This window comes from Sorex araneus, chromosome 6, assembly GCF_027595985.1.
Source record: "Sorex araneus isolate mSorAra2 chromosome 6, mSorAra2.pri, whole genome shotgun sequence".
Taxonomy (NCBI): domain Eukaryota; kingdom Metazoa; phylum Chordata; class Mammalia; order Eulipotyphla; family Soricidae; genus Sorex; species Sorex araneus.
The window spans coordinates 26,852,014-26,921,837 of NC_073307.1; the positions used below are offsets into that span (position 1 = coordinate 26,852,014).

Here is a 69,824-nt window from a genome sequence, read left to right on the forward strand (position 1 = left end):
CAAGTCTCATGTTTTCTCCTCCCTGAACCCGAGTAAAAAAAACAAAAGGCAAAACAAAGCAATAAACCCACAAAAACACAAAAACAAAAATGTGCTCCAATCTCCAATTTGTTCTTGGTTCCAGATACTTTTAGGCTGCTTGTCAAACAAGATGAGCTCGTCTGCTGGATGAGATCCCAATTTTCTAAGTTCATTAGCAGCTGCTGAACAGATAGGGTCACCCTGGTTATTTAACAATTTGGACCTGACTCTTGTCAAAGCCACTTTAAAAAAAACAAAACCCCCAAGCTGTCGTGTGAGGGAGGAAAAAAGCCATCTAATCCAAGCTGTGTGCTTGTTCCAATCCGCAGATACTCAGACCCCCGAATAAAATTGTGGCTGGCAGGACAGTACAACCAAAGAAATGAAGAGTGAGTAACTTTTTGCTTCTATTTTTGTGGGGCTGGTGTGGGGGATGATACACAACAGTGCTCAGGGTTACTCCAAGTTCTGTGCTCAGGGATCACTCCTGGTGGGGCTTGAGGGATGCTTTGGGGTACTGGGAATTGAACCCAGGTTGGCTGTGTGTATGGTACGTGACTTTACTATACTACCTTTCCAGCACTGGGGAAGGTGGGGAAGTAGGGGGCAAGCTCATGTCAAAAGCTACAGGCAGTCTGAGCTTGCCTGCAGTTCACTCTGACAACCTCTTTTATACTTTTATCTTTTCTAGCCACATAGCTCACAAAAATATGCCTCTGAATCAGAAAACTCAGGATCATTAAGAAAGGAGAGGGGCTGGAGCAATAGCACAGCGGGTAGGGCATTTGCCTTGCACGCGGCCAACCCGGGTTTGAATCCCAGCATCCCATATGGTCCCCCGAGCACCGCCAGGAGTAATTCCTGAGTGCATGAACCAGGAGTGACCCCTGTGCATAGCTGGGTGTGACCCCTCCCAAGCCCCCCCCCAAAAAAAAAGAAAGGAGAAAATCCACAGAAGCCCTCCATCTTCTGGGCAGAAATAGTACATGTTATTCATGGCCCGGGAGCGGGGAAAGCGCCTTCACCGGTTCTCAGAAGGCTTGGGACTGGTATTAAAAAAAAAAGAGAGGGGCTGGAGCAATAGCACAGTGGGTAGGGCGTTTGCCTTGCACGAGGCCGACCCAGGTTCGATTCCCAGCATCCCATATGGTCCTCTGAGCACCGCCAGGAGTGATTCCTGAGTGCAGAGCCAGGAGTAACCCCTGTGCATTGCCAGGTGTGACCTAAAAAGCAAAAAAAAAAAAAAAACAAAAAGAGAGAGAGAGAAACTCAAATTTTTTTTTTCTTTTTGGGTCACCTGGCAGTGCACAAGGGTTACTCCTGGCTCTGCACTCAGGAATTTCAGGCAGAAAGCAGGGCAGTCTGTTTTTATCATCCCAAGCGATGCTCAGGGGCTTACTCCTGGCTCTGCGCTCAGAGATCACTCCTGGTGTGGCTTGAGGGTGCTGGGGAGGGAACCTTCCAGCTGCATTAAAGACCAGCGCCCCACTCACTGTACTATCTGTTCTGCCCCAAAGCGGCGAATCTCCTATCCCAGGGAGAGAGGAAATGGTTTGAGAGTTTCTGAGCAGACAGACAGAGCAGCACCTTGGAGAGTGGGTGGGGGGCTTCTTTTCTCTCCCTATTGCTTCCAGAAGCTCTCTGTGCGTCCTCCTCCTTCCAGATTCTCTCCTTTTTCCTCTGTGATGCCCTATAGCTGAACGCTCAATCTCCTTCCTGGCCCGTCCCAGCCTCACAGCCTCTGCTTCCTGGTAAGCACCGTTGTGTTTTATCATCACTTCTCTCCTGCTCTGGAGGTGAGTTGCTGAGGGCAGGAACTATTTCAACTAATGCCTGATATTTTTTGTGTACCCAAATTTATCATTTTTGTTTTAGTTTTATTTTTGGTTTGTCTTTGGATCACACCACAAAAGGTGTTCAGGCCTTTTCCTGGCTCTGTGCTCAGGGCTTACTCCTGCCTCTGTGCTCAGGGTTCACTCCTGGCTCTGTGCTCAGGGCACACTCCTGGCTCTGTGCTCAGGGTTCACTCCTGGCTCTGCACTCAGGGATCACTCAAGTGGTGTTGAGGAGATCTGGGAGGCCCTTGGGGTGTCACTGGCTAATGCAGTCAGGAGTCCAAAGCCAGGTATCCAGCCCTGTTGTAACCTTGGCATGGCCTCCCTTAACCCCCTCTCCATGTGGCCTTCCTGGCTCTGTGCTCAGGCACACCCCCTGGCAGTATTCGGGGTAGGGGGTGGCCATGTACATTGTCAGGGATGGACCCAGGGTCTCATTCCCCTGACCCTGAAAGAGCCTCCAGTCGTTGGGAATGACAAGTAAGGAGAGGCTGCTAAAAATCTCAGGGCAGGGCTGGGAGGAATGGAGACGTTACTGGTGCCCACTCAAGTAAATCTGATGAACAATGGGATGAGAGTGATACAGTGATACAGTGATGCCTTCCAGAGAGGCAGAGCATGTTCCTGAAGGCACAGCCAGGTGGGTATCCTGGGCTGGTGGGGGTTGAGTTCAAAACATGAATACGGGGGCTGGAGAGATAACTCAGGGGCCAGGCACTTGTTCCGCATGCCACTCACCCTGGGTCCATCCCTGAGAAAGGAAGACAGGGTCAAGAAAACTGTTAGACCAGAACTGGGCATCTTAGTTCAAATTTTCATGGGAGGAGCCGATTGGCCCAGTGAGGTCCAATCAGTTGCTGCAGTGGGGTGGGGGCGGGACTGAGGGGGTGAGTTGAGCCTGGTGTGACTGAGACCTTCCCTCTGCTCCAGGCACGTCCCAGTCCGTTTTCTTCACAGCGTGGTGCTTACCTGTGACCTGTGCCTTACATGTGGGTTTTATTTATGCTCATTTTATAGTTTTGTATTTTGGGTCATACCTGGTGGTGCTCGGGGATCACTCGTGCTGGGGGGTCAGGTACCACGGATCCACCACGAGGTGGGGATGTGCAAGGCAAGTGCCCTGCTCACTGTACTACGTCTCGGCCCACCTGTGGGAAGCTGAAAGGTGGAACCTGTTGTCCACGGTCACAAAGCCTTTGAGCTGACTCAAAAGGTACTTGAATGATTGACCTGTGAGCAGCACCCAGGGGAGCCCCAGAAGGGCTGGGGAGCTGGAGGAACAGTCAGTTTTCCCCTGGATACGAACGTGAATGGGGGTTTGGCAAGGAGGCCCTGGGATGGGGGTCAGCACCTTGGCTGCGTGGTCTTGCCTCCTGCCTAGGGCATGAACCCTGGGCAGCTGTGAGGCTCTGGTCCCTCCCTGTGGCCCTAAGATCTCAGCACACTTGGGTGACTCAGTGGTTTTCTCTCCTGCACCCTCTGGGAGTTGCCTTTATGGCAGGGGTGTGGACAGCCAGGTCAGGAAGCTGGGATCCCCAGCTAATCTGAATTCTAGCAAAGGCCCTCCACTGTCCTGCACCCCAATGAGTATTAGGGGGCTCTTCACATTTTCACCCAGTGGGTCCCCCACAGTCAACCTTTTCTACCACCGTGGCCCTTTTTAGATCTGTTTCCTTCTTTTTGATCTTGTGTCCCCATAGACCTATTGGTTGGCCCCCTGGTCTCATGCTGTGTCACCAATTTATGATATTTACTGTAATCCCTTTGGAATATCCTGGGGTCCCAGAGTATCCTACGTTGCCCAGGTGAAAAAAAAAAACACTGCCCAGTAGGACCCAGGACTCTGTCCACCTTCCCTGCAGGCTTTCAGCTCTCTTCAACTCCCGGCAGTCACCGGAATCTTTGACACCCCCTTCCAGCACTTGTTCTGACTGCTAAGTAACATGCCGCAGCTGTTTGTGAGCGAGCGAGGCCCAGACACTTTAACGGTCTGGCCTGAGATGGCCAAAGGCAAAGGGTGCGCAGGACCTTCAGCCACCCACGAACCCATCCCTTTGGGTGGAGAGACCACCGGTTATGCGACTGAGGCAGGCTCCGGCGACAGCGCGCACTCCCCGGGCTTCCACAGGGTATGCTGATCATAAGCATAACCGCGGTGCGGTGGGGTCTGCCCCGGGACCCAGCAGACGACGTTCGTGCAAATGTCACTTTACTTTTACTTTTCTCAAAGGTTCTGAAAACGGCTGCCTAGCACCTGGGTACCGGGAAACACCGCCGAGGACCTGCAGCACAAGCAGGGCTCTCGGCCTTTTCTCTGGGCCGGCTGCTCTTCCCTGGGGGCCACAGTCGAGGGTCCCGGGCGCAGGAAACTTTGTATCGGGAGTCGGAAGCGGAGGAGCAACAATGTATCCGCGCTGCCTCCACAGTCCGGGTTTCCAGCCAGAGCACTTAGCCCACCACGGCTCCGCTCTGGGGGACCCGGGTCCCTGCTTACAGCAACTCCCAGGGGGTGCTGCCGAGTGATGTCTTTGCACCCGGAGACCGAGCCGTAGGCTCCGGAACCCCACGCGCCTTTTAACCAAGGGTTCCGCAGAGCAGTGAATCGCTGCGGACGGCCCACACGCGTGTTCCTGCGCACGCACATCAGCCGTCCACGTCTGGAGAACGCCGCCCTGCGCTCGGGCGCACGCGGGGACCCCACGTGCCCGCACTCGCCCCTGGCACACGCGTCCGCGGAGGGCTCTGCGGGACGCAGGAAGGTAAGTGCGCGGCGAGCGGGCCGGGGCGCCGCATGCGCCAGGGCTGGGGCGCGGGCCGGGCCGCGGGCCGGGCAGGGCCTGGGGGCGGAGCTCGGCGGCCGGGCGCGCCGGGTCGGGGCGGGTCCGCGCCGCCGCCGTCCGCGCCGCCCCGCCCCTGGCTCCGCCACTCGCTCCGTTCCTCCCGCTGCAGCCCCCGCCGTAGCCGCCGCGGAGCCCGCGCCACCACCTCCGAGGTAGGCGCAGCGGGCAGGGGCCCGGGCGTGGCGGCGTGCGCCCCAGATCGCCGGCCGGGTCCCCGGGGGAGTTGAGGGGGAGGAGGAGGTGTGGGGGTGGAGCGGCCCAGGGCCTGGGGCCCTGCCCGGCCCCGGCGGGGAGAGCGGGAGCAGCAGGCCTCGCTCGTCCGCCGCGGGCAGAGCAGGCCGCGCGGGCCGGCGCCGAGCGGCCCGGGCCGGGAGCGGGAGGCCGGACATCCGGAGGTGCCCGCGGCTGGGGCCCGGGACCCGTGGAGACGCGCGGAGTGAAGGGCAGCGGCCGCCGCATGGAGGCCAGGCCGGCCACAGGTCTAGGTGACCTTCCCCGGCGGCGCCCTCTGGCCCTGGATCCATCGTGCGTGCGGCAGGCAGGGACCCGGCCGCCACCCCTGTCCGCCTCGCCGAGCCCCTTGACCCGCGCGGGCCGCGCTGTAGCCCCGGGGAGGGACGCTTGTCCCCGCCGGGGCCCTGCACCCCGAGCTTTGCTAGCCCGGGCCGGCCGCGCCGGTACTCGCCCTGCACTGTGCGCGCGTGCCAGCGCCTTCCGGGCGGAACGGGAGCCCCGGAGACGACTTAGGCCGCAGGGCCTCACGCCCCGGCCTGGGCAGCGGAGGTTAAGGGGTACAAAAAGGAGGCCTAGCGGGGAGTGGTGTGGCCTTCAGGGCCCCAGGAGGGATCCCTGGTTCATTCGCTCATTCATTCACCAAATGCAGGAGCTCTGTCTTGGGAGTTGGGGCTCCCGAGGCCTTAGGGACTTGGCCAAGGTCACCCAGCTGCCATGATCCCAAGCCTCGGTTTTTTCATCTGTAGGATGGGAGTAGTTGTCCCTCTTTGTCGTTGAAGCACGAGTGAGCATCTGTGTGTCCGGCTTTGGGCAACTTTCCGGATTTTTCAGGAGACCGTGGGGGAGCCCGTGGGAAAGGCGTTTTAAGTTATTAGAAGGACAAGGTCAGGCTGGAGCAGCAAGTTTGAACCTCGGCACTGGCCTGGACGGTCTGTTCTGCGTGAGGCTCTGACTTTAGGCTCTCTCCCTTCTAGATGGGTCAGGATACCTTCATTTCCCCCTGTATGCTGTTGGCCCGGCCTGGGCGGACTGCCCAGCCCCGTGTCCATTCTCTCCACCCCAGCCCTGGACTGAATTCCTACAGGGTCAGGCCTAAGCCCTTGCGGGGTTGTCTTGGCTGCCACCTGGCCCCCAGCAGGCATTTGAGAAGGGTCTGCGGGGGTGAGTACACTCTTGCTTTTTATGGACGAGTCGCGCACCCTGTTGCCAGAGGGATAGTTTTACCGTTCCGGCGTGTGGCTTGTCCTCAGTGCTCATGAAGTATTTGTGGGATTAGTGAGTAGGCAGAGTGGGGTGGCTGCGGGCTCTGGCCATTGTCCTTCTATCCTGGATATCTGTTTTGAGGGGCCCACACAGCACACCCACTTCCGGAAAACAGGCGTGCCTCGCAGACCCACAGATATTGAGAGAGTGGCAAAATTGTTGCCGAGTTTGAAGCAATTGCTTTAAGCACATTGCGTTTTGCCTCCTTCCAGCCCTACTGTGACTTTGTGAGCCCCGTGGGGAACTTGTAGAACTGGTGTTTCTGGAATTGAGGGCCCATTTGCGAGGATTGTCCTCCCTTCCAAGGGCCTCTTCCCTGGGCACTGGTGGGTGGGTCCTTGGTCTCTTCTGGATGAGTCCTGAATGAGAGAGTGCTCCAAGGTGGGTGGGCTGGGAGGGCTGCGGAGGGCACCCGCTTCCTTTCCTTCCTGCTTCTCTGCAGGGACTGTTTGTAGATACTGACATGGGGCAGCTCAGGGGGAGCCTTTCACGGAGGAATTGGGCCTCTGATCCCATTGGACACCTCTACTGCTAGCGGTCACCCTCTTCCGGGGTTCTGAACTCCACCCTGGCCTTGATGGAACTTTCCAAGTGTGCCATGTTGGGTGGGAGGGATTCACAGGCCTTTGTGGGGTGGTCACCCCACTCTCAGGATGCTTGGAGAGTCAGGGACTAGTGTGTGTTCCCCCCCCCCCCCCACCATGGGTGCCCGGGGTCACTACTGGCCTCTTCACAACTTCACAGGACCCGAGTGCATTGCTCATTTTACTGCTTACCTTGGGGTGGGAATGCAGGGGGCGCTGTAAGCCTGTCCCTGGAGAACAGATTTTACTGCTGCTGCCCAGCTCTGACAGGGCCCAGAGTGTCTCATTTGTAGTTCAGCTCACTGTCTTGTGCATCAGTTTTTCTCCTACAAGTGTGATTTGAGCCACTGGAGATGTGGCTCCGTTGTAAAGCACATGCAAGCACAGGCCTCATGTATGTGACATCTTGAGCTTCATCTCTGAAACATCCAGGAAAAGAAAAATCAGGGCTCGAGAAATGGGTTGATGGGCTGACTGCGTGCTCTGCATGTGTGAGGCCCGGGTTCCCTACCCTGTACCCCCTGGCCCCCCTGAGCAACATAGGGTATGGTTCCAAAACAACAGCTTTTAATTTAATGCTGTTAGTGTGGGAGCCACACCTGACAGTGTGCAGAGGACCGGGGTCACTCTGGACTGGGGTCTGCCAGAGTACTGGGGTACCCTTGTACCTGCGAGCGTACGCCCCACCACTGAGTCCCTGTGTGCACGTGCGTGTGGTTGTGTGTGCAGTCATTTGCTATTGAGGGCCTGCTCCTGTCGGGCTTCATCTGTGTGTTGAGACCCTGAGCCCACCGTCCCAGCCCTGAGTGAGAGGTCTGCCGCTTCTGGAAAGTTCCCCAGGCCAGGAGGTTTGAGCACACAGTGGAGCTGAGCCGAGACATGGGACAGGGCCTGGCCACCCTGCTCTCCTCTCCCACTTGCATTTGCTGCTCCAAGGACTGACCACTGCAAGGAGTTCCTGGGTGCGGCTTCCTGTGGGAAGTAGAGCGACGAGTTGTTCTTTCCCGCCAGGGCGAGGGCATTTGTGCATGGCTGGCTGCAGGCTGGCTCTTGGGCATGGCGGTCTGGGGAGTCACACACGTCTGTTGGGTGGACGGTGGTGCCGGGATATCTTTGGGAAGGGTTGGCTTTCTGGGGACATGGTGGGACACATTCTTTCAGGCCCTGGCTGGGCGTGCTCTGCCTGCGAGTACCTCATTGTGGTCGGGGAGGACTCTGGACCCTGAGATCCAGGGTGACCTTTTGGCCCCCTGCACAGCAGCCAGCATTATAGAAGGAGTTAGATTCCATGCAGCTGTCCTGTAGATCTTGCAGTGCTTGTGGCCCCCTCGTGGGGACCCTATCCCTGTGCTAAAGGCTCTGTGCTACAGTCTCATTCCATGCTCAGCCCAGAGCTGCAGGGAGTCGAGGTGCTGACAGGTGGGGACTTGCCCAAGGTCACACCCAGAAAGCAGCGGAGTAGGATCCACTTGGCCGGCGAGTCCACCTGCCTGTGTAGTTTTTACCCGTGGGGTGTATCTGGCGGCCGGCCAGGCTCTGGGGAACTTGAGGTGCCTGAGGTGGGGCAGGAGCCTTGGGGTGCACCTGGGACCCAGGTCTGGACCGGCTGCCTTCTTTTTTTGTTTTTGGACCACATCTGGCAATGCTCAGGGGTAACTCCTGACTCTGCACTCAGAAATTACTCCTGATGGTGCTCAGGGAACCATACGGGGTGCTGAGGGTTGAGTCTAGGTTGGCCGCATGCAAAGCAAATGCCACACTTACTGTCCTGTTGCTCCGGCTCCTGACCTGCTGTGCTCCAGCCTGGGCCTTCTCTACTTCATAGATGGTGCCCCCACAGCAGCGACACTCTTTTTTTTTAATTTTTTTTTTCTTTTTGGGTCACATCTGGTGATGCTCAGGGGTTACTCTTGGCTGTGCACTCAGAAATTACCCCTGGCAGTGCTCAGGGGACCATATGGAATGCTGGGAACCGAACCCAGGTCAGCCGCGTGCAAGGCAAACACCCTACCCGCTGTGCTATCGCTCCAGCCCCAGCAGCGACACTCTTGAGCCTCAAAGAAGGTGTGCTGGCGGTGACCCAGCTCACAGGGAGCTTAAAATAGAAGTAACACGTGGAAAGCTCTGCGTGTGTGTTTGCTGACCTAGGAGGAGTACAGTGTGTGTGTGTGTGTGTGTGTGTGTGTGTGCGCGCATGTATGCATGTTTATGCTGAACCAGGAGGAGTACAGTGTGTGTGTATGTGTGTTTATGTTGACCAAGGAGGAGTACGATGTGTATGTGTATATGTGTGTATGCCGACCCAGGAGGGTATAGACTATGTGTGTGTGTGTTTGCTGCCCCCCCCCACCTTACGGATTGCAGAGCATGTATATGTGGGGTGTGTGTGTGTGTGTGTGTATGTGTTTGTGTTGTTTTCTGCCCTGGGGATAGAGGTACAGAGTGTGTGTGTGTGTGTGTGTGTGTTGACCCAGGAGTAGGGATTCGGAGAGTGAAAGAGTGAGTGTGTGTGTGTGTGTGTGCGCGCGTGTGCATGCACGTATGCAATTCTGCAGGCTGTCTGGCTGCCTCCTGCTGAGGAGTGCGGGGTGCAGAGCTCCCAGAGTTCCGGCCCCGCACCCTGGCTGGCAGAGGCAGACTGGTGCTGGCAGGGGCTGCTGTTTGGCGCAGTGGAGCTGCCTTCGCTCTGATTCCTGGCTGGCCTGATGTTCTCCTCTAGGCCGCCCCAGCTCTGCCCTGACAGGCCTTCTAGAAGGCAGTAGGGAAACTGTCCCACAAGTCTCCCTCGCTAAGGGGGGCACCGTGGGAACTGTAAGAGGGGGGGAGGGGTTTCTTGGTGGGTCTGCAAGTTCCCCTAGGGCCATCAAAGCTGGTGCAGAGGAGTCATGAGTGTACGGAGGGTGGGTCCACACTCCCCTGGGCCTGTGTGTGATGGGGAGCAGCTGGAACTGGGGGAGATCTGGAGTGTGGGAGGGGCCTCTTGGCGGGAGCGGGGCCGTGGGTGGGTCGAGAATGCTGCCCAATTCAGAGGAGCCTCAGTACCCCAACCTGAGTCTCACCCCCACCTTCCTCGTGCCCATGCCACTTGGCTGACCCCAACCCTGAGTGCCTGGACAACAGCCTGAGTTGATCTGCAGGAGGAATGTGGGTGCAGGGGGCCTGGTGGAAGACAGACTCCCTCCTCCATGGACGTGTGCTCCCGTGCCCACCATCCTGTGTGACTTGCCGAATCCTTGCAGCAACGTGGGCAGGAAGGCGCTGTCGTTACCCATGTCTCAGAGGAGCAGAATGAAACCGCGAGTGCGTGTGCGGGAGAGGGCCACCAGCCCCCGCTCCCGCCTGCCTTCCCCAGGGTCTGTGCTCTCCCCTCTTCAGTGGATGACTCTGCACGGCAACCTGCATGTCCCCTCCTTGGAGGGGAAAGGCTTTTGAACAGGTGCCTCCAGGTGACCTTTTGCACACTTAGCACAGCAGGGCCGGCTGCCTCCTCCTTTTGGTTGGGCACAGGGTGTGGATGGGGGTCATCCGGTGTGAATGTGCTTCCCACAGGCCCTGTCACCTGTGTGGTTTGAGTCTTCGACTCAGCGCAGGAGGCCTCTGTCTTAACCTTCTGTTATAGGGAGACACGTTGCAGACATGCAGATGGGGTTTCAGAATTTCTTCCCTTTTTGAAGTGGGGGCATTTGGGTCACACCCAGCAGTGCTCAGGGCTTGCTCCTTGCTCTGTACTCAGGGATCACTCCTGGCAATGAAGGGGGCACCATATTTGGTGCCAGAGATTGTACTAGGCTCGGCCATGGGCAAGGCAAATATCTTGCTCCCTGTACTAGCTCTCCAGGTCAAATTTTTCATTCTTGAATAAGCACCTTAAACACTGGTGAAGGGCAGTAAAAATGGGATTCCCTGTTTTAACCTCCTTTGCGTTCCCAAAACCCGAGGCTGCCATGATCAATATGTTGGCTTTTCTGCCCCACTTGCCTCTCCAGCCTTGCAGGGCCTCGGATGTGTGATGTGTCTCTGCGAAGGTTACCCTTGCATTCCACAGCCTCGCACATCTCCTTGACTTGCTTTTTTCATCTTACCGCATCATTGTTGTGTTCTGCCTTCATGTATAGAAAAACCACCAAATTCCCTTTTGACTCTCAGGTGCACTCCTTAGTTTGCAAATGCCTTCATTTGGTTGTTATTTTCTGTGAGGGTTCACGCCAGGGCCCCTCCAGGTGATATTTGGTGTGGCAAGCACGCAGTGCCAGGGATTAAGCCTGGGGGCTAGTTTGTCCAAGGCAGTTTCTCTACTTCTGTTGCATCCCAAGACATTTTGTCTTTTTCTAATTTAATTTTTCGTTTTGTTTTGGAGTCACACCCAGCGATGCTCAGGGGTTACTCCTGGCTCTGCACTCAGGGATTCCTCCTGGCGGTGCTCAGGGGACCACCTGGGGTGCCAGGTATGGAACTCAGGTCAGTTGCATGCAAGTCAGAGACCCTCCCTGCTATACTGAGCCCTTGCCTTAAAAAAAAAAAATGCTCAGGGCCTATTGTTCCTTGCTCTGTGTTTAGGAATGACCCTGGGCTGTGCTCAGGGTGCCTATGTGGTACCAGGGATTTGAACCGCAGTCAAGGCAAGTGCATCCCCTCCTGTAATATGTCTCTGGCAGCTACTTAAATAAAAACTAAAATTTGCGGGGCTGGAGCAATAGCACAGCGGGTAGGGCATTCGCCTTGCACGCGGCCATCCCGGGTTCAATTCCCAGCATCCCATATGGTCCCCTGAGCACTGCCAGGAGTAATCCCTGAGTGCATGAGCCAGGAGTAACCCCTGTGCATCGCCGGGTGTGACCCCCCCACCAAAAAAAAAAAAACCCACAACCTAAAATTTGCTATTGGTGGATATTAAGAATGTCTCTGGAACCTATGTTAGCAGCCCTGCTATGCTCGGCACCCTGTGAACCCATGTTTGAGTACCTTGGCACTGCTGTGGAGGTGGGTTCTGAGCCTAGGAATGACTTCGAGGATTAGTGTATGTCCACTGAGCTTTGCCTGGGTGCTTCCTTCAGAAGGGAGCACTGGACATAGTTTGATGTGAGAGGGTGTGATTGCCCGCCTGCAAGTAAAGTGTATCATTTCATTGTTTACCCCTCCCCCCACTTTTTTTTGTTTGTTTGTTTTGGGCCACACCCAGGGGTGCTCAGGGCTTACTCCAGGCACTTCAGTCACTCCTGGCGGGGTTTGAGGGACCATATGTGATGCTGGGGATTGAATCCAGGTTGGCTTCCTGCAGGGCAAATGCCCTACCTGCTGTTTGTCCTGCCCTTGCCTTACCGCTTCTTGAGTGAGACATCCTTGTCACTGTCCAGTGGTTTTTCTGGGCCCTTGGAAAAAGTTCACGCTCAGCTTTGATTGAGTCAGCGCACTTCCAAGGTGCCAAGTTTCAGGACTGTGCCCATGAGCTCAGTTATCTTTAGGCTAAAATGGGTTTGAGGGTGCCAGTGGCCCCACCCCGGGGAAGCCGCCTCTCCTGCAGAGGGAGCTCCCGGTGCTGGCTGCACTGTCTTTTCCGGAACCTTGCCACTGTGCGTCAGGGCCCACGTTTCTGTTCTGGTTTCCCCGCTTATGAAACCACCGATGCTCCTTGGATGGGGCAAACATTCCCGTGGGACACCCGCCCTGCTTGACCATGGTATTGGCACCCTCTGCTTTTCCAGGGCTTTGGATACGTGTGTGCCTGACGGGCCCCAGGAGGCTTAGAATTCAAGGCAGTGGTTTGGGGGTGGCTGTGTGTGTTTGAGGGGTGGGAATGGGGGCGCAGTGAGCAGAGCAGCTGTCACTGGGATGCAGCTGATGAGTCAAGGCAGCTCTGTCCCACCCCACCGGCCTCGCTGCATGCGGTTATGTAAGTGTCACCAGCCCCGGGCCTGGGCCACTCGCTCCCCTCCCAGCCTCCAGCCTGCGCTGGGTTTTCATTGCTCAGCTGGACTGGAGCTTGCACAATCTGCTCAAGGACAGCCAGGGGAAGGGAAGGTAGGCTGGGGCGGTGGAGGGGAACCAGGCCTCCCCTCTGCTGCTTCGAGTGATGGATCAGTCCTTCTCAGTTAGGGGTGCCTTTGGGCAGGTCTGCCCCTGCACCCACACTTCCCTCTCCCCGGTGGGGGTGTTTGTTCCCCTCTTCCTGCCGAGTGCCCAGTGAGGCTCCTCAGGACCCGGGGGTAGCTGTCCCCAGACAGGTGAGCACTTGGGAGCAGACCCAGGTGGAGGGAGCAGCCAGGGCCAGGTTTCGGCCTCCGAGGGAATCGCAGGCGGTGTGGAGAGAAAGTCGGGTACCTGATTCTCCAGAGTCCAGTCCTGGATTGAGAAAATACCAGAGCAAACGGTTGTTTTGACCGACAGGTTGTTCGGGAAGCAGGTTGGGAACCAGGTCGTAAGAACTGCAGGATGGGCATTTCATGGATGCTGGGGTTCTGTTTGGGTGGTGCAGGGGTGGGGGTGGGGGCAGTGCCGGGAATTGAACCCAGGGCTTTCCTACCCTCCTCTGCCAAGGCTGAGCCACATCCCTGGATTCTGTGTGTGAAGTTGCAGGAACCTTAGTGTCTGGGAGAAGCTGCCCGAGGTCCGGACCTTTCATCTGTCCTGTCAGATGCAGGCCGCAGGAGAGCGGCGGCAAGAGGGAGATGCACAAAAGCAGAGTCAATCGAGGGGGTGGTCTGGGGCAGAGAGGGCGTGCTGCTTCAGGCCTGGCAGTGGCCGGGCCCTCAGAGCCCCGCCTGCTGCCCGAGCGCCACGGCCTCGTGCTCTGATCTGCTTGGTGCTGTGGATTTGGGGCGCGGTTTGCTGCGGGAGGAGGGTTCGCTAGAGTGGTCTCAGGTTTGGGGATGATCGCGGAGAGGGCATTGGGGAGATATTTGATGCTCGAGCTGCGAGTTCTGGGAGGTGGGTCTTGGCGATGGGGAGGGTTCCTGGGAAGGTCCTGTCCCTTCCTTTCCCCAGGGGGATGGGTGTGTGGCCAGCTGGGGAGGGGTTGGGGATCTGTGATCCCACCTTACGTTTGGCAGGGTGGAGTGCCATGGCTCAGCCTTTGATCCCAGGGCGGCCCCCTCACCCCTCCTTGGCTGGAGCCCCCAGTGAACGGTTTCCTGCTCTGTCTCTGGGTGGGCATACCAGAACGGGAGTCCCCAGACTTGAGGGAGCCAGCAGGGACATCTTGGAGCAGCATTTCCCCATGACCGTGGCCACCTTCCAACCCATTTCCTTCCGGTGGCCCAATGTCCAATTGGTTGGGCCACAGGTCTTGTGCCATGACCCCATTTACATGGTTTTCACCCGTGGCCTGTTGGCATATTTTGGGCCCCCACAGGGGTTCAGTTGAGAAAAATGACTAGAGGACACTTTCCCCGGGGCCTCTGGGACCTGACTCTCACGGGGACTAAGCTGCCCACAGCTCCCATCTGATCCTGTGCAGGAAATGACAACTGCAACAAAAATAGGGCAGCGTAAACAGCTCCCCAGGCAGCGCGCACACTCGGATGCAGTAGTCCAGAAGGGATTAGTAAAACCTCTGAGAAAGGCAAACTGGGGCCTGGTGTTAAAGCGGCGCCGGCTGGAGCGGCTTCTCTCTGGCTTCTCTCTTGGGGAGTGGAAAGCCGGGCTCCTTCCACGTCTGAGTCAAAAAGGCCTCAGGATCTCAGCGAGAACCACTGAGGAATGAATAAGGTCACACATGTCACTACTCATTTGGGCACCTACCAGGCAGGGATGGGTTTTGTGCGTACAGGTGTGGGTCGATGTGACTGTCCTCATGGGTGCTGGGCTTCTGGCTACTGGAGGGTCATGCTCGTAGCGATGGACAATGTAGAGAGGGTGCCTTCTGGTCCTGGTTGCCTCCTGGGCATGCCTCATGTGCCCTACACCGAGAGGCTCTTAATTCTGTGTATCCAAGAATTTGGGCAAGGGCAATTTGGTTTCTTTATAACTACTTTGAATATTCAGGTTTTTTTTTTTTTTTGCAGCGAGAGGGGGTGTGGGGGATGGGTTTTGGGTTTGGGTCAGATACAGCTATGCTCAGGAGCCGGTCCTGGTTTTACTCAGGAGTGACCCCTGGTGGTGCTGGGAGGACCCTGTGTAGTGCTGGGGCTGTGAACCAGACTGGGTAAGCGCTTTTACCCCTGTGCCGTCTATCTAGCCCCCTGAAATGTTGAATACAAGCTGTTGACAGGCCTCATGGCCCGTAGCAAACAGAAATAAAGGCATGAGCATGCCACTCTGGTCCTGCACACCTCCACCTACATGTGCGATTCCTCCTTTCACTCGAGAATTCTCTCTGCTCGCTTGTAAATCTTCCTCGATAAAACTATTACTTCACTAACAAGAAGATAATAATCACATTGGCATTCAAAAAGAGTTGGGAAACTTGGGGACTAGGGAAGGATGGCCGGTTTTCAGTCTTGTGAAATGGTAGTTGCCAATTAGGCTTAAGGTGTCTCTTGGAGAAACACGATCCCGTGAAAGCGCATTCCCCTGAAACGCCAAGGTTTTGTCCAAGTGGGGAGTCCCTTCTTCTGGCATTTAGAGGTGCCCCATGAATATGGAGAATAGTGTGTCTGAGAAGCTCTCTGGTTTTTGTTTAGTGCATCTGACGGCCTAGCGTTGGGCATTTTGAAAGGAGATACTGTGTGCTGGTGAGAGCCCTGTAATCCAGTCAAGTAGCCGGCTCATGGGAATGTGTCTTTGACAGTTAACTCGTTCAACAAATATTTACTGACTCCTTTTTGATTTTGTGCGTGTGCTGGTGTTGGTTGGCCAAGAGGTCAAGGCCAAGCTGCTGTCAACAAAGACTTAGGGGGTGTCAGGAAAAGGAAACCTCCTCACCTGGCAGGGGAAGAACCAGGAGCTCAGTGCTAGTGATTTTATGGGTTGTTAATTACATCTAATCACTTTTATTGAAAGAAAAGCAGTTTCCCTAATTACCAAGGTATTTATTCTAGGGCTTCTTTTATTGTAGCAGAAGATGGCTGTGCCTCCCACGTATGTCGATCTTGGCAAACCTGCCCGAGATGTCTTCACCAAGGGCTATGGTGAGTGGTGCCCCAGGGCCCTGCTCCCAGCTCGGGGGCTGGGCATGGGGGCTGGGGGGCTGGGTAGGGGGTTAGTGTGGGGAGGGAGGGGAGGGAGGGTTACCCTCCACAGTGATGGCGGCTTGGCTCAGCCAGCCCTCAGCACGTTCAGTGCAGAGGCTGAGCCCTTGGTGCTGGGCCCGGGTCCCTGGCTGCTGCTGTGCAGGCGAGCGCGCCCGCGTGCTGTCTCTGCCCCCTCCTTGCTGGCTCTGCCGCGCTCCGGCAGCTCTGCGCATGCGGTGGCACCCATGTTCTAAATTTAGCCGGTCCTTGGGCGTGTGCCGGGCTGTCGGGCTCCTTCACAGACCCCTGGGAATGCAGGTGGGGCTCAGGTGGGGCCTGGGCCCGTTCCATTCGGCAGTGTTCCCAGGCAACCGCACTGCACACCCAGGCAGGCTGGGCCGGGAGAGGCAGCCCACCTCTCTGTTTTGTTTGGGGACTGTATCTGGGAGTGCTGGGGCTCCTTTTAGTGTGGAGTCAGAGATAGGTGGTGCCGGGGACTGAATCCGAGGGTCCAGGATGCAAAGCAGGAGCGTTAGTCCTTCAAGCGTCCCCCCTGGCGTGGGAAACAGCTGTCCTGAGGCAGTCGCTGTTCTCATTACTTGGTCTATTGACAGTTGTCTTCTTTCTTTTAGGGTTTGGTTTAATAAAGCTCGATTTGAAAACAAAATCTGAGAATGGATTGGTAAGTTGTTGAGCCCCGAGGAGCAACGCTGGTCCCAGGAAGAACTGCCACGTGCGGGGCGGCTGAGTCTCACAGAGGCTCCTGTTTGGCTTGTGGCAGTTTTGGGGTGTCCCCTTCATTGTATATCCTCTGTGGGATGGGTGAGGGGTGACCATAGCCCGCAGCCCCCAGTTTGGCAGCTGTGACTAGCACGGGGCAGACATCCTTGTGTTTCTGATTTCACACTTGACCTGTGTTCAATAATGCCACAGAGTTGTTGGCAAACGAAACAAAGCAAGACAAAGCAAAGTAGTGATGCCCTTTAAATTGTGCTGCAGTGATTGTTGGGAGAAGCTCGGGGGTGGAATTCCTGTTGAGTCGTCTTTGCTGGAGGCTTTTGCTCTGCGCTGTGCTGTGAGTGGGCCGGAAGTGGGGCGGCCTCTGGGGACTGTCAGGAGTTTGGGGTAGGAGGGAAGAAGGCTCCTCCCAGGAGCAGTTTCTCCTGGGATGCCTGTAATGAGCCATCTGCTTCACCCCTGCACTCGCATATCTGATTGGGTTCTAGGGGACTCTGCCGCCCCTCCCCCCCACACACATCTAGGCACAGACTCTTGCATCGAGGAGTGGACTGTCAATTTGGGGGTGGCTTGGTGCCCTGTGAAGAGCGTCCTGCAGGCCCCACGACTTCCTATCTCCTTTCTAGGAATTTACAAGCTCAGGTTCCGCCAACACAGAGACCACCAAGGTGACAGGCAGCCTGGAAACCAAGTACCGGTGGACCGAGTATGGGCTCACGTTCACTGAGAAATGGAACACGGACAACACGCTAGGCACCGAGATCACCGTAGAAGACCAGGTACCGGGGGGCATGCATGGGAGAGGACCCCTGCTTGAGCCCACAGCTGCAGCCCAGCCCCTGGCACTAACTCTACTGGCAATTTTTCTTTTTTGCTCAGCTCGCACGTGGCCTGAAGCTGACCTTTGATTCATCCTTCTCTCCAAACACTGGGTAAGTGTCTCGGCTCTTTGCTCCACCAGGATGCGGCCATTCGCTGCTTTCTTGGAGGGGGGGCAGGGTCCGGGCTCAGTGGGGGATGCCATTTCCTCTGAGTGTGACTGCTGGGGAGGTGGCAGTTGGGTGAAGTGTGGAAGCACTGCTGGGCCAGGCGGCTGCCAGCCCCATCTTTCAGTCCTGGAGTGACCTTCCTGCAGCTTCCTGTCCACTCACAGCAGACCCGAGGTTCCTGAGGCCGCACTTCATTGCCCCGGGACTCCAGCCAGGGACACAAAAAGGCTTGAGGGTGCATCCAGTGTGTCTGCTCCTTTCATGGTGGCTGGGAAGAGTTACCTGCCGCTGGGGCTGGGGAGCTGGCTCACAGGGCTGAGTGTGCTTACTTACATGCAGGAGCCCCGGGTTTGCTGTCCGGCACTGCATAGTCCCCTGAGGGGGCTTCTGACCGAATGGACTCAGGCTTTTTTGTGAGTTGCATTTATGGACGGTCCAAAGGCCATTGCCACATGTCTTCAGACCCGCAGGCATCCTGCAGGGATAAGAGAACTTATCCTGGGGGCTGGAGAGATAGTACAGCTGGTAGAGTGCTTGGCAGACTTGGGTTTGATCTGCAGCATTGCATGTGATCCCCTTGAGCACTGCCAGGAGAGCAAGCTCTGAGCATCACTGGATGTGGCACCCCAAACCGAGAGAGAGAGAAGAGAAGAGAGAAGAGGAGAGGAGAGGGGAGGGGAGGGATGGATGAGATGAGATGAGATGAGATTGCCATCTAGGGATCCTCTTTAGGGCAGAGGGCTTGGACATATGCCCATATCCTTGAATGTGCTGCCCTGATAAGGCATACTTGGGAATTCATAAAGGACTTCCTGCTTTCAGAGTTCTCTAGGCTATGCAGGAATATACATAAAAGAAAGTAGTGTGTGTGTGTGTGTGTGTGTGTGTGTGTGTGTGTGTGTGTGTGTACAGGGGGGTGGGGGGATAGGGGGAGCAGGGGCATACCCAGTAGGGTGTTCAGGGCTTACTCCTGCCTTTGTGCTGAGGAAACACTCTTGGCAGTGCTCGGGGGACCACATATGGTGCCAGGGATCAAATCCATGTTGACCATGTGGAAACCAAACATCCCTCCTGCTGTACTTCCAGTCTGACTCCATTTTTTAAAATTTACTTTTGGTTATGTTTTACTTTGGGTTTTTTTTTTTGGGGGGGTGACAGCTGACTGCTCAGGGATCACTCCTGTCAGTACTCAGGGAACCATTTGGGCGAGGTGATCAAACCTGTGTTTGCCATGTGCAGGGCAAACGCCCTACCCACTGTGCTGTGTCTCTGGCCTCTTGATTTACTTTTAATTAATTAGTTTTTCTTTTTTGTTGTTGTTGTTTTGCCACACCCAGCTGTGCTTAGGGCTTACTTCTGGCTCTGCTCTCAGGAATCACTTCTGGTGGTGCATAGGGAACCACATAGGATGCCAGGGTTTGAACCCGGGTCAGCTGCATACAAGACAGCTATGGCTATACCATGGCTCCAGCCCATAATTTGGAAATTAATGTATAAATTAATGTATTACCATATATAAGCACTGTTGCTCAAATTGCATGTGTGGATCCCTTATACCCTTGACCTGGCTTCCCCTAATGTGCAGGCGTTACATAACTATAACCTGATCATAGGCAGCGGATTAATGCTGATGTCATGCTGGTACTAACCAGTCTGTGGTCCTCCTGGTGCCTTATTTCTGGTCCATGCCTCGGTCCAGGAAACTGCCAGGTTGCCTTTGTCTCCTGTGGTCTGGGACGGTGTCGTCTAGCTCTGTCTTTCACGACCTTTGCACTTTTTGGATTACCAATTAATTTGTCAAGCCCTTCAGCGTGGATGTGTTTCTTCCTCGTATTAAACTCAGGCTGCATAGTTTTGCCATAGAGGTGCTATATTATGTTCTTCATGCACAATGTCCAGAGGTATGTGTGCCTTGCTGTGCCGCCTTTCTGGTGACTGTCACTTGCGTCACTGGGTTAAGTAGTGTCTGTCAGGTTCTTCTCTTTTCTTTTTGTCAGTTGTGAGTATCTTGGGGGTGTTCCTTTGGCACTACCAAGTACTTTATTTCCTGTACTTTGAATCATGAATATTAGCATTCCTTGGTGGTCTGGCAATAGTGTAATACTTGGCAAATAGTAGCTTTCTTTTTCCGTCATTCTTATACGTACATTAGTATGTATAATGAAGAGAAAAACTCCGCCTTTCCCTCTATTCGTATTAATGTGAATTCATGGGCATTTGTTTCATGGGTTGTAGTTCACAATTTGAGTTTATTTGGATACCCATTGTCCCAAATCTAGGCTTTGGGGGTGCTTCAAGTCAACATCCTGCGTACTTTGTCATGCCCCTCTTTGAGTCCTTCTTTTGAAGCTGTTCTTGGCTCATCTTCCAGTTGCTCTTGCCCACTTGTAAGGTTCTCCAAGGAGCCCTGAAACCTTTTATTGAAGAACGATAAAAGTGTTTATTTTTTTATTTTTTTATTTTTTGATAAAAGTGTTGAGAAACCAAGCTTGTGACCCCAGAATGCACCTATTTTGAGAGGCCTTTGGAGAAAGTTTTGAGGATGTGATGGAGATTGGAAAGGAAAGCAGCTTTCCAAAGTGACTGAGGGCATTAGCCAGGGAACGATCCTTGATGGCTGGGAGGAGCCGAGCATGGACCACATCTGGATGATGTTCCAGGGCTTGTCTCGGGACTGGCAGCTGCACTGAGGATTGACCTCAGAGAAAGCCAGATTGTGAAACACAAATGGGGGCCTTTCCTCGCTAAGTTTGCACCATTATTTTAATAGCAACGGAAAGCCCCACTGATCGTTGAAAAAGGGAAAGTGCAGAAGGTGGGGAATGTTGCATTGGATCAGAAACCTGAGCGAGGCTTGGTCCTTTCTCCAGGACTGCTGGGCCGCTGGCCAGGGTCCTGCACGGGGGCTGTAGGTAGGTTTGCCGCATGCCATGTGCTGTTGCGCACCGCTGCTCGTGGGCCTTGTCACATCTTGGTCAACAGTAGCTTTTCATCTGGTAGTTTGGAGAGTCCCGATTCCCCTCCCCTGCCACTGTTTGGGGTTGGGGGGTGGCACGCCTGGCGGTTACTCCTGGCTCTACCCTCAGGGATCAATCTTGGCAGGGCTTGGGGGACCCTATGGGCTGCTGGGGATCTGCTGTGTGCAAGGCAACAGCCCTCCCCGCTGTGTACTGCTGCCCTTGGCCCAGTATTTGTTTGTTTGTTTGTTTTTGGGTCTGACCCCCTCGATGTTCAGGGGTTACTCCTGGCTCTGCACTCAGGAATTACTCCTTAGCAGTGCCCAGGGGACATATGGGATGCCGAGGATCAAACCGGGCTCAGCCCTGTGCAAGGCAAGCGCCCTCCCCACTGTACTATTACTCTGTCCCTTCCCAGGCTCAGGCTCAGTCTTAGCAATGCTCACATTGTCACCCAGACCCTCTTCTGCTGAGTAGCCCCAGTAGACCATGAAGGCAGTGAAGTATGCCTCACCACGTTCAGTTCACATCACGCCCTGTAATCAGCTCTTTTGAAGGTTCACAACCGGTGGTCCCCAGGGGCGACTCTGCCTGTGTTCTCAGGCGTCACTCCTGGCAGTGCATGGGGGTCCAAATGCGGTGCCCGGGACCAAACTGGGGTCAGCTGCATGCAAGGCTGCACCTTACCCCTTATGCCACCTCTCAGGTCCTGTAAGCAGGTCTTTGAGCAGCTCTGGGTCCCACTGGCAGGGAATGGTGTTGGGAGCCCCGCTTCTCGGCCCTGGGGAGGCAACTGGAATTGAAGTGTGAGTGAGGTGGGCTGGACATGGCAGAATGCAGCTTACTTGTGGAAAATGTCCACTGGGTAGGGGGACGACATCAGGAACAAAGTCTTGAGCTTTCTTTGATAGCTGTAATCTTGTTCCACACGGTGGATTTCCAGTGAAAGACATGATGGAGGCATGTTTGCAGCTGATTTCACTCTCTGGCCTTTCCAATTTCCATCAAATCCTCAGAATTTGCCTCAATGGCCTTTTGAGGCAGTCAGGGTCCAATTACACACAGGCCAGAGGAGCACCTCCAGTCAGCCTTGCAAATCATTCTGGCTTCTTCATATTTGACTGGCTCTTGTCCAACTCACAGCCTCCTGGGCCCCCAGGAACTCAGGAACCCAGGCTCCACATCGGTTCTCTGAGATACGGCTGGGGATCCCATGGATGCTGCACTGTCAGGTCTCTGGTCTGTCCCAGCTACACAGGATTGTTTGAATGGTTCATTCACTGACTGCGCAAACTCCATGAAGGAAAAGCCGTCTCGCTGTTGTGTTCCTGCGGATGGGGTCTGGGATGTGTTCATAGGCTAAGTGAGAAGCTGCTCCCCTCCTGCAGAGCTGCTGCTGAGGCTGCCGCCGTCCTGTGGGAGCCAGCCCGGCTGCAGCCAGGGTGATGCAGCAGGTCCCACACTGCTGACTTTCCTCATCCTCATTGCGTGGTGGCCCTTTCTCTCCCTAACCCGCGTGCGGAGGCTCCTCCGTGCAGCTCGGGGAGCGGCAAGTGAGAGCAGAGTGCACCGTGCTTGCTTCCTAAGCCTTTCCCACGGTGATGTCCTTATTTCATCACTGTGCCGTTGCTGCCAACTGGATTCCCCGAGGAAGGGAGGTTACATTTTGCCCTCGATGGATGGCCCAGCAGTTGCTGATGAGAGCTCTGGGCCTGTCTTTTGGCCTCTGACCTTAAATAAGAAAGCCTATTTACAATGGGGCTTAAAAAATTTTATTTATTTATTTATTTATTTATTTATTTATTTATTTATTTATTGGCCACATTCAGTAGTGCTTAGGGCTGACTCATGGCTCTGTGCTCAGGGATCACTCCTGGTGGTTCTGGGGTTCCATATAGGGTACCGGGGATTGAACCTGGGCCAGCCCTTGTAAGACAAGCACCTTGATATACTAGCTCTCTGGCCCCTCCCCCCCATTTTGTAAAAGATTGCTTCCCCCTCCCTCCCCACTTCTTGGGTTTTGGGCCACACCCAGGAGTGCCCAGACTGACTGCCTCTTCGCTCCGTGCCAGGCAAGCGCCCTCTTCACTGCACTCTTGCTCCAGCTCTCACTCGCGTTTCTTGGCTATGCACCAACACAATTCGCTTCTGATTTTAATTGTAATCTCTTTTCCCTCAGGAAGAAAAATGCTAAAATCAAGACAGGCTACAAGCGGGAGCACATCAACCTGGGCTGCGACGTGGATTTCGACATCGCTGGGCCTTCCATCCGGGGCGCCCTGGTGCTGGCCTACGAGGGCTGGCTGGCCGGCTACCAGATGAACTTTGAGACTGCCAAGTCACGCGTGACCCAGAGCAACTTTGCGGTCGGCTACAAGACTGACGAGTTCCAGCTTCACACGAACGTGTAAGTGTGTGTGAATATGGGTGTGTCTGGGGCAGGGGGCGGGGATGGGGGGGTATCATGATTTTTTTTTCTCCCTAGGCTCAGTTTTTAATCCTTGTGAGTGAGTGTGTTGGGAATCAGAGGGCCCAGTGGCTGCTAGTCTTGTCCTGTGTCCTGAAGAGATGTAGGTGCTTTCTCTCTAGGAACAGTCAATATTGTCACTGGCACACCCACCGTGACCGGGGAGCTTCCACAGGGTGTGCTGTTGGGCAGTGGCAGTTTCTGGGACATTGGAGCCCTTTGGTTTTATTGGTTTTGGCCATTCCTGGCAGTGCTCAGGAGTAACTCCTAGTTCTGCACTCAGGAAATCACTTCTGGCATGCTCAGGGACCATATGGGATGCTGGGGATCGAATTTGAATTCTGGTCAGTTGCATGCAAGGCAAGTGTCCTCCCCACTATAATTATCCCTTTGGCTTCCTTTTTTTTTTTTTTTTGCTTTTTGGGTCACACCTGGTGATTCAAAGGGGTTACTCCTGACTCTGCACTCAGCAATTACCCCTGGCGGTGCTCAGGGGACCATATGGGATGCTGGGAATTGAACCCGGGTTGGCCACATTCAAGGCAAACGCCCTACCCGCTGTGCTATTGCTCCAGCCCTCTCATTTCTGATTTTAATTAAGAAATGAGGGGGCCAGAGAGATAGTATAGTAGTTAATGCGCTTCCCTTGCACATGATTGACCTGGGTTCATTCCCTGAGCACCCACCCCCCATATGGCCCCCTGAGCACAGATCCAGGAGTAATTCCTGAGCACTGCCAAGATTAACCCCAAAATAAAGACAAATGAAATGAAACAAGGTGTGGAGAGAGGAGTCCAGGGAGACAGCTCAAAGGGCTGAGGAGATGCTTTGCATGCAGGAGTCTCCGGTTCGGTCTCTGGCACCGCATGGTCCCTGACCATCTGTCTCTAGAAGCCACCCCCCCCCCCCCAGCAACACGTTGAAAGTTGTGCCCCTGAGCACCATGGGGTGTGACCCTAAAACAAAGCGAACAAAAGAAATGGGAAGGTTGCTTTGTCTCTGCAGAGTAGTTAGAGTCACACACAGATTGTTCTCTCTGCAGGATGGAACTTTAAACCACTTTTTAAACATTGGGCAGCAGAGTGAGGGAAGGAGATAATTACAGGCTACATTAGCAGGCGCCTTTGTCATTCCACTGGAAAATGAAAGTTGAGCAGTGATTTTGGTTTTGGGTGACTAAAATTTCCTCCGTGACAATCCCTTTAGACTTGTCCCAAAACCTGGAAACATTTTACCAAGTCTCTTTCCTTCCACTAGAGGTCACTAAAGAGGCGACTTCTTAAATGGTTTCAGTGTTTAGACTGGTAATATTTCATAATACTTATTTCAAGGGACATTTATAATTATTAAAAAGTGCTGAGTATTCTAAAACTAAAAGGTCACAGGAGGGAGGGAGGAAAACTGGAGACATTGGTAGGGAATTTGCACTGGTGAAGGGGAGGGTGTCAGAACATTGTATGATTGAAACCCAATCCTGAACAACTTTGTAACTGTGTATCTCACAGTGATTCAATAAAAGAAAAAAAAAACCCTCACAGGAAAATTATAGAGGTGGAAGGTCCAGTGGTCCCCTGGTGGGGGTGCGGGGGGTTGGCCTAGGCCCATTCTATACCCTCGGTGTGACGGGTGCGTAGGTGATGGGCACTCTGCTTGTATTGAATTATACAAGATGAGACCAAAAGAAATGATGTGAATTGACCAAAAGTAAAATACGAGAAAGTCATTGCAAAGATACCACAAACATAGCTGTCTTTGGATTTGCAATTGTGATCAAGGGATTAGAGCCATTGTACAGCTGGTAAGATGCTTGCCTGAGTTCGCACCCCTGACACCCATATGGTTCCCCAAGCCGTGCTTAAGAAAGACCCCTGAGCACAGAGCCCGGAGTCAGACCAAGGCATCTCCAGGTGTGGTCCAAAACCAAACAAATGAAACTTTTAAACTGGGTTCGAAAGCTCACAGGCTCTGCATTTCTGCTGGCAGTGCCCCACGTGCTGAAGCAGGGCTTGCTACTACTTTATGTCAAATGTACAAGTGAGGGGAAAGAGGCCGGAATCAGTCTGGTGTGTCTAGGAGAAAGACAGGCGTTTGCATGACTGCATTTCATTCCTTGCATCCCCCCTCCCCCAACACCTTGGTGCTGGGAGTAGACGCAAGGCCTAAACAGAGCATACACTCAGCCACTGAATACAGCCCAGCCCCTCATTTGTCCTCTTTACTTTATTTTTATTTTTTTGGGCCATACCTAGCAATGCTCGGGGCAGCTCCTGACTCTGCACTCAGGAATTACCTAGTGGTGCTCAAGGGACCAAATGGGGCTCTTGAGATCGATCCTGGGTCGGCCACGTGCAAAGACAAACAACCTTGCCTGTTGTACTGTCTATCTCTTCGGCCCTCATCTCTCCTTTTAAAAAAATGTTATTTGGGGCTGGAGTGATAGCATAGTGGGTAGGGCATTTGCTTTGCACACTGCCGACCCGGGTTCGATTCCCAGCATCCCATATGGTCCCCCGAGCACCGCCAGGAGTGATTCCTGAGTGCAGAGCCAGGAATAACCCCTGTGCATCGCTGGGTGTGACCCCCCCCAAAAAAAGAAAAACAAATACGTTACTCCCACCCCCTGCCCCCACTTCCTTTTATTATTGTTGCCGTCCCCAGGGGCTTGCACATACCTGGCTGTGGTCTCACTGCAGGGGATGGGGTGTTCCTGCACACTGGGCCATGGTGCCCATGGATCTTGCACTGCTTCCGTTGGGTGCTTGCTTTGGCTTATACCTCTTACTGAGGTGCTGGCCACAAATCGCTTATAGGAGCCAGGGATCCCAGATAGCATAGCTGCCAGCCTCCAGGATCCCACTCTGTGCTTGTGGGACCCCTGGGGTTTGAACTCATAACCGTACCCTTGCGAGACAGGTACTTTGGCCTTTATGCTACTCTTCCTGCCACCTCCCCCCTTCTTTTTATGCAAGGTGAAAATTTTGCAATACAGCAAGTAACTCCTTGCAAAAACCTACCAGACCATAGGGACTGTGAGCAGATGGAGGGTTGGAAATCAAAGGGGTGTTTGTTTTGTTTTGTTTTTAAATTTTGGGCTACACTCAGAAGTGCTCAGGGCTTCCTCCTTGGCTCTGCACTCAGGAATTACTCTCCTGGCATTGCTCAGGGACTCTTTGGGATGCCAGGGATTGAACCACGGTCAACCACATGTAAAGCAAGCACCCTTCCTGCTGTACTGTCGTTCCAGCAATAGGGGGAGCTATTTTGCAGTGGCCTCTCCTCCAAGAGGCTGGGTCAGTCCTGACCTCACTAGTGCTGTGAAGGGCACCTGCCTTCTGAGGGTCACGAGTGGCTCTGCCTTCCTGTTTCTGGCTGATTTTCTCTTTCATTTTCACGATAAAAGCATGTGTAAAGGAAGTAGCATGAGCAGCAGCAGAAAGAAATCACTTGACATCCAGAAAGTTCACTGTCCTGTTGGCTAATTCCGGTTCAAAGACTATTTTGGGAGTGAATTTTAGGTTCCATACAACCTGGGCAGCTAACTGGCCGCCTCAGTTCCCTGTGAAGGTCTAATAACTGTGTTCTGGGTCTGGAGAGATAGTACAGCGGGTTGGGCGTTTGCCTTGCATGTGGACAACCCAGGTTTGATCCCCAACATCCTGTGTGGTTGCCCCCTTCACCCGGAAGTAATCCCTGAGGGCAGAGACAGGAGTAACCCTGAGCATCACTGGGTGTGACTCAACCCCCTTCCCCCCATAAAAAACATTTATAGCCCTGTTCTTCCTGAGCCTTCCCAGCCTGGAGTCTGTTCCTTTCTTCACAGTCTCCCCATAATTCGATTTCTGCTTTCAATCAGTTCAGTCCATTTACAAGGTCCTTGATCTCATGAGACAGGCAAGCCCCTACCCCTACTCACCTCTCACCTTCCTCTTCTGTGGTTTTTTTTTTTTTTTTTTTTTTTTTTTGCTTTTTGGGTCACACCCAGCGATGCTCAGGGGTTACTCCTGGCTTTGCACTCAGGAATTACTCCTGGCAGTGCTTGGGGGACCATATGGGATGCCAGGGATTGAACCCGGGTCGGCCGTGTGCAAGGCAAACGCCCTACCCGCTGTGCTATCGCTCCGGCCCCTCACCTTCCTCTTCTGTGGTTTTTTTCTTTTTGCAGAAATGACGGGACAGAGTTTGGTGGCTCCATTTACCAGAAGGTGAACAAGAAGTTGGAGACGGCCGTTAACCTCGCTTGGACCGCAGGCAACAGCAACACTCGCTTCGGCATAGCAGCCAAGTATCAGATCGACCCCGATGCCTGCTTCTCGGTGGGTGTCTGCTGATTCCATTCCTGGAATGAACTGAAGGTGTTGGGCAGCCGAGGCACTTGCCCAGGAATCTGCAGAGGGTGAAGTGCTGGGCCTGGACCAGGTCAAGGCTACACTGTTCCTTCGCCTCCTTCCACCAGTCCCCATTCCATGGCTGCAGATGGAAGGGGGCTTAGCTTGAACCCTAATGTTTTTTTTTTCTTTTTTTTCTTTTTGGGTAACACCTGGCAATGCACAGGGGTTACTCCTGGCTCTGCACTCAGGAATTACTCCGGGTGGTGCTCAGGGGACCATATGGGATGCTGGGAATCGAACCCGGGTTGGCCGCGTGCAAGGCAAATGCCCTACCCGCTGTGCTATCGCTCCAGCCCTGAACCCTAATGTTTTCTCTTGTTTTAAAATTGTAATTAAGGTAACACGGTTACAATAGTGTTGATGTTTATAGGGCTTTTTTGTGTGTGTTTTGGGGGCAATCATGGGGTTTTGAGTTCTCGTAAGGCAAGCACCTAACTAGCTCTCTGGCTCCAGTAATAACTTGGTTTTGACTGAAACATTTTGGTGGGAAAACATTTGAAAAAGCTGGCTCTGAATTTCCCTTCTAAGGCCTGGCAGCTAAAGTGGACATATTTCGTATTGAATTGAGTGAGTCCCCTCACCTCCCCTTTTTAAAAAATTTGTCTTTTCAGCCACACTCAGGGTGGTACTTACTCCTGGCTCTGTGCTCCGGGATCCCTCCTGGCGGAGCAACGTATGCGGAGCCAGGGACTGAGCCCAGGTCATTCATGTGCAAGACAAGCACCTTCACCGCAGTCCATCTCTGCAGCCCTGAGTGGATCCCTTAAAGGAGGCTGTCATGAAGAAAGAGAATTTGATTCTTTCTTATTTTAGGCCACACCCAGCTCTGCGTTTGGAGGTCACTCCTGGCAGGTCCCAGGGACCATTTGGTGGGGTGCTGGGGATTGAACCTAGGTCAGTCATGTGCAAGGCAAGCGCCTTACCAGCTGTACTATCTTTCCAGCCCCAAGAATTTGGTTTTGAAGTTTAAAGTTGATTGATTATTTCACTGTTTGGAAAATGGAGGTGTGAAGAACTTAACATGTTCCCTCTGTCTTGTTCTTTTCTTCTCTAGGCTAAAGTGAACAATTCCAGCCTGATAGGATTAGGATACACTCAGACCCTAAAGCCAGGTATGTGTTCTTTGTGTAATGCTCTTGTCTTAAACACACTGAGAATCTGGCTTGCTGCTTTATGTTTATTGTTCTCAGGTGCCTGCAAGACACATTGTAGATGGGCATCTGTAAAGGTTTCTAGTGAAATGTTAATCAGGGAGTGCAGAGGCATTCTAAAGCATGCGATGAGACTCAGAGAAGCAGGGAAAGGGCAAGATTGCTGCAGAGACACTTTTGTTAAATTCCATATATCCCTTTTTCTCTTGTGAATTGTCAGAAGTTAGAAACAACAAAAGCAAAAGGAGTGAGTCCACACTGTAGAAGTTTATTTGCGCCCACCAAGAAGACAGGCCATGAATGGGAAACATTTACACCAAACATGGAATGCGACTTTGGGTGTATGGCGAATATTAAAAAAATTTTTATTCTTCTTGTGGAACCAGGGATCAGACCTTAGGCCTCACACACGCAAGGCAAATGCTTTATATCTGAGCCACATTCCTGAGCCCCAGGGGAGTGTTGCTTTAAAGCAGCTTAGATAACAGGGAGACCCTGTTGTGCTCTCTGCACAGAGATCGGTTAGAGCCTAGGAATTTCCTTATAGGATAGGCAGTTGGTCAGAGGTGACCTCATATCAATTTTGGGAAATGGATTAAGTTGTGCTCATGATTTCCAAAGTCATAAGCAAGAAAAGACCCAGGTCAAGTTAGTCTTGCAAAATAAGCTAAATTAAGATTTGCTTGTATAACAAAACTGGTTTTGTCTGCTCAGAGGATTCTCAAGGCTGGTTTCCATTTGTCTATTGTTATTACCAGCACATAAGATCTGCTGCTTATTTCTGGCAGGTTCTCAAAACTGGCTTGCAAATCATCTTACTATAAAAGAACTTTGAGATTGGAACACTGGCTTGCAGGTTTGCCCTGCAGAGTTAGTGCGGCCAGACCAGGGTGTGTTAGAGCAATAGGAGATAATATTTCCCCGGAGTTATTTTTGTCAAGTTGGACCTTTGAAACCTCAAAATCTAAGATTACATGGTGTTACAGCAAGCTCCTCTAGCTAGGGTCAGTAACAGAGAGAGAGAGACAGAGAGTGTTTATGTGTGGATGATCTGTGCAGTGTGTGTGTGTGTGTGGGGGGGGGGGTCCCGGAGAGAGACTTGCAGTAGCACCCATGGAGAGAGGGCAGGGCAGGGGGTATCGCACACAGTGCACCTGCACTGACTGTAGAGTAATGACGGTACTTGCTCACCCCAGCTCAAATGGTAGCAAGTATTGCTTCTCGGCCTTTTGGCTAAGATCAAGTGTAGTATCAAACAGTAACAAGTCACAGGGATTGAAGGGCCCTGTGGCTTGGCCCCTGCTGTGTATTTTGCTGTGTGCCTCAGCGGCAGTCCTCATCAAGCTAACCTTTCTTCTCTTTTCTTTCTCCCACACCCCTCCCTCTGTTCTTCCCGGTCTGCATCCTCTCCTCCCAACCCCCTCCCCATAGGTATCAAACTGACACTGTCAGCTCTGCTGGACGGCAAGAATGTCAACGCAGGTGGCCACAAGCTTGGTCTAGGACTGGAATTTCAAGCATAAATGAATACTGTACAATCATTTAATTTTAAACTATTTTGCAGCATAGCTACCTTCAGAATTTAGTGTACCTTTTAAATGTTGTCTGTCTGGGATGCAAGTATTGCTAAATATCATGCTAGACCTCCAGGTTCAAGATGATTCAGCTTTAAGGTGTTACCCTTTCAGAGGTACAGAAAAATCCAATTCCAAAAAAAAAAGGTCCTTTCAGCTGTAGACTTGGGGGCAGGGAGGAGGAACTTGACAGCCCCTCTAGAGATGTCAGGTTCCTTTTTTTTTTTTTAATCTAGAAATGGCTGCAAGTGGGAGCTGATCATACATAGACACTGTAAATGCTTGTTGACTAAATGAATGAAATTGTGATTTCCTGAGAATTAAACCTTGGTTCCCTGGCCTAATCATGGAGTGGCTCAATCTGAAGTTCGATGATGTGTACAGATTCATCTGAAAGGGACATTTTTAGGCAGATCTTCGTGACCCGCGTCCACCCCAGCCCATCACCTCCTTTACACCAAAAGTAGTTGCAGGGTGTGGTAACTGTTTCTTCTGTGCCATTTTGGGGTGGAGAAGGTGGATGTGATGAAGCCAATAATTCAGGACTTATTTTCTTCTCACGTTGTGGTTTTTTTCACCCTCGCGCCAGACTATGAAACAGCTTCAGAGAGCTCCAGCTGTCGGCTGGGAAGAGCTCTGTGACCAATCACACGGGGCGACCCCCGGGATCTCAATTGGACTCTTGGGTTGTATCTTCGACACTCAGTTTTTTTTTGGGTTTTTTTTTTTTTTTTTTAGCATTTTAATGGGTACATTTTAGAGTCTTCCATTTTGTGTGGAATTAGATCCTCCCTTCAAATGCTGTAATTAACATCACTTAAAAATAAAACTTGAATAAAATATTGAAACCTCTTCCTTCTGTTGTCTTGGTAAGAGTTTAAGTAAAGCGTAAGTATAAGTGGTGGGATAACAGCATTGGTTTAGACTTGTCTTTCAGCTCTTATGGGGTGTGTGTATAGGATTTTCAGTTTTCTGTTGCTGCATTACACATTACCCAAGGCAGAGCTGAGTGGTAGAGCACATGCCTTGCATGTTCAAAGCCCTGGGTTGCATCCCTGATAACACAGAACCCCTCCCAGAAATGATTCCCCCCCCCATTCTGCTGGCCTCAGTATTTGTCAAACTGTCTTACCAAATTTATAAGTATCTGCTGCCATTTCAAAGAGAATTTTGGGGCCTAGGAGGGCCTGAGTGGTATATTCAAGAATTAGATACTTGATCTCTAGGATCTTGAGCACTACAGAGTTTGGCCAACAACAACAACAACAACAAAATTGGGATGGGGGAAGGGAGCCACTGAGGTTTGTTGAATTGAAAAGAATTGGGCACATAACGGGGATTGGGTCCATTCAGTCAGATGTCAGGTATTATGCTAGTCTTTTGAAATTCACTAAGGACCCTTAGTGTGAGGGCATATTTTCCTTGCTGTTTGCATAGGAAATTTTATGTAGCATGTCAGAATATTGTGCAAAATGCCTTGAGTTCGTGATATATCACCAGTAAGAGTTGAAATAATCTAGTAGGGGGAACACATAGGCAAACAGCATAAAGAGACGATTGAAGTTGTGCTCGTTATAGAAAAAGGCCTGTTGAAGTTTGAATTTCCCAACAAGCAGAAGCTAGAATTGAGGCTTATTTCGTAAGCTGGTGGTTTCTGTGCTCAGGAAGAGACTTGGAACCCTGGAACCCTGGGAGTTTGGCAATAAGGGCACCATTCAGTATTTCTGGACTTGTGGTGGGCTTAGTGAAACAAACAGATGAATGATTTCTTAGTTTCCACACAGAGTATGTGTGTTTCCTAGCCAGATCAATGTTAAGGGGAAACAGATTCCTGAGAACATAGGTCCTTCTCTCTTCAGAGGGGCAGCTCAGCTGTGTCTCTGGGAAAGAGCAGCCATCTTTGGAGGAACTCTGAGGGGTGGGGGGGGTGGGGCAGGGGAGGGGTGCAGAGGGGTGGGGAGCAGAGCCCTGGAGCTGTGAGGCATAAATATCTTGCTTCATGCCACACTGTTTTTTTTGCAATTAAACGAAATCTTCGTGATTCGCAGCTGATTGACATTTTTTATTAAGAAAACATTCGCCTAACACAGACCAAAGCATTGTGCCTGGGCCTGGACTTTTGGGAAGTTCCTGGAAATTTCTCCATTTGCATTTTCAGATGCGGGTGGTTATGTTACAAAACTTGAAAACAGAAAGCTATTGTAAGAAATGCACAAACTGTTTGCTTCACTATTGTGTTAATCCCCCTTTCGTGCTTTTCATTCAAAATTTCTTCTGTGATTATAGTGTATATTTTACTCTAGTTTCACTCAGAAAAATAAAAGCAAGATTAGTTCTTTATTGTATAGTGATGTATGGAGAGGCCTTAACCTGTTGAAATCACATTTGATCATAGGGAAAGAAAAGCAAACAACTTAAAAGACAATTTCATCACTTGGGACTGGAGTCCAGCTTTGGTGGGTACAGGAGCAATGCCTGGGCTTTGGTTACTGGGCTTCATCTAGAACATAACTGGATTTTTAAATTTGTTTTGTTTTGTTTCTGGGCCATACTCTGCTGAGCCTAGGGATTCGGGGGATGACAGGGATCACTGCGTTTAGGAATCACTCTTGGTGATACCTCGGAGATCCCAGATACCAGGCATCTACCTATCGCTGTGCAATTACTCAGGCCTCGGCTGCTGGATCTTTTTTAAAAATAAAGTTTTAAAAGCAGCTTTTCTCAGTCTTCCCCACTCGTTTCCTTCCTGAAATCCGTGTCCCACTGTCGTACCGGTCGCCCATGCATTCCGTTTTCACCTGTGGCCCCACTAAAATATCCTGGACTGAGAAAGGCTATTTAAAAGCACTTTCAGCTGCATCAGGGGCTTAGCTAGCCCCCCAGGAGGCCCACAAAGGCTCCACACTCCGCCCCGCAGCCAAGTTTGCAAAGGAAGCCTCTGGCGATCGGCACCCGGCCCCGACCCTTCCTCCTCCAGAGTCGCGCTCCGGACGCGCGCCGTGACGTCATCACGCCGGGCCCGCCTTGCCCTACGCAGGCTGACGTCACGACGCAGAGCCTAGCAACGGCGCAGGCTCCCGGGCGAGTCCGTTATGGCCGCTGCCGCTCCGGGCAGGATGAGGGTGGCGGTGCGAGCCCAGCTGCCTCTCGGGCCGGCCGTGCAGGCTTCCGCGACGCTGGCGCGGCCGCTGGTCCTGGCGCTCCTGCTGGCATCCGCCACCGTGGCCAGCGGTAAAGCGGGGCGCGGCGGGCGGCGACGCGGGCGCCGGGGAGGACGCGGGCCGGGCCGCGCGGGCAGCGGCTGGGCAGCGGCTGGGCAGCGCTGGGGGGTCTCCAGGAGGCCCGGGGAGTGGTGCCGGGGGCGCCCGGGGTGCAGCTGGGCGGGGAGGAGGAGTGGGCTGTGTCGAGTGGCGAGGATGGGAGCGGCGGCGGGATTTCCAAAATTCCTGGAGCCGGGGTGGGGGAATTAGGAGAGTGTGGGAAACACGGGTCAAGGAGACGGCCCAGGTTCGGGAGACGGGGTGGTCCAGAGATCCCGAGGGAGCGACGCCCCCCTCCCCAATCCCTGCAGGCCCGGAGGATGGGGCTTGGGTCAGTGATGGGGACCAAGTGGGGCCGGGGAAGGCCGGGCGGCGCTCACGGGGTGTGGAAAGCGCAGCCTTTGGGGAACTGGAGCACACCTGGCATCTTCTGCAAGGTAGAGGGGTGCCGGGGTCCTGGGAGGTGTGCGAGGAGTGGGGTTAGGGGACCAGGAGATGCTCTGTTAACACCGTTACCTCTGCCAGGGTCCCAGTGCGCGGTCTTTGTAGTCATTAGCTCTCTCTCTCTCTCTCTCTCTCTCTCTCTCTCTCTCTCTCTCTCTCTCTCTCTCTCTCTCTTTCCCCCTCTTCCCTCCCTCTTTCCCCCTCTTCCCTCCCAGTGCGCGGTCTTTGTAGTCATTAGCTCTCTCTCTCTCTCTCTCTCTCTCTCTCTCTCTCTCTCTCTCTCTCTCCTCTCTCTCCCTCTTTCCCCCTCTTCCCTCTCCCTTCTCCCCTCTCCCCTCTCCCTCCTTCTCCTTCTCCCTCTCCCTCTCCCTCCTCCTCCCTCTCTCTCTCTCTCTCTCTCTCTCTCTCTCTCTCTCTCTTTCCACCCCCACCCCTATCCCCACCCCATTGTAATTCGTGTAATTCGGATGATGCTTGCTTCATCGAGTCCATTAATTCTTGGGCAAGAAGGAATTCAGCCCTGCAGGGCTCGGGATTTACCGACCCAGAACTTGATTCGGTTCTTGGGAAGTAGTTCGTTCGTTCTTTCTTTCTTTCTTTCTTTCTTTCTTTCTTTCTTTCTTTCTTTCTTTCTTTCTTTCTTTCTTTCTTTCTTTCTTTCTTTCTTTCTTTCTTTCTTTCTTTCTTTCTTTCTCTCTTTCTTCCTCTTCTTTTCTTTTCTTTTCTTTTCTTTTCTTTTCTTTTCTTTTCTTTTCTTTTCTTTTCTTTTCTTTTCTTTTCTTTTCTTTTCTTTTCTTTTCTTTCCTTTCCTTTCCTTTTCTTTCCTTTTCTTTTCTTTCTCATCCGTCAGGCCAAGACACAATCCCCTCCCGGCCCCCTCCCCCAACCTTTTCTGGAGGTTTTTTTGAGTGAAAACCTGTGTGAATGGGATAGTGTTCCTTTGAGGGTTGGGGTCCTCTAGCAGCGCTGCAGCCCCTGGGGAGTGCTTGCAGGCTGTGGAGAAGCACCGCTGCCCAGTCCCCTTGGCCCTTACGTCTGTAGTAGGATGCAGTGAGATTTTTCCCTGACTGATGCAGGAGGAACAGACCTCTTGGTACTGCTGGAAGGCTGAAGAGTGATGGCTTGGGGTATAGATATCTGGCAAGTGTAGTTTCAGAAATACTCCCCCTCCCCACCACACACACACACACACACACACACACACACACACACACATGGAGATAGGGAGATGATTGCAAAATTTTTTTGAAAGGGAGTCAGTAGGTGAATGGGAATGTAGACCCCACCTGTCCCTATGATTTGTTAAGAGCCCATACATGTAGCACCTACTGTACTTTTTGTGTGTTTTTGTGCCACACTCTGCAATGTTTGGTTTACTCTTGGCTCTGCATTCAAAAATTAATGCAGGGGCTGGAGCGACAGCACAGCGGGTAGGGCGCTTGCCTTGCACAGGCTGACCCGGGTTCGATTCCCAGCATCCCATATGGTCCCCTGAGCACCGCCAGGAGTAATTCCTGAATGCAGAGCCAGGAGTAACCCCTGTGTATCACCGGGTGTGACCCAAAAAGAAAAAAAAATAAATTAATGCAGGCTGGTGCTCTGGGGGCTGTTTGGGATGCCAGGGATTGAACTGTGGTCAACAGCATGCAAGGTGGGCTGGAGAGATAGTATAATCCTTTGCCTTGCATGCAGCCAACCCGGGTTCAATTCCCAGTATCCCATATGATCCCCTGAACACTGCCAGGAGTAATTCCTGAGTGCAGAGCCAGGTGTAACCCCTGTGCATCGCTGGGTGTGACCCAAAAAGCCAAAAATAAATCAAAACAAAACAAAATAAACTGTGCAAGGCAAGCTACCAACCTCCTGTACTATCTCTCCAGCCCCCACCAGTTATAATTTTAAATCTTTTATGGGGGGTGGGGCACTTACTCCTGGCTCTGAACTCTGGAATCACTTCATTGCATGAAGACCAAATGGGATGCTGGGGATCGAACCCAGGGTGGCCACTTGCAGAGTAAGTGCTCTATCTCCTGTTCTATCATTCCACTAGTCATACTTTTTAAAAATTAGGATGATGTATATGTTTTGGGGAGCATTTCACACAATGTCTGTTCTCACTCCCTGTCCCATTTCCACCTCATCTCTGCCAGGTCAGAGTCCAAAGGTGTGTTTCCTTTGGACGCTATTGGATCTCCCTTAAAAAAAAAAAAAAATCCCAACACGATGAGATATAGTGAGTTATAGTTATGTGAGTGAGATCATCAGGTATTTTTCTTCTGACTTATTTCATTAAGCATAATCCATTGCACTGGAGAAGGCAAGACTTTATGCTTTCTTGTACCTGAATTGTATTCTGTGCCACATTTTTCTTTTTCATTCGACTCCTGTTGGGCACTTGGGTTGTTTCTGTAACTTGGCTATTGTAAACAGTGCTTCAGTAAAGGGGAGGGCAGGGGTGTACTTTCTATTCAAACTAGTGTTTTCTGTTTTTTTCAGATAGTTACCTGAGAGTGGAATTATTACCTAGAAGATTTATTTATAAAATAGTTTGATCAAGGTTAATCTTTTTTAATTAAAGATTATATATATATATTAAATATTACGAGTTTACTCCCTACAGAAAAGAACCTAAACTAAAACTAGCATATATGTTTTCAATAGAAAAGCAGCTACATTGCAATATAGTGTAGCACTTGTGAAATATGGGGGTAATTATTCTTAAATTTCTATTTGTGTTTTTTTTGTGGGGGCACAGTTGGTGGTGCTCAGGGCTTTTTTCTGGCTCTGCGCTCAGGGATTGCTCCTGGTGGGCTGGGGAACATACGGGCTGCTGGGGATTGAGCCCAGGTCAGCTGTGTGAAAGCCAAGCACCTTCCCTGCTGTGCTGTCTTTCCAGCTCCTTTGGGGTAAACGTAAATGGCTTTTGGGGGGTTTTGGGCCACAGCTGGCTCTGCTCACTCTCCCTGCTTTTGTGGGAGTCACTCCTGAAGGTGCTGAGGTGCCAGGGAAGGATCCAGAACTGCTCTATGCAAAGCATGCATTTCAATACTCTTGAGCTATAACTCATCCTGTCCTATAACTTTTCTTTTGTAAGCCCATGGTAGAATGGTGTCAGAGTAACTTTTTATAATAAAAATTTAAGTCTAGGGTCTAGAGAGAGAGTACAATGGGTCGGGCACTTGCCATGCATGTGGTAGACCACCTCTGACATGGTCCCCTGAGCCTTGCCAGGAGTGATAGAATCCAGAGTCAGAAGTAAGTCCTGAGCTCCAAAAAACGAAGAAAACCAAAAAAGCCCAAACCAAAAGAAGCACCAAAAGCTCCCCAAACAAACAAACCCAACCAAAAAACAAACACATTATTTATTTATTATTTTTTTTCTTTTTGGGTCACACCCGGTGATGCACAGGGGTTACTCCTGGCTTTACACTCAGGAATTGCTCCCGGCGGTGCTCAGGGGACCATATGGGATGCTGGGAATTGAACCCGGGTTGGCCGCGTGCAAGGCAAATGCCCTACCTGCTGTGCTATTGCTCCAGCCCCCCAAACACATTATTTTAAAAGTCTAGGTTGTGTTTAATCCAAACTTCAAGTAATTATAGAAAGTTATTTCATCAGATGGAAAGTTACTTCATCAGACTTGTATAACTATCACTGTCACTGTCATTCCTGTTGCTCATTGATTTGCTCGAGCAGGCACGGGTAACGTCTCTTATTTTTTTTGAGACTTCTTACTGTAGGTTTGTTAAATTTTAGTGTTTGAGTATATTCTTGGCACTCTTGAGAATTTTTGTTTGATTTTTGGTTTTGGGGCAGCAACTGGTAATACTCAGGGCTCACTCCTAGCTCTGCACTCAGGAATTACTCCTGGTGGTGCTTGGGGGACTGTATGGGGCCAGGGATCAAAACCAAGTCAGCTACATGCAAGGCAAGTGCCCTCCCTTCTCTGTGATAGCTCCAGCCCCAAGAATTTTTAAGTTTTTATCTTGATAATAAAAATCATCATCATCATCTCATTGATGGTCAATTTTCTCGAGCGGTCTGAGTAACGTCTCCATTCGTCCTAGTCCTGAGATTTTAGAAGCCTCTCTTTACTTGTCCTTCCCAACAGTGCCACATTGGAGGCTCTTTCAGGGTCAGGGGAATGAGACCCAGCATTGTTATTGGTTTTGGCATATGACTACGGCACAGGGAGCTTGCAGGCAGGAAACTCTCAGTAGCTTGCCAAATTCTCCTAGAGGAAGAACTGGACTGTAAGATGTTGCGTGCTTCTGGGAGCTTGGTTTTATAGTCTCTGGATGTTGGCTGTTGATGGGATTAGACGGTCTGGGGGAAGTTTCTGGGTGTGACCGCCTAGCTACTGGAAAATGGGGGATGTGGGTGGAAGAGACCCAGTCCTGATCTGAGCAGGCTTGGAGATCTCAGCCCCAGGTCCCACATACTTGAACTCTGCTGGTTCCTTCATGTGTGAGGCTCATCCGAATGTGTGGAGAGGGGCCTTGAGCATGGCTGTGACTGGATTCCAGAGGTCTTTGGCTCCCGGGGCTTTTGCTCGGGACGGGGAGGAAAACTCAACCTACCCTCTCCGAGGGGCCCCAGTGAAGACAGCCAGGCGCGGGGGCAAGAGACTGCAATAAAAATCAATATAAGCATTATTTTGGATCATCTATGCCCAAGTTTTGCCAGAGATAGTACAGTGGGTAGGGTGCTTGCATTCGTTGGCCCAACCTGTATTCAATTCCTGGCTCGCCATATGATGCTTGAGACTGCCAGGAGTCAGCCCTGAGCACACTGTGACCCCCAAAACAAAACAAAATACAACAAAACAAAGCAAAGTACTACTTTCTGCATTTGCTCCCAAAAGATCACCTGGATTTAACATATTTAGCTTTTTTTTTTTTTTTTATGGTGGCCACACCTAGCTATGCTATTCCTGGCGATGCATGGCTGGGTTGTGTGGGCCTGGGGGTTCTCTGGGGGCCGTGTGGTGCCGGGGAGAGAACTCAGGCCCTCACAAGCTAAGCCTCTTGAGCCATATCCCAGCCTAGTCTGCATGAAATTTTTTCGCTTGTTTGTTTCGGTGGTATGGGGTAGGGGGTAGGGCAGAGGAGGGAGGGTTTCAGAGCCTGCAACGCTGCTCAGGCTTACTCCTGGATCTGTGTCCAGGAGTCACTCCTGGCAGTGCTCCAGGCACCTTGTGTGCTCTCAGGGAGTGAACCCTGTCAGCTGTTTGTAAGGCATCCAGAGAAAAGTCTTTCCTGGAGCAGAAAATTTTTTTCAATTGATGAGATCCAATTACTGAGATTTTTCTTTTATGTATTTTGGTTATGGTGTGTAAGAATTTTGGTTATGGTGTTTAAGGTTTAAGAATTTGTTGCCTAGGGCCTGGAGAGATAATACAGCGGGCGGGTAGGGTGCTTGTCTTGCACGCGGCCAACCCAAGGTTGATTCTTGACACCCCATATGGTTCCTCAAGCACCACAGGAAGTGGTTCCTGAGTGCAGAGCCAGGGGTTGCCTTGTTCTAGATTCTAAACATTTATTTCTGTATCATTTTCTAAAAGTTTCATAATTTGACATTTTACATTTAAATTTGTGGTAAGTTTTTATTAGGTATAGGACTTAGGTTGAAATTTATTTAACTTGGTATTGTGGTAGATGGGCTGCAGCGATAACACAATGGGTAGGGTGTTTGCCTTGCAAGCGGCCTACCTGGGTTCGATCCCTCTGTTCCACTCGGAGAGCCTGGCAAGCTACTGAGAGTATCGAGAGTCTCTCGCCCGCACGGCAGAGCCTGGCAAGCTACCCGTGGCATATTTGATATGCCAAAAACAGTAACAAGTCTCACAATGGAGATGTTACTGGTGCCTGCTCGAGCAAATCAATGAACAATGGGATGACAGTGATACAGTGATACAATATGGTAGGTTAATTAGATTGATTTTTAAAAATATTAGAGCTGTCATGTATCACTGGGACAAACTTCACTATTCTTGGAATATCATTCTTTTTATATATTGCTGATTTCTACTTGCTGATGGCTTGTTTGTGTTGGGGCCACATCTGTGATGCTTAGGGCTTACTCCTGGCTCTGCACTCAGGAATCACTCTTGATGGAGTTTGGGAACCATATAGGATGCCAGGGATTCTACCTGGCCTGGCCTTGTGCAAGCACCCTACCCCCTGAACTATCTCTCTAGCCCCCTTACTAATGTTTTGTTTCGAATCTTTGTGTCTGTGTTCATGGGTAATAATCAGTCACCGCCCTTCTTCACTGCTGGTGGGAATGCCGACTGGTTCAGCCCTTCTGGAAAACAATTTGGACGATTCTCAAAAAATTAGATATTGAATTCCCATTTGACCCAGCAATACCACTGCTGGGAATATATCCCAGAGAGGCAAAAAAGTACAATCGAAACAACATCTGCACATGTATGTTTATCGCAGCACTGTTTACAATAGCCAGAATCTGGAAAAAACCCGAATGCCCCAGAACGGATGACTGGTTGAGGAAACTTTGGTACATCTATACAATGGAATACTATGCAGCTGTTAGAAAAAAGGAAGTCAAGAATTTTGTAGTTAAGTGGATGGGCATGAAAAGTTTCATGCTGAGTGAAATGAGTCAGGAAGAGAGAGACAGACATAGAAAGATTGCACTCATCTATGGTATATAGAATAACAGAGTGGGAGACTATCACCCAAGAACTGTAGAAATAAGTACCAGGAGGTTGACTCCATGGCTTCGAGGCTGGCCTCACGTTCCGGGGAAAGGTCAACTCAGAGAAGCGATCACCAACTACATTGTAGTCGAAGGCCATGTGGGGGAAGGGAGTTGCGGGCTGAATGAGGGCTAGAGACTGAGCACAGCGGCCACTCAACACGTTTATTGCAAACCACAACAGCTAATTAGAGAGAGAGAACAGAAGGGAATGCCTTGCCACAGTGGCAGGGTGGGGTGGGGGGGAGATGCGATTGGGGAGGGTGGGAGGGACGCTGGGTTTACGGGTGGTGGAGAATGGGCACTGGTGAAGGGATGGGTTCCCGAACTTTGTATGAGGGAAGTATAAGCACAAAAGTGTATAAATCTGTAACTGTACCCTCACGGTGATTCTCTAATTAAAAATAAATAAAATTAAAAAAAAAATAATAATCAGTCACCGTAGTTTTCTTATTTTGTAGTGTCTTTGGGTATTTTTTGTTTGTTTCATTTTGGTTTTTGGGCCACACCTGGCAGTGTTTAGGGCTAGCCTGCTGGCTCTGTGTCAGGGTTTGCTCCTGGCAGTTTTTGGTGGACCCTTGAGTGCTGGGGATGGCCCTGGCTAAGCCACATACAAGGCAAGCACCCTACCCACTGAACTACGCTCTGACCTCGTCTTTGTTTTTATTTTCAGGATAGTAAAAATCAGCTTCATACAGTGAATTGAGACTTCTCCGAAAGGAGTTGTGTAGAATTGATGCTAATTCTGGGCCATAGATGTGTCCAGATGCCACATTGCTTGCCCTGGTCCACCTGCGCCCAAAAGTATTAACTCTGCTTTAAACCTTCTGTAAAATTCTTCAATCAAACCATCTCAACTTGGATTTTTGTGGGACTGGGGGTGGGGTGGATTTAAAGTTAAGAATTCAGTTTTGGGGGCTGGAGAGAGTGTACAGTGGGTAAGGTGTTTGCTTTGCATGTGGTTGGCCCATATTTAATCCCTAGGGCCCCATATGGTCCCCCAGAACCTACCTGCTGTGCTCCCTCCAGCTTGTGTGTTTATGATTGGTTTTAAAGTTCTCCTCCAGTTGCCCTTTATGCCACTGCTCGGTGGGGCAGGGGTGCTTGCTGCGCATACCCGCCAGGTGAAGTTAGAAATGTACCATGGCCACTTGATTTCTCTTGGTTTCTGACCTCTTCTTGTGTGTGGCGCTGGGAGCTCTGGCTTCCCTCCTGGCCAGCACTGACACCATGTGACACTGTGGTAGGAGGGGCTTTATTACTGCAGGGCTTCTGGTTAAAGTTTGACTGTCCACGAGGTCTTCTCTGACTGCCACAGGCCAAGGGTGGAGAGCTGAAATCCTGCTTGACCTTTGCTGGCACTGCCATGAAGGGCACCGCAGTGTGTGTGTGTCTGTGTGTGTGTCTGTGCAAGATTTTCCACTGGTATTAACGGGAGGACTAGGGTGTGTGTGTATGTGTGTGTGTGTGTGCGTCTGTGTGTGTGCCTGTGTGTATGTCTGTGTAGGATTTTCCACTGGTATTAATGGGAGGACTAGGGATGAGTATGTCTTATCCAGAAGCAGAGTTTTGGAAGTATTCATTTGAATGTCAGACTGCTAAGAGCAATTGGATTTATGAGCCTAGAGCTTTTGGTGTTTCATGGAAGTTCTCTTCTGATGGTTTTCTTTCTTTTTACTTAAGAGATATTAGCTTGGTGGAATATGAGCACTGGTGAAGGGATGGGCATTCGAGCATTGTATAACTGAGATTTAAACCTGAAAACTTTGTAACTTTCCACAATAAAAAATTAAAAAAAAAATAAATAAAATTTTTAATGCCAAAAAAAAAAAAAAGAGATATTAGGAAGTGGCACTGTAGTTTGAGAACAGAGGAAATGTGAATGGTCTGCTAAGGGAGCAGGCATTAGAATGGACTAGAAAAGTACAGTAGAGTTGCCAATAGCATTACATCCACAATTTATTTTTCACATTGATTCTAAAATGAAATAAAAATACTGGCAGTTGTATGTATAGTTCCATCTATGCTTAGTTGCTTGGTACAGTTTGGGATTAGTCAGGCAGATTAATGTGGGATGTAGCCTAAGTAAATTGGATAAGATGAACAAAGGGAAAGGAAATTGTATTTTTAAGGGAATAATGGCTGCTCAGAGAATAGAATCTTGGTAAAAAGGAAGAAAGTATAATGGGCATGTTGGGGTGGTGGCCTGGAGGGCCTGATAAGGTGGTAGGATTCCAGAATTGTGGGTCCTGATGGATTCAGAATTCCAGGGAATGACTCTAAAGCTTGTGGTCATGTCAACAAGTGAGATGCATACAATTGAGATTGTGGAAGATTGTGATGGTAGATAATGTCTGGGAAGCAGCGGTTCAGGGAAGGGGGAGGGCTGGCTTACCAGAAGAGAGAAGGGTAAGAGTTTGGAAATCAAAATAGGAGTACTCTAAAATTAGAATGAATTTTAGAACCAGAAACGAAAGTCATTGAGAACTGGTGACCACAACCCAAGAGTCAGTGGATGAAGTTCAGTGGGTCAGAGCTGTGGGCATTTAGGGAGGAGAGTGGCCTGGCAGGGGCGCACTGGCACCCCTGCCCCAAGCCCCCCCCCCGCCCTGCCCCCCACCCAGAATAGCTCCTCCGCCCGCAGCCCCAGGCTCATCAGTGGAACATTGTGGGAGTTGAAGCACTGTTCATGAAAAGGGATGTTAGAAGCATGTCTGTGAGGGCCTGCTGGGCTTTAAGAAGCGTGGGGTGAAGAGGGACTGTGGATGACTGAAGTGAACTCTGAGGGGGATGAGGAGGAAATAAATTATAGCACTCTCTGCTTCTGTCAGGATGATTTCACCATGTAATCGCCGTAGATTTATTTATTTATTTTTTTGCAGAAAATGGAGGTTGTGACCATTATGTGAAGCATTAAAAAAATTGTTCTAGGGGCTGGAGCGATAGCACAGCGGGTAGGGCGTTTGCCTTGCACGTGGCAGACCCGGGTTCGAATCCCAGCATCCCATATGGTCCCCTGAGCACCGCCAGGGGTGATTCCTGAGTGCATGAGCCAGGAGTGACCCCTGTGCATCGCCGGGTGTGACCCAAAAAGCAAAAAAAAAAAAAAAAAAATTGTTCTAGTTTTACTTAAAAAATTATTTACAAAAATAAATTATTTATAGGGGCTGGAGTGATAGTGCAGCGGATAGGGCATTTGCCTTACACGCAGCTGACCTGAGTTCGATTCCCAGCATCCCATATGGTCCCCTAAGCACCACCAGGAGTAATTCCTGAGTGCAAAGCCAGGAGTAACCCCTGTACATCAGTGAGTGTGACCCAAAAAGAAAAAAAAATTTACTGTTCACCAGAGTGATATTGCAGCACTGATTGGTGCTTGCCTTGCATGTGGCCAACCCGGGTTTGATCCCCAGCATCCCATATGGTCTCCTGAGCACCATCAGGACTGACTCCTGTGTGTAGCAGATACAGGAGTAAGCCCTGAGCATTGCCTGTTGTGGACCAAAAAACAAAAAACCAAACAAAGTCATGTACTGATTTGTCTAAATTATGAGATGAAAGATGATATATCAGTTTTTGGACTAAAAAAGCAGATTGTGACAATTATTGAGTAAATGTGTAAAAATTACCTTGGAAACTCAGGCATAGAAATCTTTTATTTTTATATTTTTGGATTTTGGGCTACACCCACCAATGTGCAGGAGCTGCTCCTGTCTCCTGTACTTAGGGATCTCTCTTGGCAGTGCTTGGGGGACCATATGTGGGATCAGATGGGATTGGTCCCGTGCAGGACAAGAACCATGATTTGTGTACCATCCTTCCAGTCCAGAAAAATTCTTTTTTTTTTTTCTTTTTGGGTCACACCCGGTGATGCACAGGGGTTACTCCTGGCTCTGCACTCAGGAATTATCCCTGGTAGTGCTCAGGGGATCATATGGGATGCTGGGGATTGAACCTGGGTCGGCCACGTGCAAGGCAAATAAATGCCCCAGCTGCTATGCTATTGCTCCAGCCCCAAAAATTATTTTTAAAAGGTCAAGGTTGGTTGTTGTCTCACAGGTTTTAGAATTTTTATTTAAAAGTTTAAATAAAATGTATTTAAAGTTTATTTTCCCACACTTTGGCAGGACAATTTAAATATATCAAAGAACAAATGATTAGCAAATGTCTGAGTCATAATCAGATTAAGGTGATCATTATAAAAACTGTTTTAAGAAATTCCTATTGGGGCCGGAGCGATATTACAGCTAGGAGGGTATTTTGCCTTGCACATGGCTGACCCAGGTTCAATTCCTGACATCCCATATGGCCCTTCCCCCCTCCACCTCCCCCCCATTCCCACCCCCAGCACTGCCAGGAGTAATTCCTGAGAGCAGAGCCAGGAGTATGCTCTGAGCATCGCCGGGTGTGAACCAAAAAGACAAAAAAAAAAAAAAAAAAGAAGAAGAAGAAATTCCTATTAATGATCAGTCGGCTTATGAAATGCAAACCAAAACAACAGTGAGATATTATATCACATCAGTGAGACTGACAGAATGACAGACATATCAAAAAACTGTGAATAGCTAGTGTTGGTGGGGATATGATGGAAAAGGAACCCACATCCACTGCTGGTGGAAATGTTCTCTGGTTCAGCCTCTATGCAAACTAGCATGGAGAGTAATCAGAAAAGAATAGAATTCCCATATGGCCCAGTGATTCCACAGCTTGGCACCTACCTCCAAAACACAGAAGCATTAATTTGAAAAGATAGATGCACACCTATGTTCATTGCAGTGCTTAGTACAATAACCAGGATGTGGAAACAACCCAAACGTTCAATGACAGAAGCACAGGAAAGAAGGGACGGTAATACACACAATGGAATACTCTGCATTGTACGAAAGAGATGAAGGCTTGTGGTTCACTGCAACGTGGATGGAATTGGAGGGCATCTTGTTAATTAAGCCAAAAGTCAGAGGGAGAACAAATACTGAGTGATCTCGCTCATCTTTGGAATATAGAGAGGAAAACAAGGGAATTGACAGATCAAACAGTGACAAACCCTTGGCCTTGAATTACAAAACTTATTAATAAGCAGTGGGTGAAGGGGGGAATGATGATCAGAGGGAGCAGAAGTGCAGTGGTGGAGCTTCGCAGGCCTTTGGTGGTGGTGGAATGTAGTAACTTTGTACATGCTATAAACCTTTAACACTAATGTAACCATAGTAAAGTTTAAATCGTGGGCAGGGCAACCCTGGGGGTGTGCTGCTCAGGTCTTACTCCCGAGGGATCACTTCTAGTTGGGCTCAGGGGACCGTTTTATGTATTTATTTTTTTATCTTTGAAACTTTATTTAAACATCATGATTTTCAAAAAGTTTTTCATCATTCAGTTGTTTCAGGTATTCAGTGTTCTAACGCCAGACTTTCCTCTGGCAGTGTCCCCAGTTTCCCACCCACCCCCAAGTCCTTAGCAGGCACAAAATAATTTATATTGCTTGTTACAGCAAGCGTATGTCTCACTGAGGTCAGGAGCTGTTAGCTGCTAGCTGAGCCTTCGGTGTTATTTTCGCTTATTAAGCTGGTGGGCTTCTCTGTAACTTTCCCACCTCACTTGTTGTGCTCCTGCTGGGCTGTGTGTACTGTGAAGTTTGGAGATGACATATGTGGCTGCATAGTCCGGGAGCTGGGAAACTGGGATGATTCAGTAGCTTGGCATCTCTTTGAGGTTAGTTGTGGAGCTGGGGCATTTATATGCTGGAGGAAATCAGGCATGGGTGGGGTACTGGACCTTCCAACTCGGCCCACCCCCGTCCTGAGAGGGCTCCAGAGACCTCAGCCCAGAGACCGGGTCTTCTTGGGACCGTGGAGCTGGGCTGCTTATATGTGGGAGGAAGGCAGGTGTGGGTGGGGTGCTGAGCTTTCCGGGGCCTCCCTCCAAATTATTACTGAATATTTTAGGTCTCTGTGTTATCCTTTCCCTATTAAGGATAATCAGATTCTATATGACTTATATAATAAATTTAGAAATATTTGTCTAACAGTTCTTGCATCCCTTAGAAGTGTTATCCACAGCTTGTGTATTCTCTCGAACTTGTGTTTGGAAAGTATTTAGGCTCAGATTCCGTAGCAAAGAGTGGATTCTCTGAGCTCGGAGCAGCCACCTGTTTTTCTGTTCTGGGGATGGGGAGGGGCTTGAGCATGGACCCCCTGGACCCCAGTCTCTGCGAAATGAACAGATGGCTTGGGTAAGCTGCTGTGACCTAAAGTCAGTCTTTATCTTTTCTTTTGCTGGTCGGCTTGATTAACAAGTGAGGTCTTTTAGGCCCTTTTGGTTTGCTTTTAGGCCACTGCAATGGTGCTCGGGGCTACTCTGTGCTCTGTGCTTGGGGATCGCTCCCAGCAGAGCTTGGGACCTTGCCATTTTGGCAACTTGAACCCATCGACTACATTTTTAAATTTGTTGTTATTAGCTGATGAATAATTGACTAAGAACTAATTGCTGGTGATTGAGACTTATTAACTCATTCTCAACAGAAAGTTATAGGAATTAGCCAAAGAAAAACATTAGTGAAAAATTTATACAAATATGCTTTCTAGCTTGGTGGAAAGTTGGAGATGTTCATTTAATGTTCTTCATTCGTTTGTTTTAGCTTTAGCAGAGAATAATTCGTCCAACAAAACTGTACCCAGATCAGAAGTTCCCCCTGCAAACGTGAACGTTTCAACACATGAAAACCAAACCAAGCCTATTTTGCAAGCCAGCACCACTGTTCGTGCCCCGGCTAGTACAGAGAAAAGTGGAAGGCCGTCCCTTGCGCCACACCCCTCGCCCACCACGTCTCTGTTCCAGGAGGAAGTTGACAACAATGAAGAGCCTAGCATCGAGGAGGAGGACTTTCTCACACTGAACAGTTCTCCTTCCACGGCCAAAGACACTCTGGACAACGGAGACTATGAGGAGACCGACTATGGCTGGCCCACCAGCCCTCGGGACGATGAGTCCAGCGAGGCCTTGGAAGAGAACAGGGGCTACATGGCAATTGAACAGTCAGTGAGATCTTTTAAGACCCCATCCTCAAATGTAGAAGAGGAAGATAGCCATTTCTTTTTTCATCTTATTATTTTTGCTTTTTGTATTGCTATTGTTTATATTACCTATCACAATAAAAGAAAGGTAAGTTTGAGGTTTTTCTTTGGGGGCTGGGGTGGTTGTGTTTGTGTACACCCAGCAGTGCTCAGGCTGCTCCCCGCTCATTGCTTGGGTCTCTCCTGGCAGTGCTGTCTAAATAGTTTAAGAACCAGAGATGTAAGTCAGCAGTTGAGTGTTTGCCACGCATGTGTGAGGCCTTGGGTTTAATCCCTGGCACTGAAATACAAAAACAAAAGCCAAAACCCTTACTAGCTGCATAATGATTTAGTAGCACCGTAGCACTGTCATCCCGTTGTTCATCGATTTGCTCGAGCGGGCACCAGTAACATCTCCATTGTGAGACTTGTTACGGTTTTTGGCATATCAAATACACCACGGGTAGCTTGCCAGGCTCTGCTGTGTGGACAGTATACTCTCGGTGCTTGAGGGATGGAGGAATCGAACCCGGATTGGTGGCCTGCAAGGCAAACGCCCTACCCTCTGTGCTATTGCTCCAGTCCAGTGACTTAATAGCTACGTAATTTATTTAGTTGGTTTCCTATTGAATATGCACGTGGTTTCCCAGTTTGTAGTTTAGATATAATGTTGATGTGACCATTTCTCTGCTGGATCAGCTCGTTGGATTGCATGAGGTAGAGAGGACTGGGAGAGGCTGGGAGGACTAGAGAGCGCGGTGAGAGCGGCACGGCCCTGTGCGCAGCCTTGCAGATGTCAGGGGAGAGCACACACGCAGCATCCTTGTTTGTACCAGTCAGGGTCTCCCTTCTTTGCTTCATTTCGTTGTGTTTTGGGGCCCAGACCTGCAATGCTCAGAGGCCACAGTGGTGCCAGGGATCGAAGCTGGGCCTCCAAGTATGCAAAGCAGGTGCTTGGCCCATTAAATTCTCTCCAGTCTAGGATCTCAATTATTTTTCTGGGGGGAGTGGAGGTTGGAGTCACACCCAGCAATGCTCTGGGGTTACTCCTGTCTCTGCACTCAGGAATTACTCCCGGCACTGCTTGGGGGACCATATGGGATGCCAGGTCGTCCACCTGCAAGGCAAATGCCCTATCTGCTGTACTATTACTTCAGCCTCCAGCATCTCAAATTTTTAAATTTTTTTGGTGGGGGATCACACCCAGCAGTGCCTAGGGTTTACTCCTGGTTATGCACTCAGGAATCACTCCTGGTGGTGCTTGGGAGACTATATGGGATGCTGGAGTTCAAACCCAGGTCAGCCGTGTGCAAGGCAAACTCTCTTCCTGCTGTACTATTGCTCTGGCCCCAGGATTTGAATTCTTGACCTTACTATACTTTGATTCTCATCTTTCCTTTGGGAGCTGATTTTTCTCACCAAGAAATGACCAATTTGTATTGGATAATTTAAAAAGGCTTTTCGGATTTTTGTTTGTTTGGGGGCCATACCTGGCAGTGCTCAGGGCTTCCTCCTGACAGGGCCCAGGGAACCATAAAGGGGGCGCTTGAACCAGATTGACCTCATGCAAAGCATGTGCCCTACTGCCCATACTATCACCCTGGCCCCAGAGCTTTTCAGGGAATCAGTGGTTCTGTGCTCTTTTTCCTTTCGAACAGGTAATTTGCTGGTGTAGCAAGGATTGAGGGAAGTGAAGGTCCCACAGATGCATGGACCCTAATCATTATACTTGTGACCCACAGAGGATCTTGTTTGTTGCTCTGAGATAGAAAATAAACCAAAAACCACTTTGGTTACCTGTGGTTTAGTGATCTCTTGCTTGCTTTGTAAATATTTGTGGGTGTACAAAATTTTGAAGTGTAAGTGCTATTCTTTCATGGTGTTGGGCCATCTATGTTATAAACACATAAAGGACTTGATAAATAATAGCTACCTGCACTCCACTGTAGTCTGTCAACTCATCTCTAAAGACTGAGCCTAAAAATCAGTTTTTTATGAGTATTCCTACGGATATATTGAAATTTTAGAAGCACTATTTATCTTTGTTTATGAGATGGAAGACAGAATAGCCCTATGTGGCTGATTTTGCCTTTTATATTTGGGTACTTGGAAGAGAGATACGTTTCATTTATTTAAAAAAATATTTAGCATTCCTTCCCCCCAACTCTTTTTTCTCTGTTGCATAACTAATTTTGTTGTTCTATTCCAGATTTTCCTTCTAGTTCAAAGCAGAAAATGGCGTGATAGTCTTTGCTCCAAAACAGTGGAATATCATCGCTTAGACCAGAATGTTAATGAAGCAATGCCTTCTCTGAAGATCACCAATGATTATATTTTTTAAAGCACTGTGATTTGATTTTGCTTATTATATAATTTTATTTGCTTGACTTTTTATATGTTACCGTACAGATGTATGCCAGGGGCAATTGGTACTTAATGAGAGGTGGGTCTCTCTTCATTTTGCCTTGGTGCTTTGGAAATTAAATATCACAAACAAGAAGTATATAATTTTTTATCTACATTTTTAGAATTAAATTCAATCAGGTTTCCAAAATGTAGAGCCAGGCATTACCTGTAATTTGTTTTTATTGTTTTAAATTTCTTTATTATACTTCTTCTGGAAGTATTAGTAATGCTACTTTTAAAAGATCCCAACTTTTAACTGAATTTTAACAAATCTGGTACTGCTGATTCAGATTCTCTTTCTGCCATCCAGATACTATTTTTAACCACACATTTCTTTGTGCTTCCAAATGGAAATGTATAAGGATGTATAATAATGCTTTCCATATAAGTAACTTTTGTTTTTTTCCTTTTAGGAAAATTGCTTTATTTTTTTGGGATAATTTAAACCTAAAATAAGATAATGACATTGCTTAACCTGACCACAATTTTGGGTAACACAATAATGTGTTTAAAAATTCTGGAAATAGAGTCTGAAATCAGCAGTGGACACAGCAGGCTATGTCATGGTACACAAAGAGAAACTGTTTTGGTTTGAATCGCTGAATTCAATTTAGAGGTAGAAATTGAGGCAAAATAACAACTACGCATTCAATTGCTTTTAGGTAGCAATTGGTTATAGCACAGGTTTGTCCCACCAAACTGTCAAGCAAGGGGCAGAATTAGAATCATGAGATTTGTTCACTTTATTATTTTATAATAATTTTGAATAAATCTTAGGGGTTATTGTCATTTAAGTAATATTGTATCTAGGACTTTCAAATTATTCTTGAATGAAGGTGTTTGTATACGTAAAGGATATGTGTACTCTTTTTTTCTCTCCCTTGTATTTTTTTTTAAACTGGAAATTATTTACTGTTTGTCATTGTAACCCATCTTTCTATCCTAAAAGAATTAGATCAGTATGTAAATATGGTGATTTGACTGAGAGTTGAGATGAGTGGTCTCTCAACTTTTTTAGAAGGTATGACCCCTCGTAGATGTCAAGCACCCACTTTGAAGTATGGGTGGCCAGTGGGCCTGGCATGTCGAGCAGGAGAAGCCTGGCCACCCATCATTTCCCTGGAGTGGACGGTTCACTGTCCTAGTCTGAAGGAGGAAGCACATGGAAATGCACCAGAACTGTTTTACTGCAGTAATTTTTTTCATATCTGAAATTGTATTATTTAATATTTTGAATAAGATTTTAAAAAATAAATGGCAAAGGTAAATCCATGATTTTATAAGCGTGTTCCATTTATGTTGGTCTCTGGGGTGTTGTTCGGGGCCAGTCCCAGTGACTCTTGGTGCTTGGACCCGCCATGCACTGCTCTGTGGGGACCAGCAGGCTCTTCTGGGAAGAGTGCAATGGCCTCCAGGACCACTGATGGTGCTGGTGCCCGGGGGCCTCCAGGGCTATTTTTGATGATGCTTGGGGGCCCGCGGGGTGCTGGAGGTCAAACATGGGTTGGCTGCAAGCGGGGCATGTGCCTTCCCTCTGTGCTCACCAGCCCGAGGTGTGTGTTTTTCTTTAGTGATGGGCTAGGGCTTTTAGTTTGGATGGTGAAAGAGGGGTTATACTGTGTCTGGGAAGAAGTGAAACAGAAAAACTTGCTCTTTTATAATTTAGCAGTGGGATGCCTCCTCTGAATTCCAGTGATACTTCCAACATCTACTTCAGGTTCATTTATGCTAGGTACTGAGGTTCATTGGAAAAGAATGATAGCAAAAGATGGATAATTTCTGCGCTTTTCTGGCATTCCCGCCTCCCTGTTGGGTCTCTGTGAAGGGTGAACGTGAAAACTTGTTGAACATGTGCCGGGGACAGCCCTCATAGTTTGCCCCAGAGTGTAAGCTAGAGAGAGCAGATCCTGGCTCTTTCTCTGGCCACACAGTTTATGTAACCTGCTACCTATAAGGTCCCTTGGAATTGTTCTGGAGGGGGCGGGTACTACTATGGATAGAGCATTTGCCTTTCCTGCGGATGACCCTGGTTCTATTCCCAGCACTGCATGTGATCCCTGAAACCCTGCCAGGGGTCATTCCCTCCTGGGCATAGAGTCAGAAGTAGCCTCTGAGCATCCGGTGTAATCAACTACACACACACACACACACACACACACCAAATTGGTTGTATTTTTAAATTTATTTATTTTTATTGAATCACCATGTGGAAAGTTACAAAGCTTTCAGTCTTAAGTCTCAGTTACACAAATGCTCAAACACCCATCCCTTCACCAGTGCACATATTCCACCACCAAGAACCACAGTAAACCTCTCCCCCACCCCACCTGTGTAGCTGATAAATTTCACTTTACTTTCTCTTTACTTTGATTGCATTCAATATTCAACAAAAAACTCACTATCATTGTTTGGAGTCCCCTGCCCCCCCAAAGTCAGACCTGCTGGGAAGGAAGCATTTAATAATTTCACAGACCAAATTGTTGAGTGATGTCTGAGGAAACTGGACAATTTCAGGTTCAGGTCAGAGTAGCTGCTGCCCGAGAAGGTTGATGGAAGGAGGCCTGTCACCATAACTGCCCAGGTGTTGCTTTTCTCTCCAGCTGCACGTGCCAGGACTCTCCTGGGGCTAGCTGTTAGCTTCCTCTTCCCCTGCAGAAGTTCAGGAGGGTGAAATTGTTCTGAGGACCAGGTGTCTCCCAAGGAGCTCTTCTTGAGCTTTGAGTTGAGTCTAGTTGAGTTTTTATTGCCCTGTGTTTTGACTCAGTGTGACCCCAGGAGGAAATGAAGGACAGACTGGAAATGGAGCTGAGCTGGGCCCTTTGAAGCCTCCCATCTCTGTCGCGCTCTGGGCAGTGACCTGCTCTCTCAGTGCTCAGGTGACTCAGGGAGCTGGACACAGCAGCGTCTGTCTGGTAACCTCCAAGCCAGTCTTTTCTAACCCTCTGCTACCGTTCAGGCTGCAAATGTTGCATTCTTGCTCTTTAGGGAGCCTTATTGTGCCCAGCAGTCTTTTCCCCGTGTTACCTTGTCTGCTGAGCCCCACACAGCCTCATTTCTCTGCTAGAAACCCAGAGTTGCCCTGTTCTGGAATCTCACTTCCTTTTTAAAATGTATTATTTGGGGGTAGGTGGGGGAGCACACGAAGCAGTGTTCAGGGATCACTCCTGGCAGGGCTCAGGGGACCACAGGGGATGCCAGGGATCGGACCCGGGTCAGCCATGTGCAAGGCAAACACCCTACCTGCTGTGTATCTCTCCAGCCCCTGGAATCCTTGACTTCCGTGACTTTGTGCCTCTCTCCCAGGCTGCCCCTTGCACATGGATTGGCCTGACCAGCATTTGCACCAGTGTTGAAGTTCCTTCCGCAAGAGGCAGTGCTTTGCAGGGGGCCAGAATCTAGTGGGCTCTGGAAGCAGCAGGTGTGCATTGGGTTCCTGGTCTGGGTCTGGCCTCTAACATTAAGAGCTGCCCCCTTCCCCTTTCTAGGGAGAGACGAGCCTTATTTTCTGACTTTATAGGAACCAGAAGTGTCTGGACAGGATGGCTAACTTGAGACTCACTGGGCTTTGCTGGTGCTAAGTCATTCTGGCCCATCGTGCACCTCCTTGATCTAAGAAGACAAACGTGGGGAGAAATGGAGGCAGAGGAGGGTTTTGGGGTGAGGTCTGGGTCTTGGTTTGATTCTTCCTGTTTGTATCTGTCACCTACCTTGTAGAACAGACAGCTGACTCACTGAGGGCATACCAGGAAGTGGAAATAGGTTTATGTTTGTGAAAAGGTTTTGACTGACCCCAGAACCGGTTCAAATCTTGGTGCTCTCAGAGTCACCCACAGCCCTGGGTCTTTGCTTCCTGGCCTGCCCCCAGGCCCCTCTGAGGCCTGCAGTGTGCTGTAGCCTTGTAATTTCAAAGGACCCAGACACGTATGCTGCCGTATGTGACAGGGATTCCTTTGAGCTTCCCAACCCCCTTTTCAGAACACCATGCTTTTTGTTTGTTTGGGGGGCCATACCCAGTGGTGCCTGGGGCTTACTCCTGGCTCTGTGCTCGAGGATCACTCCCAGCTGGGTCTGGGAGACCACGTGCAGTGCTGGTGATGGAACCTGGATCTGTCAGGTACATGCAAGCGCCCCACCCACTCCATGAAAGCCATTCTTACACTTTCCCTGAGTCAAAAGGTTCTGCCCTGGTGCCCTGGTATATTTGCGAGAACCTTCCCCCAGTGGCACTGGACCCCAGGACCCGAGTGAGTGCTGTGCTGTGTTGGGCTATTTAGCAGCTGATCTGGGGCAGTCACACCTCTGAGGACAAGGCTGGAGGCAGGTGGAACCGCTTACTCTCAGGTGTCCACATTCTGCCCGCATCACGGGACGGCACCTGACCGCACAGCTGTGAGGGGGTGGGGAGAGGCAGAATCACAGTGAAACGGATACAGGTTTGACACCAGAAACTGGATTTCATGTTTGCTTCCTCGTGGACAAGGTGAGCTAGACTTAGTGCTGTGACAGCTGATCCTGAGGCAGTTTACAAAGACTTTCTCTGTTGTGTGTGCCCACGAGCCCTGGCAGGATCAGTGCCCAGTACTCAGGGGAGGAGACGGAAGCACAGGCAGGCGGCTCGCTGGGGTTGCGTGGCTCTGAGGAGGGCTGGGAGGGAAGCCAAGGTTTGACGCCAGGCTCTGGTCTGCTCACTAATTGCCCGTGGTTAGATGAAATGAGGCAGCTGCAGGTGAGTAAGAAGAAAACTGCCCATTCTCCAGGTCAACACTGAGGTGTATTTTCATTTAATTTCTTTAAAAAATGCGTTTATTCTGGGGCTAGGGCGTTTACCTTGCATGTGGTCGACCCGGGTTCGATTCCCAGCATCCCATATGGTCTCCTGAGCACCGCCGGGAGTAATTCCTGAGTGCAGAGCCAGGAGTAACCCCTGTGCATCGCCGGATGTGACCCAAAAAGGTGTCCACATTCTGCCCGCATCACGGGACGGGCAGAATGTGGACACCTTTTTGGGTCATTTCTAGGGAGATGACCCAAAAAAAAAAAAAAAAAAGCATTTATCTTGAGTATACCACACTGTCCGTCGAAGATGCATCAAACCAACACATGTCTTCAGATAATGTGAATTTTAATGCTTGTGATGTCCATTATCAACACGGAGAAACAGAGTTTAGGGGCTCCCCACACTCCCCGGGCCGGCCCCTCACCTCCTATGTGGAGTCCGCTACTGTGACCTTTATGGTCAGCATGTCTTGTGGTTGGATTTTCGTGACTGGCATCTCATGATTGGATTTTGCCATTCCCTGAAAATCATATTGATCATTCTTTTATGTTTATTGGACATCTGAGTATCCTCTTTGGTAAAGTGTTTATTCAAGTCTCTGGCTTATTTTTTTATTTTTAGCTTATTGAGATATGTCTCTCTCTCTCTCTCTTTTTTTTTTTTTACTGTTTTGTGGGGATTATCTATTCTGAATATGCTGGTTATATAAGTGACAAATCACTTCTACTGTGTGGGGTTTACCTTGGTGCTTCCCTAAAAGGTTCTTTTTTATAAAATTTTTGCTTTTTTTGCCTTTTGGGTCACACCCAGCGATGCACAAGGGTCACTCCTGGCTCTGCACTCAGGAGGAATTACTCCTGGCAGTGCTTGGGGGACCATATGGGATGCTGGGAATCGAACCCAGGTCGGCCATGTGCAAGGCAAACACCCTACCCGCTGTGCTATTGCTCTAGTCTCTAAAAGGTTCTTTTGAGGGACAAAAGTTATTAAAGTTTTTGGAGGAAATTACAGCTCTCTTTTATTGAGGGATAATTTATACATATGTTTACAGATTTTAAGTGTTCAGTGCAGCCAGTTTTGACAATACATATCCATCTATGTTACCCCAAACATCATATAAGGTACTTGGGCTCTCTGAGTGGGCTGTAGCCACCAGTCCAGCAGCACCTGACCAGGGGACACAAGTCCTCATCCTCAGTCTGCAGACCGCTGGCACTCAGGGAGACTTTCCTCCATAATATGCTGCAGGCGGCATTGGCGGGCTGGTGGGGACGCCCTGCGGGTGTCGAGTGCTCTGAGCTGTTCTCCCATGGTGGGCACCTGGGCACCCCCTCAACTGCAGAGTAGTGCCAAGTTGGACCTGAAGAGCCTATTCACTCACGCTAAATTTCTTTCCTTTCTTTCTCTTTTTTTTTTTTGCCTTTTGGGTCAAACCCAACCATGCTCAGAGGTTACTCCTGGCTCTGCACTCAGGAATTATTCCTGGTGTTGCTTGAGGGACCATGTGGGATGCCCGGGATTGAACCCGGATCTGCGACGTGCAAGGCAATCACCCTACCCGCTGTGCTATCATTCCGGCGGTGACCTGCTGCCCAGAGGGCTCAGAGCTACTGTAGCTCCATGGGCTTCAGAGCCCGTGTGGGCGCTGCCACCATCCTCACGCTCCGCCATGGGCGCCAGCTTGGCTTCCCTTAAAGCCACCCTTTTGGAGAGGAAATATTTAAAGGGCACTTACAGTCATTCACGCAGAAATGTCACCACCCCCTGAGAGCTGCCACGGCTCTGCCAGCGCCGGTGCCTGCAGTCACCGTCTTCCCCCACTTACAGCACGGGGTTTAATCCCACTAAATAAGTATCTGGGTTTACTTTTAATTAATTGATTTAATTGAATTAGTTCAATTACTCATATTGTTCTGTTGTAGCAGTTCATTACTCTCTTGCTGGGTAGTAGTCACTGATCGAGAAGCCTGCAATTTGTTTATTTATTCTCTTATTGGTAGACATTTATATTGTTTCTAGGTACATGTGTATATATTTATGTCAGCATTAAATATACTGGACATATAAGCATAGTTTAATAACCTTGCAATTATAAACAATATTAAAACTAAATTTTGATGTAGTTGTAGGTTAATGTGCACCTGTGCATACTTTCTTTTTTTTTTTCTTTTTGCTTTTTGGGTCACACCTGACAATGCACAGGGGTTACTCCTGGCTCTGCACTCAGGAATCACCCCTGGCAGTACTCAGGGGACCATATGGGATGCTGGGAATCGAACCCGGGTCGGCCGCGTGCAAGGCAAACGCCCTACCCGCTGTGCTATTGCTCCAGCCCCTGTGCATACTTTCAAGTGCATATATTGAACAAATATGTGCTCTTGATCAATTTTCTTCAACAACTGATAACATTTTGCAAAACACAGTATTGCAGCCAGGATGTAAGGTGATACAGTCAAGTTACAGCATCTTCTCATCACTGCAAAGACCCCAGTTTTTTAAAAAAATAAATTTATTTATTGAATCACCCCAAGAACAGTTACAAAGCTTTCAGGTTTAAGCTGGACCCAGACATTTTTTTTTTTCTTTGTGGGTCACACCCGGCAATGCCCAGGGCTGACTCCTGGATCTGCACTCAGGAATCACTCCTGGCAGTGCTCGGGGAACCATATAGGATCCTGGGAATCAAACCTGAGTCGGCCGCATGCAAGGCAAATGCCCTACCCGCTGTTTTGTCTTTCATAGCTACTCCCAGTCCCTCCTGCTTTCAGCCCCTCCCTAATTCCTGGCAACAGTTGTTCATTTTCTATTTTGTCATCAAGAATGCTCTGTAAATGGAATTGTATACTCTACAAACTTGGGGAACTGGCTTTTCAGCATAACCTGGAGACTCAGTCAGGTTGTTGTAAATACTAGTACTTCTTTCAGTTTTTTTTTTTTTTTATTGCTGAGTAATATTCCCAGATTGGGTTACCTATGCACTTATTCAAAGATGTCTGGGTTGTTTCTAGGCATTTGGGTTTTTTTTTATTGATTTATTGCTGCTATGAACATTTAATATTAAAAATTTATTTTTATTAAGGCACCAAGATGTAAAAGTTATTCCTGATTGAGTTTCAACCATACAATAATCCAACATCAATCCCACCATCTGTCTCTTTGACAAGCACTGTGTCTTTAGGCTCTGTGATTTACAGCGCTGTTTTGAGGGGGTTTCAAGACATGACACATGCTTTGCACCCTCCCCCAGAGTCACCAGCTCCCTCTGCTGTCCCAGATCCCCTCCCCTCTGGTCTTCCTCCTACTGGTGCTGCAAACATTTTTGTGTTTTGTTTTTCTTTTTTTTTTGCTTTCTGGGTACACCTAGCAATGCACAGGGGTCACTCCTGGCTCATGCACTCAGGAATCACCCCTGGCGGTGCTCAGGGGACCATATGGGATGCTTGGATTTGAACCCGGGCCGGCCGCGTGCAAGGCAAATGCTCTACCCACTGTGCTATCACTCCAGCCCCTGCAAACATTTTTGTATAGACATTTGTGTGAACATACTTTTCCTTTCTCAGCGATCAATGTCCAGGACTGCAGTTATGGGTCATATGGGAATGGTAGCTGCATATTTGTGGATTTTTTTAAGGGGGAGGGGGCACATCCAGCCACAGTGGCAGCCTGCTCAGAACTTATTCCTGTATCTACGTTCAGGGATTATTCCCGGTGGGCTCCTGGGACCAGATGGGGTGCCATGGATTGAACCTGGGTCGGCTGCATGCAAGGCAGCAGGCGCCTTATCTGCTGTACTTTTGCTCTGGCCTCACATATTTGGTTTTAAGAAATGGCTCCAGTGTTCTCTCGAGTGCCTGTTCTGTTTTATATTCCTACCAGAAATTCCAGTTTTTCTGCTTCGCTGCCAACATTTGGTCGTGTCATTCTAGCTCGTTAGTAGATAATGATGTTGAACGTCTTTTCATCAGCTTGCCATCTGTGTATCTTCTTTGGTGGATCGTCTCTTCCTATTTTTTGCCCATTTTTTAAACTGGATTGCTTTTTTGCTAATTATTTAAAATTTGCCCCATTCTGACACAAATACAAGGAGGATCATTTTAGCCACTTTAAATGTACAACTCAGTGGCATTAATTACATTCTACTGTTATGTAACCACTCTCATTGTTTCCCAGACTTTCCCTTCAGCCCAGCAGAAATACTGTGATCCTTAAGCAATGACTCCTCACCCCGGTCATTGCTCGTCAACTTTCTGTCCCCAAGGGTTTGCCCAGTCGACACTTCACATCGGTGAAACTGTACAATATTTGTTCTTTTATCACCAAAATGGAATCATGCAATATTTGTTTTTTTGTGTCTGCCTTATTTCACGCAGCATAATTTTGGAATTGCACCCATATCAGTTTCTCTCCCCTCTTTTTATGAGTGAATAACAGTCCGTTGGAAGCATAATCAGGTTTTATCTCTCTATTTATTTGTTGATGGACACTGGGCTTTCCCCACCTTTTGGCTGCCGTGAACATTGCTGCGAGTTAACCCTGGCTGACAAGGATCTGTTTGAATCTTTGCTTTCGGTTCTTTAGGGGACAGAGTGAGGAGCAAAATTGCTGTGTCATATGGTATCGCTATGTTTAGCTTTTTGGAGAAGCTGCCAAACTACCCCAGCGGCTGTTTTTACATTTCCACTAACAGTGCACGAGGGTTTCAGCGTCTCCGCGCTTGCCCACGCTTGTTATTTTCACTCATTCATTTATTTGCAGCCTAATAGGTGTGAAGTGCTGCCTAACCATGGTTTTGATTTGCATTTTCTAATGGCTGGGAATCTTCTCATAGCCTCACGGCCATTCCGTAGATCTCTCTGTCTTTTGTCCGGACTAAAATCAGATAGCTTCTTCTTTTGGTGGTTGCGCTTTTAAAGTTGTTTTCCTTTGTTATATTTTGGGCTTTGGGGCCACACCTGTTGGTGCTGTAAATGATATTTACGTGACTCCTGGGAGGGCTTGGGGGAAACCAGGTGTGATGCTGGGGATCAAAATGAGATCAGCCCAGTGCAAGCAAAGCACCTTGCCTCCGGTCCTATCTTTCTGGCCCCATTTTAGGAATTTTCAAAAATATATTTTGAATAGTCGAACCCTTATCACAGATTGCCCCCACAATAAAACCTTAAGATGCACCAGTTTTAAGTTTTGTAAGATTAATTTATCCTGTTTCCCTTCATTATAGTTGTGATGTAATAACTAAAGATCCATAATCAAATCAAAACCGATGACATCTAGGCTGGAGAGAGAGTACAACAGGTAAGGCTTGCATGTGACTGACCTGGATTCGATCCCCAGTTCGAACTGCTACATATGGTTTCCTGAGACTCACCAAGAATGATCCCTGAGCACAGAGCCGGGAGTAACCTTGAGCACTACTGGCTGTGACCCCACAAACACCTTCCCCACTCCCCCCAAGAAAGGGTTTAACGTCATTCTTTTCTTGTGGGTTTTTTTTTTCTTTTTGGGTCACACCCAGCAATGCACAGGGGTTACTCCTGGCTCATGCACTCAGGAATTACTCCTGGCGGTGCTCAGGGGACCATATGGGATGCTGGGAATCGAACCCAGGTTGGCCATGTACAAGGCAAATGCCCTACCCGCTGTGCTATCGCTCCAGCTCCTAACGTCATTCTTTTCCTGTGTGTTTGGAAAGCTGGTTCTCAGCACTGTCAATGTTATATTTTTCAGCATTCAAGGATGTTTTTATCTTTGAAAGGACTTAGCATCCTGGTCAAAAATCAATTAGCCACAGATGTTTGTTTTTCTTTTGGACTCTCAGTTCTGCTTGATTGATCTCTCTATCCAGTGCTGCACTGTTTTGATTTTCTTAGCTTTGTATTGTTTTGAAATCAGAACGTGAGAGTTTTCTGGTTTTGTTTTTCTTTTCAAGATTGTGTTGATTGGTGGGGGCCTTTTTCTATTTCAAGTGTCTTTTCCAGTTCTTCAAAAAGGTTGTTGGGCTCTTGATAGGGACTCACTGAATCCATCTCTCGGAGCCTGTGGACATCAAACATCATTGTCTTCCTACGATGCACATAGGATGTCCACTATAAATGAATTTATTTTCTTAATTTCATTTTTATGACTGTTCACTGCTCAGATGTAGAAACAAATGGATATTTATGTGTTGTCCCTGTACTCTGTAATTTTGCCAGGCACGTTTACTAACTCTAGTTGCTCTCTATGCATTCCTCAGGGTTTTCAATACACAGAACAGTACCATCTACAAATGGAGTTACAGATGTTGTGGACTGGAGAAATAGTGCAGAGGGTAAGGTGCTAATCTTGCACACAGCTGGCCCAGATTTTATCCCCAGCACCACTAGGAGTGATCCCTGAGCATAGAGCATGGAGTTCATTTTTTTTTTTTGCTTTTTGGGTCACACCTGGCGATGCACAGGGGTTACTCCTGGCTCTGCACTCAGGAACCACCCCTGGCCATGCTCAGGGGACCATATGGGATGCTGGGATTTGAACTCGGGTCGGCTGCGGCTGCGTGCAAAGCAAACGCCCTACCCACTGTGCTATCTCTCCAGCCCCATGGAGTTCATTTTGTGAACCCAAAACACCAAACAAATAAAAGCCAATTTAGATGTCTTTTACTTACTTTTTGGGTGTGTGTGTGTGGGTGGGGAGGGAGGGTCTGATTGCTTTGGTTAGAACTCCCAGGGCAATGCAGAGGAGCTGTGGTAAATGTGGACATTCTTCTCTTGTTTTAGGGAAAAAGTTGTTTTTCACCACTGAGTAGGATTTGAGGTTTTGTTTTGTTGTAAATAGTTTGTATTTTGTCAAGGAAGTTCTCTCATTACTATTTTTGTTTTTTGGGTGGTATACATCCAGCTGTGTTCAAGGCCCATACTGTGGTACCAGGGATCAAATCTGGGGCAAGTGCCTTACCCCTTTGCACTATCTCTCTGGTCCTATTCAGATATTCTTTTTTGTCTCTTTCTCTCTCTCTCTCTTCCTTCTTTCTTTCTTTCTTTCTTTCTTTCTTTCTTTCTTTCTTTCTTTCTTTCTTTCTTTCTTTCTTTCTTTCTTTCTTTCTTTCTTTCTTTCTTTCTTTCTTTCTTTCTCTCTCTCTTTCTTTCTCTCTTTCTCTTTTTCTCTCTCTTTCTTTCTTTCTTTCTTTCTTTCTTTCTTTCTTTCTTTCTTTCTTTCTTTCTTTCTTTCTTTCTTTCTTTCTTTCTTTCTTTCTTTCTTTCTTTCTTTCTTTCTTTCTCTCTCTCTTTCTTTCTCTCTTTCTCTTTTTCTCTCTCTTTCTCTTTCTCTCTTTCTTTCTTTCTTTCTTTCTTTCTTTCTTTCTTTCTTTCTTTCTTTCTTTCTTTCTTTCTTTCTTTCTTTCTTTCTTTCTCTCTCTCTTTCTTTCTCTCTTTCTCTTTTTCTCTCTCTTTCTCTTTCTCTCTCTCTTTCTTTCTTTCTTTCTTTCTTTCTTTCTTTCTTTCTTTCTTTCTTTCTTTCTTTCTTTCTTTCTTTCTTTCTTTCTTTCTTTCTTTCTTTCTCTCTCTCTTTCTTTCTCTCTTTCTCTTTTTCTCTCTCTTTCTCTTTCTCTTTCTTTCTTTCTTTCTTTCTTTCTTTCTTTCTTTCTTTCTTTCTTTCTTTCTTTCTTTCTTTCTTTCTTTCTTTCTTTCTTTCTTTCTTTCTTTCTCTCTCTTCCTTCTTTTTATTGTTTTTGTTTACTTTATTTTGTTTTTTGGCTACACCCAGCAGTGCTCAAAGCATCCTTCTGGCTCTGCACTCATGAATTCCTCTGTGCAGTGCTTAGATGAGATGCCGGAGATCAAACCTGTTTTGGCCGCATGCAGCCAAGCACCCTACCCACCCTACTTTCACTCCAGCCCCTCTTTTTGCCTCTTTCTATTTCTCCTGGATTCCCCATAACGTAGGTCAGCTTGATAGCATCTCACCAGTCTCTTAGACCATTTGTTTCATTTCCCCCCTTTTTTTTGCTCTTTAGATGTGATCATTTTAGATGTGAGCATTTCAGTTATCTTAGCTTCAAATTTGCTGTGTCTTTCTGTCCCTCTTCAAAACTGCGATTGAACCTCTCTAGTAAGTTTCAATTCTTCTTTTCAGCTCAAGAATTTCTTGATGTTTCAGCTGAGGTCTGAGAGTATCACTTCAGCATTAACACGTCCGTGAGCTTCCTTTACTGGTTTCTGTAAGCACTTTGCTCTCAGCCTGGCAGCTGCTACATGTGTATAGCACAGCCATTAGCCACAGATGTACAAGGAACACCCACCTTCACGGCCCCTGTGCCCCTGCTGTCCCCTCCCCTACTCTCCCCGGGCTGTCTCAAATCCTGTGCGAGACTCTGGTTGCTCCGGGCTCAGCTCAGCGGTACCCTCTGCCTCGGTTCGGCTCTTTGAAAGATGATTAGGAAATCACCCCCAACCAGAGAGCAGAGCTCAGAGTGACGGCATAGCTTGTTTCACAAGTGTCCTTCTCCCAGGGAGGGTCACCCTAGACTGTTCTGTCCCCAGTGGTGGTCTCTGTCTCTGGACCCCCGCGCTGGCCTGCATTCTCTCTTCGGCCTCACTTTCCTTTCCTCATTTTGTTTTTTGGGGCCACACCTTGTGGTGCGTCGAGCCCCTCCAGACTCTGTGCTCAGGGGTCACTCCTGGCAGGCTTGGGGACCATCTGGGACGTCAGGGATTGGCATCCGCAGGCCTATCAGGCTGCTCTGCCAATAATACTTGAACCAGACTTTTGGCCCTGGGCCTGCAGGCAGAAAGCCACGTCCAAGCTCGGGGGGGCAGGGCGGGGGGGGGCAGGGGACACACACAAGGATATCTTTCACTCCCTTAAGTGGGGGATCCCGCCAACGCAAACATACCCCCGCAAAGTCATTCTGAGGCAGTGGCGCCTATAAAGGTCTGGGTCGTGGCCTCTCCCCCCACGCCCCCCGCAGCTCGTGCACCCCAGGACACTTCATACTTGTCCACACAGAGCTAGGTCTGTGCTGGGTTCTGGGGGCACAGGATGGGGTGGGGGCGTCATCAAGGATATAATACTTAAGTTGGCTCCGGGGTCCAAGTCTTCGCTCCAAAGAAAATGGAGAAAAAAACGAGTTGCTGTGAACTGATATTTTCCATGTTCCTATTTGAATAAAAGGGCATAGAAATGGAATTTACTTTCTGGAAGTGGGCCCAGAGATTGCAAGTCACAGGCCAGAGGCCTGTTCCCCCCCCCCGCCCCCCATCATCCCCAGTCAGAATAGGCCTTGGGGCAGGGGGCTGAGGACAGCGGTGTTCCTCTCTCCCCCAATTAGCCCTCTGCTGGAGGCAGCCCCCCGACATTGCATGGCTGGGTGTGAGCCTTTGAACTTCAAATCTTGGTTATTCCCAGGTTTGTATGTGTGTGGGGGGGGTGCGGGGGGCTCTTCCTGTCCTGGTGCAGGGCGGCAGGGGTTATGCAGAGAGAAAGGGACCTTGGCAGGGGGAGCGTTGCAGGTCTGCGAGTTCTTTCGCTAAGGACTTAGCTGTGTGGGCAACTATCAAGTGTCCCGGGTGGACGAGCTGCCCGTGGGCTCCTGGAGCGGGGACAGAGGCCACGAGCCAGCCTCTTTCTTTGGAGCTAAGTGAACCCTCTGCTCTCGCATCAAGTCTCGGGGCTTCCTCTGGAAATTCAGTGTCTGGTGAAGGGGCAGTGGGGGTGGGGGGGCATCTCTGCCAGGCTGAAGGGCTTGAAATTGAAGAAACTTTCTAAGCTTTGGGGGCTTCTTCCTCCTCTTGGCTGGTCTTGCAGGACCATGTCAGACTTCTGTCCTTGGCGGTGCTGGCGTTTGTAGCCGTGGGATCAGGCCCTGGGAAGGGCTGTGTTTTGGCTCAGGTAGCTTCTGGAGGGAGCAGGTGGGCCATTGCAAGGCTGTTGGGGGGTCTGTGTTAGGGGAGATCAGCTGTTTCAGCTCAAGGGGGTCTGAACACACAGGGAGGGGGCAGGGGGCAGGGAAGCAAAGGGCAGAGCGAGGAACATGCTCTGCCAACCCCAGAGGCATCATTTTGTTCCCTTTTTTTTTCCCTTTTGGCCATAGGTCTGGATTTCAGAGTCTCCGCACTCACTGTTCTCATAGGAGGTTATAGTCACTGTGCATAGGCATCACATGGCGGCTTTAAGACCCCACTGTATTTCAGTTGGTAACTGCTCTGTGTGGCACGGTTACACACGCTTGGCTATAGCTGAAAGTCTCTGAAGCCATCTGTGCGAATGACAGACAGCGCATCATTAAACTCGTCTATTAGCAAAATATAAGTAAATAAAATACAAATAAAAATAAAGCCATCAGTTTGGGGTCAAGGGCCTAAAACTAGGGCCTGGACAAACCTTTGCCTTTTCCTACAGCTGGCTTCCGTCCTGCTCTGCCCCCACCGCCCTTCCCTCCCTTTCATGTTCTTTGCTGGCATGAGGGAAGATACACACACACATACACACACACACACACACACACACACACACATGCACACATGCACACATGCACTCTTAAACACATACACACGCACTTACATGTTCACACTCTTACACATTTATACTCACACACACATACTTAAAATTATTTTTTAATTATTTTTAAAAATTTTTAATTTTGGGGGGGTCACATCCAGTAATGCTCAGGAGTTACTCCTGGCTCATGCACTCAGGAATTACTCCTGGCGGTGCTTGGGGGACCATATGGGATACTGGGAATCAAACCTGGGTTGGCTGCATGCAAAGCAAATACCCTACCCACTGTACTATCGCTCCAGCCCCAATTTTTAAAAAATTTTTATTTTTAAATGAATCACCATGAGGTACAGTTACAGACTTACAAACTTTCATGCTTACATTTTAGTCATACAATGATCGAGTACCCATCCCTCCACCAGTGCCCATTCTCCACCAATGATCCCAGTATCCCTCCCACTACCCCACCCATCCCCCCACCCCACCCCGCCTCTATGGCAGGGCATTCTCTTTTGCTCTCTCTCTCCTTTTGGGTGTTGTGGTTTGCAATATAGGTATTGAGTGGCCATCATGTTTGGTCTATAGTCTACTTTCAGCCTGCATCTCCCATCCCGAGTGGGCCCTCCAAGCACCTTTTACTTGGTGGTTCCTTCTCTATCTGAGCTGCATTTCCCCCCAGCATGTGAGGCCGGCTTCCAAGCTGTGGAGCAATCCTCCTGGTACACATCTCTACTATTCTTGGGTGTAAGTCTCGAGTTCTGTTACTTTATATTCCTCAAATGAGTGCAATCTTTCTATGTTTGTCTCTCTCTCTTTTTTTTTCTTTTTGGGTCATACCCGGCGATGCACAGGGGTCACTCCTGGCTTTGCACTCAGGAATTACCACTGGCAGTGCTCAGGGAACCATATGGAATGCTGGGAATCGAACCCGGGTTGGCTGCGTGCAAGGAAAACACCCTACCCGCAGTGCTATGGCTCCAGTCCCTGTCTCTCTCTTTCTGACTCATTTCACTTAACATGATACTCTCCATGTTGATCCACTTATATGCAAATTTCATGACTTCATCCTTTCTAACAGCTGCATAGTATTCCATTGTATAGCTATACCAAAGTTTCTTTAATTAGTCATCTGTTCTTGGGCACTCAGGTTTTTTCCAGATTCTGGCTATTGTAAACAGTGCTGCAATGAACATACCAATGCAGATGCAATTTCTACTATACTTTTTTTTCATCTCTGAGATATATTCTCAGAAGTCACACACATACTCTTATACATTAACAAACACACTCACAAACTCATATGGGCAGGCTCAGGTTTTTTTTGGGGGGTGGGTTGGTGGTTGGGTCTCATCTGGTAGTGTTTAGTGACTATTCTGACTCTGTGCTTGGGAGTGACCCCTGGCAGTACCCAGGGGATGGACCATATGTGGTGCCGGGAATTGAACCAGAGTCACATCCAAGTGGCTGCTGCATGCCAGGCAAGTGCCTCCTTCCTGTTCTCTCTCCCCAGCCCTAAGGGTTTTTTTTTTTTTCTGAAGGGGAAATCTCTGATACTCAGACTGAATTATACTGATTTATTGATTTCAAATGAAAGGAGGCAATTAATTCTGTTTTTTGGTTTTTTTTTTTTTTCTTTTTGGGTCACACCCGGCAATGCACAGGGGTTACCTCTTGGCTTTGCACTCAGGAATTACTCCTGGCAACCATATGGGATGCTGGTAATTGAACCTGGGTTGGCCGCATGCAAGGCAAATACCCTACCCACTGTGCTATTGCTCCAGCCCCCCTAAAGGAGGCAATTAATTCTGGAGCAAATCTCCAATCTCCATGGAAATAGGTTGGCCATGAAGTGGGGCTGTGTTTGTGGGTGAGGACCAGAGCCTGCCCTGAGCAGCAGAGGGAGCCCCAGAAGCTAGAACCCTGGCTCTGGAGAGAGGCGGCAGATGCCCGGGCAGAAGACGCCATGCTGTGGGCCTGTTCCACTGTATGGAACAAGGTGCCAGGACCGGGTTTAGCCATGTGATTCAGGCTCTCACCATCAGGACAGCAGAAGCTGGCGAGGACAGGACAGGGATCAAGGGGGCGCTCACAGTTATCTCAGACTCAGGCCAACTAAAACAAAAACATAGATGAAAAGTTAAATGAGGTGGGCCGGAGTGATAGCACAGCAGGTAGGGTGTTTGCCTTGCACGCGGCCGACCTGGGTTCAATTCCCAGCATCCCATATGGTCCCCCAAGCACTGCCAGGAGTAATTCCTGAGTGCAGAGCCAGGAGTAACCCCTGTGCGCTGCTGGGTGTGACCCAAAAAGAAAAAAAAAAGTTAAATGAGGAAAGAGGCAAGGAACTTGGGGGTGGGGTGAGGGTGTCAGTATTGGCCAAGGGTCCCCAGAGCTCCGCAGCGGCAGGGAAGCTTCTCTGGGGGTTCCCTGAGCCCCGGTGAGGCTTCCCCACTCACCCTCCTGAGAGGAGACCTGGTGGAACTGCCCGTGCAACATTATTTCAATCCCTTTTGTCGCTTCCTTCAGCTTATTTTTTTAATTACAAGGTCTATCGCATTTTTGAATTATTAACATCAACAATTACTTATCCTGGCGCTTCCTTATCCTGATGAGAATGAGAACTGCGAAGGTCCCAGGGAGCTCCCTGGAGGGGTCTGGTCTGCTGCAGCTTCAGTGACGCTAGACCTGACCTGCCAGCGGGGTGCTGGGCAGAGCCTGGCCGGCCAGCTGAGGTCTGCCCAGAGAGAACTGGGCACCCACTGGGGCTTATCCCGGAGGGGAGGGGACGGCCCCGCCCCGCCTGCTGTGAGGGTGGAGGCGCTGGTGCAGGTGCTGGTGGTTGTGGTGATGTGTGTGTGTGTGTGAAGGGATGGGGGGGGCCGTGCTGTTTTCTCTAACCTGGAAGAAGGCTCTGTGCTGGACATTGGACATGTCCCTCTGATAGGGCTCAGTTCTTGCTCATCCTTCCCCTTCCAAATTCCACCCACGTCTGAGACGGTTTCCTGAACCCCTCTGAGCCCACAAGGACTTCCTGTGGCTCTTTCCCGGTGAAAGCAAGCCCCCTGCATAGCTAGTAAGTACATTTTCCCGAGCACTCTGTGCGGGATATGTAGACCCCTGCAAGATCGTCAATCCTCAGGACCGCCTCGTCGTCATGCCGCCTTCTTCCCAGCAGGGGGCAGTGTGCGCACACGGCCAAGGGCACCCTCTAACCAGTTCCCCGGGAAAGGCCCGTTTCGGAGTTTTGCAGGGGCTGGGAGGATTTTTCTGGATTGGACTGTGGGGCTCCAGCAGGCTGCCGGAGCAGGGCACCCCCCCACCCCATGTTCAATGCTCCTCTGCTTTCATCCAGGTGCCCGTGTCTCCGTGGAGGGCCAAGGGCAGGCATGAACTTTGGTCTCATTCAACAGTGAAGGCCCCAGGGCTTGTACTTGGCAAGGTGCCTCCTCAGGGAGGGAAAACGGTTTCCAGAGAGCCAGTTGGCAGGTATTGGAGGGTCCCCTGATCCCCAGATATGCTGAGACACTGGTCATTTGGGACATTCAGTGGGGTTCAAGCCAGGCTGTGGACAGCTTCTCTGCAGAAACCGGAAGAACACCGCTTCCTCCCTGAGGAGGAGCTGGCTGTCCCCAGAGGGGAAGTGGGGAGCAGGCCAGAGGTGGTGGTGTCAGTCCTGTCCCCCCCTACCCTGCTCCTGCCTCCCTAGGACCCATGAGGAAGTGGAAGCTGGCCTGCTCTGGGAGCAGGCAACAGCCGCTCAACCCCCAGTGCTCTGCAGGCTGACTTTTTGGCCTCAGGAGGATTCTTCCGGTCTCTGGTCCCCAGCAAGGAGGATGGTTTGGGGGAGCTCTGGAACTGACATCCCCTCCATACCGCCCCCCCCCAAGGTTTCCTAAGTGCCACCTTTTGGCATCTCGTGTGTACAGGCCTGGAGATCAGTGAGCACTGTGCAGTTTGGCCTGTGGCTTCCAAGTGTCACTGGTTCCCAAGCTCACAGCAGGCCAGCGTTATCTGCTTCGGCGCTTCCTAGTTTCTGCCCGGCCCCCTTCCCCCACCCCTCTCCTGCAGAGAGGAGGATCATCAGCACAGACTGCTATGCAGGACCCCTCAGAGGGAGCCCCCTCACTGGGAAGAGACGCCTCCCGTTGGGGGGCTGCTTGTTGCCCACACCTCCAGGCTTCAACCTGAGCCAACCTTTGCCATACAGAGCTCCAAAGAAGCCCTGGGGGTTGGTAGACCCCTCCCTGCTGCTTTGCAGCTTTCTCCTGCTGCTGTCTGGGGGGGTCCCCCGACCCCCAGTTGCTCCATTGGCCATCTGTGCTCTGAGGTTTAAAGGAGGGAAAGCAGGGGCTGATGGTGTTTGCCTGGCCTGGCTTCATCCCCCGCACCCCCTATGGCCCCTGGAACATCTCCAGGAGTGATCCTTGAGCACAGAGCTAGGAGGAAGCCCTGAGCAATGTTGGTGTGACCGCGCACACCCCCCCCCCCCCAAAAAAAAGTGAGTAGAATCATCCTCATCATAATGAGGAGAAAGAGATCATCGCTGT

General features: G+C 49.7%; 2 protein-coding genes and 1 pseudogene across 3 annotated transcripts; all 3 read left to right on the plus strand.

Annotated features, from left to right (window-relative positions):
- Positions 1-4,497: 4,497 nt before the first annotated feature.
- Positions 4,498-31,000, plus strand: VDAC1 (voltage dependent anion channel 1). Of its 2 annotated transcripts, none has more exons than XM_055142699.1 (9): positions 4,498-4,615; positions 15,770-15,842; positions 16,517-16,566; positions 17,249-17,401; positions 17,502-17,554; positions 22,748-22,975; positions 27,198-27,348; positions 28,478-28,535; positions 30,006-31,000. In XM_055142699.1, the coding sequence occupies exons 2-9, from the start codon at positions 15,776-15,778 to the stop codon at positions 30,095-30,097; spliced, it is 852 nt and encodes a 283-aa protein (XP_054998674.1). In that variant the 5' UTR covers positions 4,498-4,615; positions 15,770-15,775; the 3' UTR covers positions 30,098-31,000. The 2 variants fall into 2 exon arrangements, with proteins under 2 accessions (XP_054998674.1, XP_004609920.1); XM_004609863.2 differs by lacking the exon at positions 4,498-4,615 and adding an exon at positions 4,708-4,848.
- LOC129406134 (U2 spliceosomal RNA) lies at positions 29,788-29,914 on the plus strand (annotated as a pseudogene).
- Positions 31,001-33,204: 2,204 nt separating the features above from the next.
- Positions 33,205-51,302, plus strand: C6H5orf15 (chromosome 6 C5orf15 homolog). The gene is made up of 3 exons (XM_004609861.2): positions 33,205-33,379; positions 47,207-47,730; positions 49,831-51,302. Exons 1-3 carry the CDS (start codon positions 33,241-33,243, stop codon positions 49,960-49,962), a joined length of 795 nt encoding a protein of 264 aa, XP_004609918.1. The 5' UTR covers positions 33,205-33,240; the 3' UTR covers positions 49,963-51,302.
- The last annotated feature ends 18,522 nt before the right edge of the window (positions 51,303-69,824 follow it).

Excerpts from the sequence above, each read along its gene's own strand:
- VDAC1 (XM_055142699.1), top strand. The coding sequence starts at position 15,776 with ATGGCTGTGCCTCCCACGTATGTCGATCTTGGCAAACCTGCCCGAGAT. Across the intron at positions 22,976-27,197 it reads TTCCAGCTTCACACGAACGT|AAATGACGGGACAGAGTTTG; the intron begins GTAAGTGTGTGT and ends TTCTTTTTGCAG. Across the intron at positions 28,536-30,005 it reads CACTCAGACCCTAAAGCCAG|GTATCAAACTGACACTGTCA; the intron begins GTATGTGTTCTT and ends CCCTCCCCATAG.
- C6H5orf15 (XM_004609861.2), top strand. The coding sequence starts at position 33,241 with ATGGCCGCTGCCGCTCCGGGCAGGATGAGGGTGGCGGTGCGAGCCCAG. Across the intron at positions 33,380-47,206 it reads ATCCGCCACCGTGGCCAGCG|CTTTAGCAGAGAATAATTCG; the intron begins GTAAAGCGGGGC and ends CGTTTGTTTTAG. Across the intron at positions 47,731-49,830 it reads CCTATCACAATAAAAGAAAG|ATTTTCCTTCTAGTTCAAAG; the intron begins GTAAGTTTGAGG and ends GTTCTATTCCAG.